Below are 72,089 nucleotides of genomic sequence, written 5' to 3'. Positions count from 1 at the left end.
TCGTCGTGTTTTGGGCATTCTACATAGGTCTTGTCAAGAAATTCGTAAAACGCGTCCTTCACGTCATCGGGTTTGTCACTATCACTATGAAACCGACTTCAGCTTTATCGCCACCGCTGTGGTAGATGTTGTATTTGAATGCGGTGTTAGAACGGGGTCTACCACTCTGAATAGGGCGATAATCAAAACTGAAAAGGCAATAGATGGCTCTTTTTCAATGGTAGTAAAAACGAAATCTTTAAGCAAAGAAAGCACCACGGAAGATGAACTAAACACAAAAAGTTATGTATTCACTTTACTCTTAATTTCTAATCACTATTTTTTTGATTCAGTTTCCTAATTGCAAGCAATTTACGATTTTCATAATTTTCCATACGTTTTGACAGTTCTCCGACTACCATTCTTCCATGCGCTTGTGTTGAAAGTTTGAGAAATTTGAGAATCCAGCGTAGCGCGATCAGTGAGGGGAATACAAAATAAACAGTTGTTACCCTATTCACGTTCTCCAGATCTTAGCCAACGCATTTCCTGAATAGCAGCCACGCACACGCCAACTTTTCGCAATTCACGAGCCAAAAGGCTCACTCGTCCAGGTTCATTTAAAGTCCTAACGTTCCAAATACCGAGTTTCCAATCATAGTCCTTATTTCGTTGCCAGGTTGCCGTAGCCAGTCGCCGAAAATAACTTTAGTTTCCTCTTCTTTCTCCATTTTTCGTGGTGGATAATGAATTCGGTATGCTATTTTACCGGGGTTGCGCTACCTACATCACGTTGATGGGACTGCCATCTTAGGTGAAGCTGACGTGATACAGCATTTCATACTCAGCCGCTGGATGCCAGAACAGACGCTGTTTGAGCCGCACCTCCTGGTGTACAGACGCTCAGAACGTATCTCCCACTCTAGCTGATGTCAAAAGGACAACAGTGCCCAGGCTGCACTACCAGCTAAGTACGCAACCCTTAGCTAGCGGTGTTTGTCATTATTTGACCCGTGGAAGCGCGAGGTAGGAACTTGTGAGGACCAGAGCTGTGTTGGTCGCTTCTTCTTTTTTTTTTAAGACACTGACACGTTAATGCTACCAGTGGGCATTTATGCCCTTTTGAAGGAAGCACCACACTAGACAACGGACTAGCATGCAACGCCCAGTGGCACAGTCAGAAAACAGTCCTCACGAAAAGTTTACCGGCCTGAGGTGGGAATCAAACCCACACTCCCTAGCACGATGCGGCTAAATGCCTGGTGACACTAACCGCACGGCTACGAAGCCCACTTGATTGTCGACTCACCATTTTGCAGCCCAATGAGCATAGATTACCGTACATGAGTATAGATGACCGTACAGTTTGTAGTTGCTACTCCGTGGTTGACCAGAACTATCGAAGTTGCACAGAGATTTGATCAATGGGGCTTGGGATTATCTAACCACTCTCAATGTGCACGAATCGAGAGCTAAAATGTTGAAGGTTAATAACGGCGCCGGCCACGTCCCAATAGTCATCGAGGAAGGGAAGGAATGTTAGTTAGACAACCGTTGTTACAAGAGACCGAGTATACCTCTGCATCTTCCTGTTGTCATGGAATGGATATTGAATTAGTGAGATAAGTTAGAGATCTGGGAGTCACCCATGTTTGGTGATGCGATCCATGATATAATCACGCCTAACCGGATTCGCGATATGATACGATAATTACATTGTAAGCCGAACAAGTGTTCATCACTCGCCCACGCAAGAGCAAGCGACGATATCAATAAATCGAACACTACTTACGAACCACAGCACTTTTTCATTTCACTACGCGAAAGATGCGCGACAACTTTGTTCCTGCCCTCATCACCCACCCCCGCAGGAGCAAACGACACGGTCGAAGGAAAACACGCATTTTCCTTGGTCATATATTTTGCTGAACTCATGTGAGACATGAATGTTTGGAAATGACATCCAAAATCATGGAAATCGTTGTTTCAAACAGTTTAAAAATTTACGCATGAACAAAACCCAATCATTTCAAAAAGCTTTATTTTCAATGTAACCCAGCAGCCGATCAATATTACCCCGGATTAGGTAAATAAAAAGAGAAACCTCAAAGTTTGAGCCCAAAATATTGAAATTCAGAGAAGGCGCAAATGACTTGAAGGTGTATTTTCTAGACATAAGATACGATTTTTAGTGAAGTCTACATAACTTTGCTATTTTGTTAATAATTTCGTAGCTTTTAGCATCATTCTCTTAACATTTACGGCGGATTTTGCGTTTTTGTTTATTAAAAGTTTCAACTCTGTTTTTTTTAAATCAAAAATAAAATATATTTAAAAAAGGCATTAAATTTTTTTTTTTTCATAAACAAGTGTACGATATATTGAAATAAAATAGCGATATAATCGATATATTCAATAGGAAATATCGATACCAAATTGTGGAAAGTTAAATATCGGTTACGATGTATCGGAATCTCCCCAATCCAGCTTCACTTTTTGAAGTGATATTGGAAATGTTCCGTTTTTACTGGAATGAACAACATTCAAGTGAACTTTCAGTAATTGCATTTAATCGTGTATACTGCCGTCGAGCTTTCTTTGTTATCAATGTATTTCATATGTGCCTCAGAGCTTTCTGGCGTTATTTTCTTGTCAAATAATATAGATGGAGTTGTCATCGTTTGAAAGAAACTTACTTTGTGGACTGTAGATGTCGCCTCATGTTTCAATTCGTCATTATCTTCCTATACATCTTAAAGTTATGATGTGAGAGTAGATTGATTCCACAAAAGAAAATCGATTTTACAGAAACAATTTGGGATGAAGTTTTTTGGATTGGTTTTTAACATTATTTAAATAAGCATTGCTTCAAAACCGCCCAAATAAGTTTCATTGAACTTCTTTACTTGATTATGGAATTTACATAAATTTGAAGGAGTTTATAAGAGCTCCCTACTTCTTTTCGCTAGTTCCTTAGGTTTGGGCTTGACTTGCGCAGAAGAAACTATTGAAAAGTTGAAACGCACCAGTGTATGTAAATGCGTCTGTAGGGTAGGGTGTATCAGAAGAAGAGGGATTTCGTTTCTCCCCATGCTCGTGAGATATGCAAGTAGGTACCTATAGACGATCGACTTAGCAGAGGCAGCCCTATTCTTCTACTGCGTAAGCTTCACGTTTGGCTGAGGAAATATCGATCCGTCGTTGCTGCTGGGGGATGAATAATAAATGATGAGAGAGTTTAGTTGGTATTTGAGGTTCATTCGTGCGTAAGATTGACGGAAGACTTATTGCGTTGTGATGTGGTGAATTAAATTTGGGATCTTTTCAATATAACTTCATTTTGTATATTAATATTGCGTTTTATTCATATATATTTAGGCTGATACAAATATTAAATTTCTTTTATGTCCGAGACCACTTGGAAGGTACGAGGGGGGGGGGATAAAAATAAATAAGGAACAAAAAAATAAAAATGAAAAAAAAGTGTTTTTTCGAATTTTTATTTTTAACGATAATTGTTAAACTTTTTTCAAACGTCCTCTGGATCATTATTTTACTTGTTTTTTTACTTTAAAAATGGATAAAAACCTAACTGATGTCAAAAAAAAGATGAATCTTTTTTTTCTCCCCTTCAAAATTTTCGGATTTTTGAAGGGGGGGGGGGGGGTGACATAAAAGAAAATTAATATTTGTATCAGCCTTATTCATAATAAAAAAATCTTAAATGAGTATTAGTTTAACTCGATGAAATGGGGGGCCCAGATAGCCGTAGCGGTAAACGCTCAGCTGTTCAGCAAGACCAAGTTGAGGGTCGTGGGTTCGAATCCGCCGGTCGAGGTTATAGTATCTTCGTACCTGCCACACGATATACACATCAACCTTGGACACGGTTGTATGAAAAATTTAGATTCTCGCTCCAGTCCACTTTTTGGATTGCATTTAGGTCCCATAACAATTGTGCAAAATTTCAGCTCGATGGGAGAAACTATATTTTAGCGCCAGCCGTTCAAAGTTTGTATGGGATTTACTATGGGAAAATTTACTTCTGTAAAGAAAAATCGCCAGAGGTCGCTCATATTGCTCTATAAAAAATCTGAACACAGATCTCGATAGGTATTTCTACGATGAACAACATTGCCGAAGACTGCAAAGCAATTCGATGCTTGTGAAAAAAGTTATTCAGCATAGAATATTCGGAAATTTTACTTGATTTTGTTATTATTGTTATTCCTTCACGTGTTAATCAACGTCGCCTTGCCGATAGGTTTTCATTAAATAACTCTTTTCACAAGAGTCGGATTGTTTCGCAATCTTCGGCAATATTCTTCATCGTAAAAATACCTATCGAGGTGTGTGTTCAGAATTTTTATAGAGGTCAAAAGGCGACCTCTGGCGATTTTTGTTTGCAAAATTAAGTTCTCCCATAGTAAATCCCATATAAACTTTGAACGGCTGGCGCTAAAATATAGTTTCTTCGATCGAGCTGAAATTTTGCACAGTTGTTATGCAACCTAAATGCAATCCAAAAAGTGGACTGGAGCGAGATTTTAAATATTGTCCCACACTAATACACATGCAAATATGGTCATTGGCACAGTAAGCTCTCAGTTAATAACTGTGGAAGTGCTCATAAGAATACTAAGCTGAGAAGCAGGCTCTGTCCCAGTAGGGACGTATTGCCAGAAAGAAGAAGACGATGAAAAGAATCCTAGCAATCGATTTTCAATTGATACTTAATTTTATCAAATAAATTATGTACTTTTAATTAAGTGATTTTTTACTTATTGTGCAGAGCTACTTGGGCACTTCCATGATTCTTTTCAGCATGTGGGGTTTTTCTCGGCCGAATTGTCTGAAACTTTGCAACAAGATGCACTTCAATACGTCGCATATTGTGGCCAAATATTAGCTCAGTAGCTTTGAAAAAAAACCTACCGCTGAAGTGAATCAAAAGTGCCAAGATTTGTCCAGTGGGCAAAAAAAAAAATTGAAAAGTACTGTTTTTGCAGCATTGGGAAGTACAATTTTATTGCTTTAGGTAGTTTAGAGCTGAGAGAATTTTTGCACGCACTAGAAATGTGCACCACCGCGCCATGCCACCGTCGCCGATCTATTTTACGTCACGCCGACACCGAATGAAGTATCGGCGGCGTGCCATACGCCGATCAGTACTACGCCGCCAATTTTCTATTTGCACGCCGATGAATAATTCGGCTTGTAAAATTTGATACTTCCACAAAAAACAAATCCTGCACGAATTATTTCATATATTACTTCAGAATGCCTAGAGGACCAGCAATTACTATGACAATGCTTATAGCGATTCCTTTAGTATTCACTCTACGGACCTAAAAAGATTCATCGATAAGAATCAATCGAAATTTCTCCAGGAGTTCCTCCAAGACACTACCTAGGCATTCCATTACATATTTCTCAAAGAATTGTAGCAAGTGTATGCCCAGGAATTATTACCATTTTTCCGGGAATCTGTATGCATTCTTCAAAATATTCTCTCATGAATTACTTTAGAGATTCTCCCTGCAGTCTTTTTGAAAACAATGGTGTAATAAAAACTAATCCAGGGTTTAAAACAACAACAATCTAAAAAACCCATTACCGGATTGTTTCATATGTTTCTGCAGAAACTATTTATCTAAAGATTTCTTTCAAAAAATTCATTGACAATAACTCCACTTTGTTATAGGGCTAAATCGAGAAACTATCGCAAGTATTCCTTCAAGTATTATGCCAGCGGTTTCTCTGGATATAGGATAAATGTATTTCTTCATCGAATTCATGAGTGTTCTATAAGGATTATTCGTAAAATTTATTGGAAAACTTCTCCATCGAATCTCCTAGATGTTCTCCAAAAAAATGTTCATGGATCTCCTTCATCGAATTTTCCCTGAATACCACCAAAGAAAAATCTTCGTCTTCCGTCAACTGTTCCTCCGAATTTATTCCAAAGGAAAATACTTTAAGGGTTGTTCCAGGATTAGTTAACTGAATTCTGTAGTAAATTCTTCATGATTTTCCTTACTGTACTTTCAAAAATTCCTTTGGACATTTCGACAAGTATTCTGTAAGAAATTTCTTAGGCATTTTTGAAAAAAAAAAATTAAATTTTTATTAGAAAACTAGTGGTTCCGGCAAACTTCGTCTTGCCATCAAGTAGGCTGTTGAAAACTGCTATGAATCGTCCCATACAAAATGACAGTCCCGTTTCTCCTACTTTCCCGGTGAACATCCTGAAACTTTTATACACACAAACACGTCGGAACCCTTGACGAACAAAATGGGGGAAGAATTATCCAAATCCGTTGCCCCGTTCGTGAGCCATTTCGTGACATACAAACACCATTCCATTTTTATTTATGTAGATTTAAAAAGATCCCGTATTTTCAATGATAATTTCAATAAATAAATAAACTGTATTAGTAGGTAAGCATTACTAGAAAGTAATTCACCAAACAAACCAAACAGAAATGTCAATCGACCAAATGTACTTTCGACTAAACGCCATTCGACCAAACGTCATTCGACTAAATGTCATTCGACCAAATGTCATAGATTCTTTTGATACCAACAATATTATACAATATTTTTACATCAGATTTACCCGAGTTACCTCAGGGATGTCAAAAATCTTTGCTTTTCGAATAACACAGGTCTATTCTCCAAAGGACGAAGCCTACGTGTCATCTGTAGTCGATTGCAAAAACGTTTGGTATTGTTTTCTTCATACTTGTGAAATTGAAAGATTTCTCTTAATTAATCTTAATTTAAAATATTGCCACATAAACCACGAGCTCTTTACCTCCAAGTAGACATGTTTCACGACGACAGGGGTTCCAATAAATTGGTCAGATGAAGTTAAGTATCTAGGGCTCATGGTAGATAAGAATTTTACTTTCAAAAATCACATTGAGGACATTGAAGCCAAATGTAAAAATATATAAAATGAATGTATACATTTACATTTGTCTTAAAAATAAACTTTTGATCTTCAAACAAATTTTTAGAACAGCCATGTCGTATGCTGTACCAATATGGACATGGACTAGCTGTTGTAATACCAGGAAGAAAGCTCTGCAGAGGATTCAAAATAAAATTTTGAAAATGATTTTGAAGCTTCCTCCCTGGTATAATACTAATGATTACATAGAATATCCAATGATGAAACATTGGAACACATCATAAAATTACACTGTTCGACAAAATAAAATTTTTGGATGGATCATTTATATGGATCTTGGAGTGCAAGAAAATTGTAGAAAGAGTCCGTTTTCAAATTATTTGCAGCACCCTTGGATTACTTGTTTTTAATTATGAATCATGATTTACGGCTAACCAGCCGAGTGGAAGTTTAACAACTACCGAAAAGCTAAACATTTCATATACTTTGCCATTGGTTTAAATGGACAAATTGATGTGAAGTTTTGCGAAAAAGTTACACGTCTTCTCAGTGAGAATCGAACTCACGACTCCCTGATCTCTAGTTAGGGCGTGTTACCCCTACGCCATGAGAGGACTCATGGACGCAGAAGTTAACCTGAATTCGATTTCAGCCCAATAATCACGTGGTCCTTTTTCGCAAAGTGCACCTCTTTCGGAAGAATTAGATGCTCATCCAAACACAACGCTTTCTACTTATACCCAATGCCTAGCCAGTAGAAGCAATAACCTTAGAATGCTAATGTCGCTACTGTTCGTGTTACCAACATCTAGTTTGCCACGCGCTGTCAGCGTGAGTACCGGTCTTCAAAGTGTCAAACAAATTTTTAAAAACATAAAAAGTCATCTTCTACAACATGGCATTGAACAAACCATGGAAAAGTTCAATTAAAGGTAATTATAAATTATTTCAGTTTTGTGACAACAGCGCCACTAGCGTTCTACTACTAATATTTCTATTGCCTAGCCCGAGAGCGCATTATTTTTTTTTTTAGCCGTAAACCATGATTCATACACGCAGCGAACTGGACTATCGAAATTCATACATTTTGCCTTATGAAAGATGGAACGATTATCGCAATACGAACGCTTTATATATCGTTCTAGCATCACTCCACACCAAGGCGTCGATAGGCGCGGGGTGTACGCACGAGCCTATCGATCGCAAGGTCCTTGGTTCGATTCCAGGTTGCCGCGAAAACTATTTTTGTTTTCAAATTTCGGTTTCATAAGGCAAATTTATAAATTTCAACCCGATTCATTGTGGTGAATTTTCATAAGGGGTTCCTATGTTTATCGATAGTCCATTTGCCTGAGTGATAATTAAAAACAAGTTTTTATCGAGCAACGGACTCCTGTTCCGTAACCGGTCGTTTGAGAACGTCGCGACCCATTGGAAGCCCACACAATAGAAACCTCAACCAGCACAGTTGCTGGCTAGTTTTTTTTTTTAATTTCTTTATTAGTATCATTCCAAACATTACATTCATTTCTTATATCTAGGTGTTCTGTGTTATTAGACAACACTATCATCCTAATTTGGTAAAATAAATTTAAGATTTAATTAACATTTTGTTAACAACATATTACATTTCATTTGCCGTAGCAGTTCAGTTTTTTTACAGGTGAGTTGATTTCACCTGCTTATAAGAGAAAAAAAAAGTTTTTAATATACTTAACCTAACTTAATCTAAACATATAACTCATCAAGCGTGGCAATAGGAGATTGTAACAATTTTTGCCTGAAATTATTAATGATTGAATTTGACATTTGTTCCAATGTTTCAACATTGGATATTCTATGTAACTCATTGGTACTATACCAGGGAGGAAGCCTCAGAATCATTTTCAAAATTTTATTTTGAATTCTCTGCAGAGCTTTCTTCCTGGTATTACAACAGCTAGTCCATATTGGTACAGCATACAACATGGTTGGCCTGAAAATTTGTTTGAATATCAAAAGCTTGTTCTTAAGACAAAGTTTTGATTTTCTATTAATAAGGGGATAGAGACATTTTACATATTTATTACATTTGGCTTGAATGCCCTCAATGTGATTTTTGAAAGTTAAATTCTTATCTAGCATGGGCCCTAGATATTTAACTTCATCTGACCAATTTATTGGAACCCCTCTCATCGTGACAACATGTCTACTTGAAGGTTTCAAATAAAGAGCTTTTGGTTTATGTGGGAATATTATTAGTTGAGTTTTGGAAGCATTAGGAGAAATCTTCCATTTTTGCAAGTATGAAGAAAAAATATCCAAACTTTTTTGCAATCGACTACAGATGACACGCAGGCTTCGTCCTTTGGCGGAGAGGCCTGTGTCATCCGCAAACAAAGATTTTTGACATCCCTGAGGTAACTCAGGTAAGTCAGATGTGAAAATATTGTATAATATTGGTCCCAAAATGTTGCCTTGAGGAACACCAGCTCTTACAGGAAGTCTTTCAGATCTGGAGTTCTGATAATTAACCTGAAGTGTACGATTTGACAGATAACTTTGAATTATTCTAACAATGTATGTTGGAAAATTAAAGTTTTTTAATTTTACAATCAAACCTTCATGCCAAACACTGTCGAGTTGCTGGCTAGTGTTGTGTGCTATTTCATTACCTAAAAAATGATGCGCTCTCGGGCTAGGCATTGGATATAAATAGAAAGCGCTGTGTTTGGATGGACATCTAATTCTTCCGAAAGAGGTGCACATTGCGAAAAAGGACCACGTGATTATTGAGCTGAAATCGAATTCAGGTTAACTTCTGCGTCCATGTGTCCTCTCATGGCGTAGGGGTAACGCGCCCTAACTAGAGATCAGGGAGTCGTTCGATTCTCACTGAGAAGACGTGTAACTTTTTCGCAAAAACTTCACATCAATTTGTCCATTTAATCCAATTGCAAAGTATATGTAATGTTTAGCTTTTCGGTAGTTGTTACCCTTGGATTATTTTTTGACAAACTTTGAAAATTTTGCATTTTTTATCACAAAAAGTATAATGAGCAAAATATCAAAATCTTTTTAAATTCAATTACTCAACCATTGAATTTGTAAAATCAATATTTTTCAGCACTGGATGACTTCAGGGAAATGTGCATAATTTCAGAAGAAAGCTCTAGTGTAAACTTTTAATGGTTCGTCACTTTAAGTGTCGACATTATTTTCATCTACTTGGAAATTGTTCATATAAATAGAAAATATTGTATTCAATGGCATGTTTATATCTCACAAATAATTGTTTATCATGCTCTAATCGCTTATCAAAGTGAATCCTGTGACCCAATGATCCTCCCAATTAACAAACAGTAACCTTTGTGGAGATACAGAGGCAAACACGGTCTCCAAATAGCAAAGGTTACGCACAAACATTCCTTCCTCCAATCCCACCTGACTGCAAAGACGTGGCCGGCGCCGTAATTGGCTCTGTACAAATAGAGGCTCTATATTATGCACACTGTAGAAGATTATGGCCAATCTCAGCTGAACTTCTAGTTGATTCTTTGTGCATCTTCATTGACCTCGGTCAATCACGGAATAGCAACCATTACTATGTGTAGTCAGTCTAAGCTAAGCTAAACAATCTTCTATTGCCACGATAAATGCATAACATATTTAGGTTAAATTAGGTTAAGTAAATTTAAAGCGTTTTCTCTCTCGTTTAAGCAGGTGAAATCAACTTTTCTGTAAAAATTTTGAACTGCTACGGCAAATGAAATGTAATATGTTGTTAACAAAATGTTAATAAATGCTTAATTTAGTTTTACCCAGTTAGAATGATAGTGATTTCTAACACAGAACATCTAGATATAAGAAATGAATGTAATGTTTGGAATGGTACTTATAAAGAATTTAAAAAAAGTGCAAGATCATCGTCTAGAAATCAGGAACTATGGCATAGGAACCCTTATAAGACAGTGATTCAGAAAGTCGAGCACCAGATAAGATTCATGATCATAAAGGCATCCAATTGATTGTTTCTAGATCACTTGTTTTACCCTGGGAGGGAAAAACCAATACAAAATTTCTCTACGTCACAGTGAGTCGAGGTTTTACTGTCACGAACTGTCACTGTGAGCCCAGACCTTAAACAACAGACAAACATGATAAAAGCGCGTAATAAGCTAAAGCATATTTTTGCATTTCATTAAAAGTGGCAAAAATCGAATTAGAATCAATTCATGCTCATTTAAAAGTAACGTTTATTGTAATTGAATATAACGTATTGGAATGAGGCTCTTTTTACTGTTTTCAGTAAAACTGAAAATTAAACGCATAGAAAACTGTGGCCCTTTTTCAATGTTCGTCCAGAAAGATCGAAGGTATACAACAAATGAAAACTAACAATTTTCGCCAAGCCTGCCTTGATAGTCGTTGGCAAACTGGAGTTACCGTGATGAATCAAAACCCGGACGGGACCAATATCCGGACACTCTAGTGAAATTCATTTATTTCAATGTTAAATATCTGTATGAACGAAAGAATATTATTTCTACGATGATTTTTAACAATCGTTGTCGATTGTAACGTGAAATAACATCAAGTTAGCCTTGTGAAATACTGTTAAATATGAAAACAAAAGTCAGTTTCACTCAGACGCGTGTTTCGTAAATTATCAGAAATCGGAAGAATTCTACGCACTATACTATCGCAATTTACCAATGCATTAGATATTTGTTACGTAATGATTTAATGTGAAACATGTTTTGATGTGAAATGTTGAAGTTTCCTGCTCGTTTAATGGAATCATTTTGTGAAAATAATGAAGAAAACCACATTTCTCTATTGAAATAAGAGTGTCCGGATACTGATACGTGTGGTTTGGAATCCGGACACAGTACTCAAGCATCAAATTTAACTAGTTTTAACAACAGAAACAGCACTTTAATACTGGAAAAGCTTGAAGGAATGTTTAAAAGTGATACTATTGTGATTTTGAAAATAATGAACTTCAAATGAGTGTAAATTATGTGTTATCAATGGGGGGAACGATGCGCACATCATATTATCTTTTGAAGGCTTCAAAAAACAGTGTATAATGCTGTTGCAGGACCTTTTAACAAATGAGCAACAATTGTTATCACAAATCCATTAATTTATGTATTGTAACATCAAGGTAAGTTTCATTATTTATGGTTTTATGTGAAATACAGCTGTGTTGATTTGAATGTCCGGATTTCGATGCATCGATGTCCGGATTTGATTCAAGTGTCCGGATTTGTGAACACGACATGGTGCAGATTTAACACAATTATCACTATATTCTTATGAAATTCATTGTAAATTTTGTGTAAATTAGCAAGTTCAACCTTAACAATTATCATTTTATAGTAATACTTAAACAAATACTGACTACCCAATTGCATACAGGATTTGAATACCTGTATAACCTTAGGCGTCCGGGTATTGATGCAGCACGGTATCTTGCAGCATGGAAAAAAATTGTTTTAAATTTCGTGTGTACCGTGATGAATCAAAATCCGGACGGCACCAATATCCGGACACTCTATCAATATTCATTATTTTAACAATAAAAATCTACAATTACCTGGTAATATTTTCACGTATTTATAGATTCAATCTAATTGCCCCATCTAACAATAATTTGAAATCTAGTAAGCTTTGCCAAAATATATTAAAAATAAAAACAAATTCGCAGCTTCAGTTTGGCACTTTTCCTACGTCGCGCAAGTTTTAGTTGTGTAGTTTTGGACTAATTTATCGGCATTGGTTCATTCCTGAAAGTTTGGATAAATGATAGTTTTTTCTACTAGTTGTGTTTGGGATGCTAAATGTGATGATAGATTGTAAATTTTTATAAGTGAGAGTGGTGATTATATGTGTAATTTAATTATTCTAAGAACAAAAATATGCCGTCCGGCTCAGTGAGCCAGTGGTTATATAGCCGGACATAAGGTGATATCGTCATCAATCTGCAGTATAAACGAATATTTGTGAAGCATATTCGTAAAAAAATTAAAGTGAAAGTTAAAAAAAAAAAAACAATATAATCAGTGATACGGAAATAATCACATAAAAACTGATAAAAACATGACTATTTCAGTCGCGCTGCAACATAGATGACGCATCGAACCGCAGATAGAGAATGCAGGTAAAACAATCAAATTACTTCCAAAGTTGTGCTGTTATAGTATATTATATAGCAAGTGCAAGTACTGTGTTTTCAGAAAAGTCATTTTCTATCGATTACTAAGTTTATTCAAATGAGTTTCATATCGAAATAATAAATTTTTTTGAAGCTGTCCGGATTTTTATTCATAAGTGTCCGGCTTATCGATTCATGTGTCCGGGTTTAGGAACACGACACGCTTCATTATATCCGCGATTTACATGCTATTTTTGCCATTTTCTTTAAAATTTTCATCGTTTTCATGAAGATTAGAGCCTAAACTAATTGTATGAAAACTACACTATAATTAGATGAGACAATGAAGCGTCAAAAATTAAGTTGCAACATTTTTCTTAAGCGTCCGGATATTTATGCAGCACGGTACTATCTGTGCCTCCCTCCCAGGTTTTACCCATTCGGTAAATGTCGCATTCAGGTATAATTTCATCAATTATATCAATTTGAGGGCAATCAGAAATAAAGCCAAATGACTATTCTGAAATAGTGGATGATAACCAGAATAACCAGAAGCGTTGTCATCAATTCATGGGCGTAGTAAACCAATCTTAGCACTGGGTTATGTTACCAATTGTTCTCCTACTTGATGCCGTATAGCAACCAGTGCAACACGATGGCCACATTCATTTTCACCAATCATCCTTATTCAGGTCATGTCTAGGTGCGACGATGTGCGATCTATATAAAGACTCCAAAGGTAGTGACCAACGCGATAAACTGCTTTGCTGCTGTACTTAAACCGAATGTTTCAAATCATTAGTGCCGTGCGCAGATAAGAAGCAATGTTTTGCACACGGCACTAATCAGCTGATATTCGGTTGTCTTAAGGGTGTATTGTGAACGCGAGCTGTTTTTTGCTATAATCAGTGATAAATGGTTCTTGTCCAGACTTTGGCATTGCTGTTTTTACTTTTTGTTTGATGGATAAAATACATTACCTTGCATTGCCTACAATTAACATTTGATTATGACTACTTCGGAACATAGGGCAACTTTACAACAAAAAAATCATAAGTAGAAAATACTTTTATATCATATTTTAACAATATTCTTTCCGATTTGAAAGAAAGCAGTTCATTAAGATCTTAGTAAAAGATTTTCCAACATAAGACTTCAATGCATTTTCCTATGAATATGATTTAATGCCAAATTAAAGCAGAACGAAAAAAAATTCCACTAAGTTTTCCTAGCAATAGCAACTCTCCGTCATATCTTCTCAAATCATGCTAAACGGTAGATTGCATTTCTTATCAATCGTCTATAAATTCGATGAACCTACCACACTGCTCAATCAGTCATCAGTTGGATACGGTTGGTTATTATAGAATTGGATGACTTTGTATCGGTCTCGCGCGGCTAATATGAGCAGATTACGGTTTGACGTGTCGGTCTGGGTCATGGTGACCATGTGTGTGCTTAGTGCCAGAAATTGTTGGGCTCAAGGAGAATATGACCCAAGCTATTGGAACCAGCAGGCGCACGATCTCTTATTTGAGAAAAAGGATTATACGATGCAAAAAGTTGTAAGTTTTCAATACGTGTTTTGGAGTGGCGAACTTGGTATCGACGATGTGAAAGTGTTTAACATGATCTACATAAGTTGTTTCGACAGTGGAAGTAAGATAAGAATGACAATCAAACAATTTATATAAAAGTGAATGGCAAGTGATATGGTTTTATTTTTGTGAATGAAGAGCAGTCCAGTTATAACCGGTGACACTTATATGCGGTGAATCCATTTAGTGATTTCTTCTCTAAATATTGATTTACGTGGGAATATCCCCAGACAAGTTCTTCTTCTTTCTGGCGTTACATCTCATCTGGCAGGGAGCCTGATATTCAGCTTGGTGTTCTTATGAGCACTTCCACAATAGTCACTGAGAACTATCTTTGACAATTGACCATTTTTGCGAGCATATAACAGCAACTAGCTCTTAACTGTCGAGGCCCAGAGTGTTTCATTTGCGCCTCAGGACAGGACTCCAACGAATACCTCGCAGTCTGGATGCGCTGTTCTCTAATCTTGAGCTTAGGTTGAATTATTCCGTACTGCCCTCTACCCGTTAGGTTTTATACAACCGAGACTATAACCATCATCCATATCACTCTGTTGGTCTAAGACGAAACCATAGATACTGTAGAGTGGATTGCATAATCCTTTTCCATAGTGGAGGAATGGAGGAAGTCTAGGAAGCTGCCACTACGACAGATCAGTACACCGCAGACAGAATAACCAGGCTAGATAGAAACTCCTCTGCGATGCAAAGAGGAGACGATTTTGCCGTTTCTCTGAGGAGAAAAAACACATAAAGCAAACGCTCCCTTAGTGGAGGTAGCTCCAATAGTGGAGGTAGTGTGTTTTGGCATGTTACGCAGTAATAAATGATTATGTGATATTTTTCTGTGATGTAAGATGCGAAAATAATATAAGTTATCGAATAATATTCATGGAATTTAACCGTAAAACTATTTAAAACAATTATTTTGCTTAAGATTTTTGCTTCTTTGCACCTATAGTGGTGCATCAGTACCCATAGTGGAGGGTCCCATAAGAAATCAATGGATTGCGCATTTCAAATGAATCGTGATTTTTATACATATGAATGATAGAAGGATTTGAAATCTATCGACTGATGCATTAAAATCATATATTTTATGATTTTATCACCGTGTTTTAGCAGTTTTCCCTTAGGTGCACCACTAATGGTACATTTGCCCTATCAACACAGATCCTCAAGCGATTCGAGTGAGAGTGCAAAAAAATGCGAGGATTTTTTCTGGTCTCTCTTTCTCTTGTTGCGATGCTCACCTGTCTACTATGGGCCCCAGAAGAAAATGCGGTCAGGAAAGATTCGCCCCGCACCAAATGCACGATGTACAAAACGCTCATAAGACTGGTAGCCCTCTACGGGCATGAGACGTAGAGTATGCTCGAGGAAGACTTGCAAGCTATTGGGGTTTTCGAACGCCGAAACGGTGTGTGGCGGCGAAGGATAAAACATGGGCTCGCCCATCTTTATGGCGAACTCATTATCTAGAAGATGGCCAAAGCTGGAAAGATATGCTGGGCAGAGCATGTTGCAAGAATTATTACAATTAGCATAAACTTTGGAAGTTTTAAGTTTTGGTCGCATAGAAAATTGTGTAATATTAGTCGTAACCAAAAAGTATCGAAAAAAAAATGCTTATTTATCCGACGGTTTTCTTGTCTATGAAAGTTTATTTGCAAAACAAAATCAAGGATATATCGTGGAATCTCTTTCATGAAATGAATAACGTAATAAAATTCACTTTTAATTATGTTTAGTTATCACAATTTCAACGTGAATTAGACGCTAAATATTGTTCAAGCCTTTTTTAATATGACTTGCTTTTATTGCATGTACTTTGGCAAATTTTGAAAAACTTAGCCTGATTTGATTCCGTTCGTTGATGTATACAATTTGTAGAAAATAGTACCGAAAGAACAAATTTTCCGCTGTTGGTTTTCGAACTTTTTGTGTTGTTTTTTTTTTGTAGCAAGAGTTGAATTCTGAGAAAATTGAGAGAATCTCTCACTTATCGCTCTCTGTAACAATCATGATTCGCAACACATCATGAAAGTCTGTTTATCGGCTCCTGTTACAGCTCTGATTGTTTTGGGGGGATAACAGTGCATGATAAAACCTATTCAAAAAAGCTCCAAACCTGGGACACTATTGCTCGGAGATTGTTTATCATGCCAGTAAAGAAAAACACTTATCCTCAATGGTAAACAATTAAGCAAAAAAGATTGATTTTATCATCGCTCTCTCTCTCTCTCTCTCTCATTTGGGCACCCGTTCACTGCTCTTATTTATCAAACTCATTACTGTCTGTTCCATGGGGAACAAAACGCGTCGCCAACTTTCAAACAGACCGACAAAATCTTCGCCAGCAATCAAATCAAAGGAGGTGATTTGCCGTTGTGTTGGAAAGACTGGAGAAACGTCTAATTCGCAACGACTGATTGGCTGGCAACGATTTTGGCGACGGTTTCACCGGCGATGATTACGATGAAGTCTTCGCGTTCAAAGAGGTGCAAAATTTACAATACAACTTGCGAAACATTTCGGATCATTGGATATTTTTCTTCGTTTGCTTTGATCGGGCTTCAAAATAGAACAAATTCGGGGAAGGTGTACCAGTTATGGTCATAGTGGTTCCCTATTTGGCCATATGCATTATTTCGATAACTTTCACATTTTCAATCTTTTCGAATGTTTTAACATCAACATAAATCCAATATCTTACTACTAAAACACACAAAACTTTTCAAAATGTAGAGACATTCAAATTTTCACGTATGGCGAAATAGGGAACCACTATGGCCATAACTGGTACACTTACCCTCCCTGATTAAGCCAGTAATTTTTTAAATACATTTGTAGTCTTTTTTAATAATTATACTAAAATAATTGGTCCTCCAAGGAATTCGTTATATCATAAAGGAAGTCGTATCATCTTCGTATAAAGCTTGATTTGTTAAAAAAGCAAAGAAACAAACACCACGATAGAAGAGTGCATGGTGACGTCACGAAAAATTGTCCCCTGTCCCTCTTACATCACGTTGAATTGACTGTCCTGCACTTTGACATTCAGTCCATACTCTATTACTGGTTCAGCCACCCTTATGTAGGCCATTTTTTCTACTGTTCCATGTATGATTTCGGTCATGTATGCAGTTGAAAATAATTATATGACCGATTTAATATATGGCTCAGTGGTTATGAAAAATCATCAAACCCAAAAGCAACAACGGATAATAGAAAAATAGTTGTAAATTTTCCAAGTTGCCACTCGCGATTGGGAACTAATTAATTAAGCCTCACTTTTCCCGTTACAGAACATTGCCAAAAATATAATCGTATTTGTCGGATCCGGAATGTCCCAGGCAACCGTCACCGCCGCCAGAACTCATAAAGGAGGCGAAAATGCTACGTTCCCGTTCGAGCAGCTCAAATGGAGTGGTAATGCCCGGGTAAGCTAGATGAGTCTTTTGTCCGAAAACTTATTGTTACATCATGCTTTCGATTTGCTGCTGCTTCCCCTGTCTTTCTGCGGAATGTCCATTTTCACGCTGTTAGCCAGTGGACAATGGTCGGGAAAAATAAAGTTTGACTAAAACTTATTTTATTGCTCTTGTCGAAACAATATTTTGATTATATTTGAGTTTGATTGTGGATATTTTCTTTTAAATATCGTCGAACTATATGTAAAATATTAGATTTATCAAACAGCTCTAATTTGAAAATCAGCAATATTCTGCAAAAACTTTAGACGTTTTCTGCGAGATCTAAATATTATTTCTAATGTGCGTCAATCAAAATGGCGGATACAAGACTTGTTTCTACAGTTTTAAGTCATTGCAATTACTAAGGTATTTACTATATATTTTCCACCCTGATGTGCAACAAATGCTTTCAGATGGTCGAAATTAACATTAGGAAAATATTTCATTGGTAATGTTCAAATTTCGTAATTTCTAGCAATTTTTTAAATTCTTTTAATTCGCAGTTTGACAACAGAAAGCCAAAAAATAAATAAATTCGGTTTAATTCCAATCAAGAATCATTTTAATATAACCAATAAGGTATACAAGATATGTTTGAACATTTAAAAATATAAAAATCACGGCACTATTTTTGGTAGTTTTTTATTTGAAGCCGATCCATTGTGCACCGGAGCAAATGGGGAGGCAAGGGCTGCTTTTATGCGGTTATTGACACAAATTGTTTCCCTTCTGGGCCGACCCCTCTTGCCCTCGGTGTCAGTTTGTTGTCTCGTCATTCCGCTTGGTAAGAGTAGGGAACGGATCACGGTGAAGTGATTTTCCAACTCATCCAGAAAAGTGGATAACGTGCCGAGCCACGTGGAGCAAAAAGTGTTGTATAACCATACCATGAATATCGGGGGGAATTGTCGAATAGTACAGAGCAACGAGACGATTTCAACTGTAGGTTAGGGATCCTCCATAGTTGGCGTCACATTTTCTATGGATGTTTTATGTTATTTTTCTTTGCATGTTATCTCTGTACGAATCGGTATATAATCTAATACACCACCTATACCATTCGTGACATTTTTTCAAATGATTTATTTGTATCATGACAAACGTTATATTTTCTTCTCATAATCAGGAGCTCTGAATTATGCACAAATTAACATATTCAGTTTCAGAATCATCTTAAATTTCTCATTTTGAATCCTTTGAAGAGCTTCCTTTCTGTTACTACAGTAGTAACTACATATCGGTACAACCTTATATAGCCGGCCTGAAAATTAGTTTGAAATTCAAAGGCTATTCTTACCAAAGTTTTGATTTTCTGTGAAGTGGATGCAGCTATTTTATATAATTGTTACATTCGAATTGAATATCCTGAATGTGACATTTAAAAGTTAAATTTTTATATGGCATTAGTTCTAGATACTTGTGACTATTTATTGGAACCTCTCTCATCCTGACAACATGTCTACATAAAGATTTCAAATAAAAAAAAAACAATGCTTCTCGCTTCAACAGATGGGTCATGCATAAACTATGTCACGCTCCAAAGGGTAGGGGTTCACGGTTAGCATGAAAAGCCTTTAAATTTTTTTGGAGGTCTCATACAAAAAGCATTGCATGACGAGGAGGAGGGAGGGGGTTGAAATAGTGTGGTATTAATTCGCTCAAAACTTTGATTATTGGATCTAGAACTATGACCGTTCTGTATTTGTTTCTTTTAGTTTAGTTATTTTTGCCATTAGGGGAAAAGCACTAATTTTCTACCCACAAGAATTCTGTGCCAATTTTCGGATTTTCATACAAAGTAGGCCAAAATAGTATGCTAATTAGTAATTAGTGCTGGGTCGAAAATTGGTGCTTTCCCCTAATATGAGCTCATCATGGGTAAATACACTAAAAATCGTCAATTTATCAAAAACACACGTGCTCTATGACGAATATGCATTGGAATATCAATAAATTAACATTTTTCACTTTAGGGCAATTTTTCATCATATAAAGCAAACAATTTATCCCCGGCTCAAACTAAGTGACACCGGGAAGGTGAATCGAGTGAAGAGTGTGAACGCATGAATGAAACATCAAAAAACGAAATAAAAACGAACACAGGGCCGTCGTTTTGGAACCGCCATGCCATGAACGATGTGATGAAATAATGGGGTGGGTGGAAATGTTTTATGATTTGTCAGTTTTTATTGATTGGGAACACATTTTTGGTGAAAGGTTGAAATGAATTATTGGGGCTGTGCCGGATGTGAGAGATGGGTTTCAAGGGTGATAGGAAAAAAAAAATGCCGTAAGCTTATGGATGCTGTCTGAATGATGTTTTGCTGGATGGTGTTCTTTTTTTCTCATTCACAGACATATTGCGTCGATAGTAGGGTGCCGGATAGTGCTTGCGCCAGCACAGCGTTTTTGACCGGAGTGAAAGGTAATCTGGGAACGGTTGCAGTTCATCCCACCGTGAAACGAGGAGAATGTGTCGCTACCAGTGATAAGGTGAAGCAGTTGGAATCTATTGCCAAATGGGCGCTCGCAGAAGGACGTGTCGTTGGTAAGTTATACTCATATTTTGCAGATAAATGCGAACGGAAAAGATTCGCTTTCAGTAAAACCGTACTGCACTGTGGAGTGCCATACCGTAACTATAATTTATTGAGAGTTCAATGTTAGGTTACTATTTCTGTTGGCGTGCAGTTTGAATTCATGGGCTTTTCTTCCCGACACTAGAAAGTGCTACATTTTAGATTTCATCGACATTTGTGTAGAGATGTGCGCCGAACCAAATTTGATCGGCAGCGGCGGCGTGATCGACGTCACGCTGAATTAATTTTCAGCAGCGGTGGCGGCGCATAGTGGTCGCACTCAATACAAAAGCTGGTCAAAAGGATTGTACCCCGTTTGGCATAAAGTCGTTTGGCATAAGGTCGTTTGGCATAAAGCCGTTTGGCATAAAGTCGTTTGGCATAATGGTCGTTTGGCATAATGGCCGTTTGGCATAATGGTCATTTGGCATAATGGCCGTTTGGCATAATGATTGACTTGAAATAAATTTCGGCATTTTTTGAGCTTTTACCGAGATCAACACCACCACAGCAAAAAATTTTGGTAGGTTCTAAACAAGCGTGGTGTTCGTTCAGAGATTATCCGAGCTAAGAATTTCAAAAATTGTTGTGACATTATAGAGCATTACTAAATAAAACTCGTGACGGGTCTCTACATCTCAGAACAAAGAGTACCCTTGAGCTTGTTGCGATATACATATTTGAAAACAGTAAATTGGCAAGGAAAGTTCGCAGTTATTCATCAAGGGAACGCTCATAGAATATTTTGCTACATATCAAGCTCTGTCCCAGTTTGGACGTAACACTCGCTGAAAATTACTTGATAAAAGAATGATTTTTTTTTTCAAAATATCAAAAGCTCTAATCAAAAGATCTATTAATGCGACTTAATGCAAAAATAGCCTTTATACGAGATCAGATTATTTTTCGTTTAAAATGTTTCAGACCCTAACAAAAAAAAAAAATTTTTTTCACAGCACAGCTCAAATGAACAACACATCTTTAAAAGAAAATATTTGTGGCAAAACTTTTCAATGGTTCAATATAAATTCTAATTTTGGAAGTGTTTGCCCCCAGGTTCTGAAATAATTATAATTCTAATAACACATCTGGCAAGAATTGATAATAAAAATGGTTCACAATTAACTTTACTAAATAATAAAATTTATAACAGTATAATCATAAAGAACAGCCTATTTTTAAGAGAAGGCAAAATTTACAATTAAACCAAAACAAGAATTGACGCCAAAAATTATTGCGGCAATGACTAGTTCCCCCGAAAAGTGGTGACGAGAAAGAACGATAAACAGTCAAAAGAAGGAAGTATTCTGTCATTCTCGGCTATACACATGTTGGAAAAAATGCTGAAGACGGTAAAACTCGAAAGAACCGCCAATTAAATAAAGAAGGGTGCATATTAGATGGTCAGTTCGTTCACCCCCCTGAAATATATATAGTTACGACAATTATGGGTGCTAAAAATTTTCCGGGGGAGTGGGCTAGTCGAGGAAACGGGATATTCGGGAAATGGCATTCGGGGAAACGACATTCGGGGAAAAGTAGCACAACCCATCAAAGTAACTGCAGTAATCGATTTCTCTTTTCGCTGATAATTTAAGCAGATCAATTTTATCGCCCTTTTGTCAGTTGTATACAAAAATACTTAAAAATATAAGTAGATGAAAAAACCGAATATAGTACTATACCATTTAATTCCACTAGAGTTTGTATCCTTTGACAGAAATCGAAATCGAGTCTAGTACACGACACTGAAGACGGCCTTACAGTTGAGGTCGAAATACGCGTATCTGTCAAAGGATACAAACTCTAGTGGAATTAAATGGTATAGTACTAAATTCGTTTTTTTCATCTACTTATAGGTATTCTACTAAACAGCTCGAAGATTTATTATCATATTAAAAATATAGCTACAAAGAACAGCCTATTTATAAAAGAAGGAGAAATTTATTGAAATTTAAAATCAACAGTTATCATACCTATAATAACGATTACATCATATTTAGGAAAAAAAAGAACAATTAATTGAAGGGTAAATTTATGCTAAATATATAAAAATCTTCAGTGCAAAAATTTGTTCCAATAGCGAAACTCAAAAGAAGAATTAATATATGAAAGAAGGGTAATTTCTGGATAAACAATAAAATACTATTGGCAATAATTTTCCTAATATGCTTAAATTCATTCAAGAGCGAATGATTGTTGAATAGAGTGTCATTTTGTATCAATTGACTCCAAAACAAGCCTTGTGTCATCAGAAAGATTCAATAGAAACGTAAAAAAGAAAATTGAGAAATTCTTGGATTCAGACTCATTATGCCAAACGACTATTATGCCAAACGACCATTATGCCAAACAACCATTATGCCAAACGACTTTATGCCAAATGACCATTATGCCAAACGACTTTATGCCAAACGGCTTTATGCCAAACGACTTTATGCCAAATGACCTACCACCGGTCAAAAGTACAAATCTTCCTCTAATCGTTCAAGAAGTGTAATTCATAGACACAACATAATTTTTGGAGGCAATTTCATGATGATGGTCGTCGAAACAAAAAATCAATTTATCCGGTACATTTGGCAGAATCAGTTTAAAATAAGCAATTTTATTTATCTTACATTATAAAATTTTGTCAATATCAAAGTTAATTTAAACGTTATTATTTGCATACCAATTTTAAATAAAATATCGTAGGCAAAACTTTTTGTCCTTTCAGAAATTTTCCCCATAAATACGACCTTTAAATCAAGTTCGATAATCAAAAGGTCCAAATTCACTATCTATCAAAAATATAAATTTTCATATCTTGGCGTAGAAATGCTCAAATGAAGCCATATTACATCAAATACTGTAGAGCATTTGTGACACATTGAGGGGTAAATTATCATTTAAGAGCGTTTCCTAGATATCTTGCACCAACATTGAACAATGGCAAATTTTTAAAGAAGATAGTTCTTGATATTTTGAAATCCTAAACTTGCCAAATGCAAATCAAAACATCTGCAAAATAAAGAATAAAGTATATTCCTTCGAATGAACTTGTTGTGCTAGGTTTGGTTGAGCTTTAGTACTAAAACAGTGGTCTTGAAAGAACAATATCCACGAATTTTGAAATAATTAAAAGGGTCAGTTTCGGCTCACATCGATACAGTTCACATGTTGTGAAAAATCGAAAAATACATCAATCAATCTGAAACTTTGAGGAATTAATTTTCAGTACTGAAGTACTTCGTAAAAAATATCAGCGGAATGAATTGCAAATTTCATTATTTTTATTTTCTACTTTTGGCCAACTGTGGATCACTGTATGTATATTATTATTTCGTAAACCTTTTTTTCCAATTTGGATAAGAAGCTCTAAAAAAAACAAAACGTTTCCCATGTGGCATAACAGAATCAAGGGCACTTGAAAGCTCAACATCAAATTACTTGAACATAAATCTACTATTAAACAGAAGATCAAACCTTTGTTAATGAGGCCAAATATTGGTTTCTACTGAAGGCACCATCATTTAGAGGGTGTCAGAAAGTGTGTTGGACTTTGCGTTATGAAAAATAAATAAATCCTTTTAGAAAACTTTGATTGATAAGAAACTTGATCATATATTTTCATATCAATAATTCATACTGTTGTTTCTAATAAATCCTAGTAAATCCTAGACAAAAAGCTTTAAAAAGTGAATTTGAAAAAAAAAAAACACAGATTCGAATTAAATTCTGAATATGCTTAAAGTTTCATACCACACGATCTTTATTTTGGCTTTGATTGTTGAAAATCCGTTGTTTTTCATAATTGTTTACCATACCGATCTCCAGAAAAAAAATCAACTTGGTTTCTGTCTATAAAACATATAGGGCAAATGTTTAACTTATGGCACATTTTTAAAAATGTATATATTCATTAATTGAAGAGTGGAAACCAAAACCGTGGGAGATGAATTTTTATTCACGAAACAGGACGTGAGACAAGACATTACACTTATAGTTCTTACTAACAGCAACAAAGCTCAAAAATTACATATCTGACGCAGGTAAGCACAAATCACACAACTTGATTAAGAAATTTGTAGTGTTATATATTTTATAGGTCTCAAACGCATGACTATGCTGAGGGTTGTGGGTGCGAATTCACCGGTCGAGGATCTTTTTGAATTAAGAATTTTCTCGACACGAGACACGAGCACAAAGACACGGGATCGCAGCAAGCCGCGCGCACGAACATACGTTTTTATAATCAATTGTTACTATTCTTCTCCTCTCTGCGTATTGTGTATTTCTTTCACTACTGGACTGCGAAGTGCGGCTTCATAGATGCGAAAATGTGAATAAAAATGCGGGATTGCATCGAATCATTTTGGTGTCTTCAGCGGGGTTCTTGTTTGGACTTCCAGGAATAACCCCGCTGAAGATACCGACTCGATTTGTAAAAACTTCTGCGATAGTCCAGTGGTGAAAGAAATGCGCAATATACAGTGGGATTCCGTTTTTGGCAACAAAGTTGAAATTTTCAGTTGCCAAAAATGGAACCGTGCCAAAATCGGAACCCATATTTAAAATTTTATTTTTCAACTATTAATTTTGAAAACATCATTACTATGTAAATACATCATTTTTATGGAATCATAGGGCGTTGAGACTTCGAAAAGGTTCACTTCGAAGCATTTTTCCGAAGGGTTATACTATGCTATGAATCTATAGCCCCGTCATGTTAAATCTGGCGAACGTTTTTCTAGTGGCGTTTATACGCCTCAACATCTTCAATTATTTTTTAGAAGCTTTATGTATAATTTTTATATAAGAGGGCCTTGTAAAACCAATAATCGCATAAGTGTCTTTTATTGAAGAACTGGACATTTTCTTAAAACTATGAAAGAACACGAAAAAAATATTTTTGTTTTCTTTTAAAGAAGTATTTACGAAACAAAAGCGCTGGGTATTGCAAAACGGCATGAGCTTTTTTTCCTAATTAAATGAGCATTTAAAATAAGTTTAACTTTTGGACTTAAGCGAAAATTTTTGAAAAATTCGGTAAGTTTAGAATTGCTCATTCAATATATCTCGAAAACTTAGTCAAACAGACTCAAGTCAAAAAAGTATACAAACTCACTTTATCGATTCTACGTGCTTCGCAGACGAAATTCTACACATGTTGCTCTAAACCAACTCTATTTTTCACTTTTAGAACGTTTACTTTCCGGAATAACAAAACGACGAAAGTAAGATTTTCAACTTTCACTACCTAACTACTACTTTCGCCGCTCCGCTGTATGGAGAGACAAAGTGACTTAACCACGAATCAAAACAAAACACTACTTGAGCCGATTTTACACTGGTACAAAGACGTCGAAAGTAACTGAATAAATCGGCTTATCATTTTGTAATACATTTTTTGTGGGAAATAACAGGAACTCCCTAGTTTTTGAATGCGAGCTTATTGTATGCAAAATTTAAGCAATGTACACGGCGAAAAAATGTGAAAAAGGTGATTCATTTTAAAACAGTTTTAGAAGTCAGGTTGTGATTCTTCTGAATTTATTTTCTCAAAACTGTATGGAAGTTACTTACGTCGATTTGAAAAAGTAATCGAGATATGTTTCTAATAAAGTAAAGCATTTTATAATGAATAGTTGACTGCATCAAAAGAGCAAACATAAACATGCGATAATGCATAAATGTGACTTGTTATTTTGTAGAATTCAATTTTTACTTGAAATAATTTTTAATTAAGCTTTATGTATGTTTTCCACCTACCTTATGAAATCAACTGAAATTTACAGGAAGCCTGTTATGAAACCTCAAGAACCTTAAAGGAATCTTCAGGTTCTCATAGAAATCTACAGAAAAAAAACGCTTGAGCTCTGAAGCATCTTGCCAATCATCCGTAGGATCTTGCATAGAGTTCTCAGGATCTTGCTAAGGCTTTTGCTGCTTGGAATTCCGCTGCGATGTTGCTGAAAATTCTCAAGTCTCCAATGAATAAATTAAAAGTTTATTATTATTAGGCTACCACCAGCACACCTCAAATTCCTCTTGGAACCTTTTCAAAATCTCCAAGCTTTCGCCGGAAATAATAAAAAATACTACTAGAAATTCACATTATCCCGCTTAAAATTTACAGGACGCCTTAGAGTTTATTAGGAATCACCAGATTTTGGACATGATTCTCCATAACCAATTATACACTCTAAGGATCCCTCAAGAAGCCCTCAGTGTCCACTTGGAATCTGTAGATATCATCATGAATTCGTTAAAATTTCTGAAAAGTCCCACAAGAACCAGGAATCATTTAAGGATTCTTCAGGGTACAGTTAGGAAACTCATAGACTCAGCTCGTAAGGAATTACGAGCTGACATTTTGATGATGTTGAGGCCCGTACTGTTGATTAACAATCTTGTACAGAATTCTGGATCGTCTCTTAACAAATCTAACGCCTTACAGAGTCTATAGGAAAGAGGGAACGTAGCTTTAAATAGTTGACGCAGAAAGACCAATATCACAGACAAAAAGTTAAAACATTCTCAGTCGTATTTATCGCAAGCTTCAATGATATTATCGAAAATAAATTGTTGTTTGGACTATCCGCATTTGTCATGTTATTTAATTAAATTTATTTAAAGGTATGATACACGATATTTTGCTGTACATATTTATATCTATTATTGCGGTGTGTTTTTACATGCGCAATGTATGTAAATCCATAATGATAAAGACAGTGAGCTAACAAGATGAGACAAAATTTATGATTGTTACTCTGTGTGAGTCATAGATTTCTTGTTGTTCTTATGTCAGTGCTGGTGCTTTGCTCAAAATAAGCTGTTCCAAATCTGAAGAACAGTGTTTTTTATTTTATCACCTACTGGCAGACTCAAGTGGGCTGGTCACTCAATTAGAATGCCTAAGAAAAGAGATTGGTCTTTAGTTGAGATACTGGTGGAGATTATTGGCCTCATGAAACGTTGTCAATGCATGACCAATGACCATTCTGAAGTAAATAAGCGCGTACGCGAATCCTTAGTAGTTGGTGAGATTTGGGGAAATATCGACGAAAATGGAGCTCTGAAATGTAATCAGTGTGAAGTTAACATGCTATTGAAATGACTAAAGCAACAGACACGATAATATTTACAAAAATTTACAAATTTTAATGGTATTGAAAAATGTTGCCAAAAACAGATCCATTTTGTTGCCAAAATCGGGGGGTGCCAAAATCGGAGCATGCCAAAAACGGAGCATGCCAAAAACGGAACCCCACTGTAATTTCAATTCGGCTGATGAGTTTCCAAATCGGCTGGTGCGAGAACAATTTTTCAATGGATTTGACTAACATTGACAGTTTTATAAGAGATCGCATTTTGTTCCGTGAAAAAAAAAAAAATAATAATCAAATTGCATGTCAAAATATCCTTTCGGTTGTTGGAAGTGGAATTACAAATTAGTACTTATATTCCAAGTGGAAAAACTGCGTAGTGCTGCCCGGAAAGAATTCAAATCATAATTGTGTGAAAAGTGAACAAAAACATATCACAGAAATACTGCAAAAATAAATGCAGACAAGAAAATGCTGGGATAAATTTCTGTAGTTCCAGGATGCTTTTCTATGTTGGATGTAAAAGCCCTTAGAATAGAATTATAATAGTGGCAAGCACGAAGACACGCAGAGCCGTAGCGTGCGGTTGACCAGGTTGGCACCCGCCACGGGCGCCTGCCATCAGGGGGCGCCAAAATACGTAGCCCAATTGGTCTTTATTTATTTTTGTAGATAAATAAATGATTAGTTCGTTTTTACAGTTTTGAGACAACAATCGTAGAAATAAAATATATTCAATTGAAAACAAATTCAGGATTGACTAAAACTAAATATGTTTCAGAAAATCTCTAACAAAATTTTTTAAATGGAGAATCCTTCAACATTTCCTAAAATGTTTCAGAAAATGTTGAAGGATTCTTTATTAAAAACATTTTTGTTAGAGATTTTCTGAAACAGTTTTGAATAACAATGATTTGCAAATCTGTTTACACGCAATGCCTGTGAACTAAACTACAAATAACATTATTTTAGAAAATCGATACCTCTAACATACCCACCAAACGAATATTTAGACTCAAATAAATCGAAGTGCAATTGACAAAACTTCACAGAATTATTCGCTTGAATTGGACTGAGTTTTGGACATTATTTTCAAATGTCCCCAACAAAAAATAATACTAAATGGGATTTTAATAGATTTTGAGGCAGGATTTCTCGGTATTATCAGACGGTATTCTCATGGAACCACGGGTCAAATTTCCAAAGAATCTTAGCAAAAATGGTGATGAAATCCAGAGTATAATTAACTGATAATAATTAAAATTATGAAAATGTTTAAATTAAAAGGACTGTTCATTGATGATATTTTTTAAAAATACGTGTTGGAAATATATCAGTGTGTAGTGAGGTTTTCATTCTTCTCCGAGAAAGTTGCTCCCCAACAATACATTAAGAACTCTAGGTAGCAGAAAAAAAATTAATTATGCTTTTGAATAAGATATGAATTGTACTAAAATGTGAACAAAAGTAATGTTGAATAAATCCAGTAATTTCTGATGATTCATCATGAGCTATTTATTTTAAACATCTTTCGGACAAACTCAGGGCTATATGAAACCTCTGTTTTGAAAATTTAAGGAACATTTTGTACGTCTTCTCGCTGGATAATTTTAACCTTCATTCTAACTTTGTTTCTAACTGATAATTAAATGTATTTCGAGTTTTAGTTAATGCACAAATTTTATCATGTCACTTTATTGAAAATTTCGATGAACAATTTTTACAAAAAAATGCCTATAACTTGAAGCATAACACTGTGGAGCACGATTTTGCTTCAAGCATCAACATACCGCTATTTACTTAAATAAGGGATGCTGAATCCATTGCCGTTTTCAAAAATATCATAGCACGTCTAGTTTTAATGATATTGGCTGTTGAAAATGCATAATTTGACTATTTCATCCAACTTGCATGCAAGTTTGCCAGCTTGTATTGCAATATATTTGCTCAATTTGCCACAGAACTCAAACTTACTTACTTATTAACAAAGTTCATAGTATTTTTGATGCTCAATAGTTATTTTTTGATGGTATAGAAAAATGTTGTATTTTGCCATATAAGAAAAACGAAGAATTTTTTATGGAGATTGAAAGCATGTTAAAAAAAAAATCAATTTAATCTAAATTTCATCGTAAAATTTCAACCAAATTACATCTGAAATGAAAGTTAAAGTCCTTCTATGCATACTTGGAGGATTGGATCACAAAACAATTTGATAAATCATGCATTAAATTTCATGTGAACATCAATAAAACCAGCGTTTTATACAACTTTGGCGACCTGTAGCTAGTAATTGTGACGTGCTGGAACATTTCTGAAAACTCATTGAGACACGCAAAAATGTCGTTTTTTGTTACGCTGTGTCATCGTTGATGGGAGAAGCTCAAACGCAAAGGAGCGTGAGTGATATTTTGGTCCGCTCTGAGTTAAGTATTGTCAAACATTTTACAGTTTTCAAGCCCTCCAACGGTATTTTTAGGTAATTTTTCACCCAAAAAAAAAAAAAATAAAAAAAATCATAGTAAAATTGGCCATTGGTAAAGGGGCGGATAAAATACGGTTCGCCAAGAGCGCCATGAGACCACGCAACGGCTCAGAAGACACGATACTTACACATATACATGTATAAGTGGTCAATTAGCAATGAAAGCTTTTAGTTAATAACTGTAAAAATGTTTTTACAAACACTTAGTTGAGGTGCAGGCAGTTGGTACGTGACGGCATAAAGAAAAAGAAGATCAACACTCTTTAAAGGGGATGTCCATTAACCCACGTGGACATTTTCTTAGGATTGCAGAACCCCCCCGCCCCCTTAGTAAGATTTATATGGACCGTGGTCACTGGCCAGACTGGCTGTGGAAACTTTATAATAGTCATACTTAGAACTCTGCCACAATACCACCTACATAGAAAGGATTTTGTGAGATTCGTGACTCGGAATGCTGTAAAAGTTGCGAAAATCTGTAAAATTCTGGACACAATTCGCACTTAATTCTGAGAAGTGTCCAGAATTTTACACAAATAGAATTCCCTCAGGATCGCGAAGTCATGAAATCCTAAGGAATGCTGTCCAGGGATTCATTTTAACCTTGGTCGGGTTTTAAAAATATCATATTGAATTTGACGAAAATCCTGTACAATTCTATGGAATCCAGTTGAACATTTTGTTAGAATCTTGCCCATGTTATCCGTGGAAATTGTGTCCACAATTCATGGCAAATCCTGGCCAAGATTTTGTGAAAAGTCTGTTAATTAGTTTATAATCCTGTCAATAGAACTGCGTTTCTTACTCCCAAGAGTTGGTAAAATTAGTTTATTCAGAATTCTGGGACAATACAGTTCTTTGATTCAGTGAAATTATGTTAGCCTTTCAGCAATGACTTTTGTTTAGACTTCATTCATCGAATGTTGGTAGGAGTCTTGTAATCCGAACAACATTAATCTGTCAAATTTGATGTTTTCTCATGTTGAACCTAAAATTAATCTTCTGAATCTGCAGCACTATTTTACCGTTATTAAAACACCAATCGGCAGTGTCTAAAACATAGCTGCATAATATCCAAGACACGTGCTAGTGTGCATGTGAATTAAAGTCCATTTGTTTAAGTTAAAGCTAATGATTCTGAGCACCATAACAGTTCTTCTTACAAATAAGGGACCATAACTTTTCTTTTCTGCATATTTGATTCTATTCACTTCCATAAACATGTGTATTTTGACTATTTAAATATTTTAGAAGAACATTGTTACCATCAATTTTGAAATATTCGAAAAAAACGATATTTTGAGGTGTTATTACCCGACCAGAACCACATAACAAGATTATAACAAATTCCTATCAACAGCAGTTAAAAATAACAGAACTTGATAAAATTTTGCTATTAAGATGGCTTTGTTCTCAACTTGTTATATTTTAAGTAACACATTTATAACAACATTTGTTATATTTCTGACATCGCATTTATAAGTTTGTTGCAAATAACATCCGATGCCATAAACAGTAACATAGTTTGCAATAATTTTGTTATTTTGTAACATCCTTGCAATACATTCTGTAATAATTTTGATATAATTGTAACAGGGTTTGTTATATTTTAGTTTAATTTGGTGCAATTTTTGTTAGAATTTTTGTTATTTTAACTACTAATGGTACATGTTTTGTAACAATTGGTGATATAAAAAAATCATATCAGAGGAACACATTCTGTTTTAATCTTGTTTCTTCCGTCTGGTCGGGTATTATGTGAAATTTCTTTGTATTTTGGTAGGGTGCCCGAGCAAAGTCCAACGTCAAAATGAAAGCAAATCGAAAACATTTTCTGGTTTCAGCATCAAGTTGATTTAATAATTTGATATCAATATGTCATTGATATATACGATATCATATTGTGTTTTCGTTCTGCTATCATTTTATATTTTTGTAATGTTTACATTGTATATAATTATAAATTTATTCGTGTTACATGTAGAAATACTGAGAATATAAAAATTAAGCAGACTCGTTTCAATATCAATCGAAAATATGTACATCTCAATGAGTTCTCAATTTGCCCTCCAAGATAGCAGAAACAGTTTGCAATTTGTTGTAACTGATAGCAAAAAAAATAATTTAATTAATTTACAACTTTGTTGAGGACGCCATATTTGAAAACAATCAAATGAAAAAGTTGATATTTGCAGCGCCATCTGTGGCGGATCTCCAAACTGAACAGATAAACTAGTCGAATCTCCAAACTAAGGCATTTGCTGGAAATTTAAAATGGCAGTACAACAACATCGTAGTAGTTTTTCTATCGTGATGTTGCCATGACTATGTCAATTCCATATTCAGCACAATGAGAGGAGACGGGCCTCGTACAGTGGGATACACGTCTCTCAATTGCAACACAATGATTAGTAACTTTGGTATATCTGCGAAACTTTGCTTACAATGTAAAGATAATAGGGGTTTTCACTAAACAGCGTAAAGCGCTGCGTAAGTCATGCTAAAGTGAGTATTTTAAATGTTTCATTACAATGCGTCAATAACCAATGAAACGTTTCAGGATGATGACATTCAACGATCTTTCAATCTAAGGAAGCTGAGAATTCTTCGGAAATATAACAAACGTCAATATTGGGAATCCAAACGAACGAAATCGTGTTACTGAGAACAAAAGAATCTACAAAAATGAATAAAAATATTCGACTACAAGTTACAAGGGCTAACAGTAAATTCAAATATAGAATATACTGTACAAAACCCATCGCCATTACTATCGATATGTGGTTGTACCGGATGTTTAAAGCTCATATTTGGTTTTATGATGTGTTCCAAAAAGTTTGGGACATTAAAGAATGTCTTACATCGGATAATATTTTTAAACAAGTCTACAAATAAAAGGAACTTGGATATACACTTGAATTGGCCAGAAAGAGTTATCATATTTGAGACGGGGAGTGGGTTGTGTTTGGTGTAACACGTTCGATTGACGACAAACGGTACTGCAGAATTTGAAATCGGTATCGGACTAAATTTAATTTTTATTATAAGCTACACACCAAACAACACACTTAGAACACAAATCACACTGCTGGGGAATTAGGAAGATAACTTGTGGGTAAGTTTGCCTTATCGTTAACTGGTTTAAACTCGCTGTCGATTCGGAACCAGCTCCAGATGCTCCCACGAAAGTCCTAGAAACAAATATACATATATTGGTGTTTTTCGATGGGTCCATAGATGGACTCATAGATTGCCTTAGGTTAAATATTTACCTTCAATAATAATGTAGGAACGGCTGAATTGTACCGGAGATTCTAGATCGTACATAAAAACTTATAAAACAAAGTTATTTTTGAGAATATAGCTGACGTTTTCAGTGGGTGACTAGATTAAAAATCTCTCATTTGACGTCCAATAGAATCGGAGGAGGAATATTTTATGTGAAATGTTTCTTTGCCCAAATTACGCATAATTTCACTTCACGCAGCTTTTAGTGAATACCCCTAATCTTACAATTTTATTTTTTTAATACTGTGCAATTTTCTTGAAATTACCGTTTTGTCTCAAATTCCGAACAGACTCATATTCCGAACACTCGGTTTTTGTATTACGATTTGGTAATTCAATTTTAACGTCTTCCAATCTATTTTATACTGCTCCAGAAGTGATGATTCTCTGGTTCAAGACCAGTAGAATTAGCTCAGATACATTTATTTACGAAATCTTTTGATTACGATTTATTTGTGCTGTTCGGAATTTGAATCAAGGTGTTCGGAATATGGAACAGAATGAACACAGTGTTGGGCATTTGAGTCAAAATGTTGTTCCATACATTTATGTATAAACAATACTAAACAAGCTAAAATAAGCAACTTCATCGGCACACACAACAGCTAACAGTTATACTCTGCGAAGAAATTGAAATTTTCACAAATATCAACTAATTTTTGCCTGTTAGATGCATTGAAGTAACTGTTGGCCTTGAGCGTTCGGAATATGAGTCAAAACGGTATTCGTTGGTTATTTTTAAATTTACGAATGAGTCAAAAAATGTACAAGTTGATACCTATTCCCACAACATCTTTGGAGGGGCTTTTACAAACTTGTGAAGAGGATGTCCGGAAGCAAAAGTTAACTTTTGTTTTTGCAAAAGAGTAACTTTTTTCACTGACTTACTTTTGTTTGATAAATGATTATGTAAAAATTGATTGTCTACTAAAAAATGGATCACAACAAAAAGTTGGACAGGCCTAGTCTACAGCGTAAACTAGACCCGTAACCCAGCCGAGATATTAAGTCGCGATTCAAGCTACACTCTATCAACTGTGAAAATATAGAGAAACTACACCCCAATTTGAATTTCAGTACAAAATACCGAATGCGATTTATCTTAATCAAATAAATAAACTAAATTTCTTGTCAAACCAGGTTTTGCCACGACATCACGAGTTACCGACGGCTCCAACGCTGCTCTATACGCGCACTCTGCCGATAAAGACTGGGAAAATGATGCCTCTGTCACTGCAGCTGGATGCAACGCCACTCAGGTTAACGATATTGCCTATCAACTAATAAATGGAGATGTTGGAAAGCACTTTAAGGTGAGACCTGTTCTTTCTTCTAGTAAATATCATAAGCAACTTTAAATGTACATAAACATGTGCTCTGCAGGTAATCTTCGGAGGTGGACGCAAAAATTTTATTCCAAACACCGAAACCGATGAAAGCGGCGCTCGTGGTTTGCGTACCGACGGCAAAGACCTTATCAAAGAGTGGAAAGAATCCAAAACCGGAAACGCAGTCTACATCACCACCAATGTAAGTAGCTATGATTTATGGCTCACAATGGCATTTTTTTTTTCCAAATGTATGCACAAACGATGTGGTTGCTTATCGCGTTTCTATCTCGGAATAGCAGCAGCAATGCACCATATAGCTACTAAATCAATGCAATTATTTTCATGGCATTTCAAAGCCGCACACAATGGATATAAACTTCACCGACTGCATTGAAACCGGCGGACGTTTAGTGTCAGATAGAGGAAAAAAAGACGTTCAGAACTGTCTCCGGTGACTGCGGTGGATATGCTTGACTGAGGAGGAACAAGAATCGTTTACTGGTGCATGCACGACTGAAGTCGGAACGCTGCGCTCCGGACGGGTAAACATTTCAATGGCAAAATTACTTTCAATCAATCAATCAAGGAATGCACAACAAGCGACCGTGTAGGGATGTGCTATGGTGGTACAGAATGTCGGTTTTCAACAGGCATATTTCATGACGAATAAAATACACATATTTATAGTGAAGTGCCACAAAATTTTGCTTTATCAGAAAAATTGGAGGCCTTACCTCCAAATGATACCTAAGGATGTAACAAACAAACTATTGAGAAATCATGTATAAAGGTCATGATCATGTATTCAGGTCAGGGGGCCCAGATAGCCGTAGCGGTAAACGCGCAGCTATTCAGCATGACCATGCTGAGGGTCGTGGGTTCGAATCCCGCTGGTCGAGGATCTTTTGGTAAAGGAAATTTTCTCGATTCCCAGGGCATAGAGTATCTTCGTACCTGCCACACGATGTACACATGCAAAAATGGTCAATCGGCAATGAAAGCTCTCAGTTAATAACTGTGGAAGTGCTCATAAGAACACTAATCTGAGAAGCAGGCTTTGTCCCAGTTGGGACGTAACGCCAGAAAGAAGAAGAAGTATAAAGGTCATTTCGTTGGATTTTTGAAAAAAGTCCAATTTCGATCATTACTTTTAAATGCATTCCTTTGTTTATAACAACAAAAGTATGTATAAGACTGAAGGTTTCAAATAAAGAGCTTTTGGTTTATGTGGGACTTTTAGTAGAGTTTCGGAATCATTAGTATCAATCTTTCATTTTTGATAGTATGAATAAAAAATATCTCAAACTTTTTTGCAATCCACTATAGATGACAAGCAGGCTTCGTTCTTCGGCGAAGAGGCCTGGGTTATCCGCAAACACAGATTTTTGACATCTCTGAGGTAAGTAAGTGATATTCTGTGAATCTGTAAAAATATTGTATAATATTGGCCCTAAAATGCTGACTCGAGGAACAACAGCTCCAACAGCCTTTCAGACTTGGAGTTCTGATGATTAATCTGAAGTATACGATTTGATAGCTGCCTTTGGATTATTCTAACAATATATGTTGGAAAATTGAAATTTGAATCAAATTGAAGAAACGAAACCTTTTCAAAAAGTTTACTGACAGAGGGAAGCAAGTTGATTGAACAAAAGCTAGAAGTTTCTGCAGGATTTTTTGTCTGGTTGTGAAGTTGGTACAACCTAAGCAAGCGTGAACTGAAAAATGAGGACTGTTGGAGATTCCGCCTGGGGAATTCCGGGAATCAAAAACGTTGCTGTTTATCTGCTCCGCAATTCGTTTACGCGAAGGACCATTCTAAAAATGAGACTTATAGTTGCCCCCACAATTTACGCATACAAACTTTTTGGCATCTTCCTTCCCTGAACAGACGTCATTAGCGTGAGAAGGACCTCTGCAAATCATGCATTTAGCATTCATGCGGCAATATTTTGTATCATGTGCTAACTTTTGGCACCGACGGCACTGAATGGGGTTTTGGAAATTACCTCCAGGTTTCAGGAAATGTTCCCATGTCCTATCGCAGTCATGCTTTTTCTGAAGCTTCTATATTGTTCAGATCACTTTTGCGCCTTAGCCTGGGTTAGAGGCTGCTTCGATACAATGTTCGGAAAATGTGTCTTAAGCATCGTACTTATTTCGATGCTATTATCACTAGACTGAAAGCCGAAAAATCCCCCGGTGCTATTATCAACACTAACTATTTCGCCCTTGGAAAAAAGCGCTCACTGATACTAAAAATACTTTATTTTCAATTTGTTGGGTTAGGGGGATGACGTCAGTAGCGAACAGCACCCAATACAGTACAACGACTAAAAATGCAGAAATCATGGTCCAATCAAGATAGCTTATTAGAAGGAAAGAATAGTTATTTAAGCAACAAGTTGCAAAATGATGATTTTTTCAGCACGAGTTGTACATTTATCCAACGAGGCTCACCGAGTTGGATAAATACAACGAGTGCTGAAAAAATCTAGCTTTGCAACGAGTTGCATACAACATTTTTTGCTATTACGAAAAATTCCGTTTAAGCGGGATCATTTCTAAAAGCACAAACAAACATTTCAACAGAAACCACGTGGGCATACATCCATGTGTAGTATCATTTCAGTATTTTTCAATCGCGTAGGCTGCGACATATGTAGTAGTATCTACGAATGTCACAAATTTTCTAGTTCACATCATACAGACCCATATTCCCTATTGGAGGACAGAACATGTAAGACGGGAGCGTACAGTAGCAGGTTCTTCTGCCACTTCCATGAATGCTGGACGATCCGTTCCTATACCAGTAGTGGAAGATCGGACAATCATTAGAATATGCAGTTCGCGAAAATGGAATTTTCTCGGTATCCATGGAAGATACCATGCTTCGGAAGTAAAGCGCATTAAAAAGCATCCGGATGCGAATCGAATGCACCACTTCCGAAGTTCATTATCTCGCATAGATTCTGAGAAAAATCCAACTTCGGCGAGAAACCGATTCTAACTTTTTATCGCGCCGACAATATCACCAGTCTTGCATTTGGATTGCACATCAGATATGCATTATGTCAGTGACATAAGTTAGTAACCAAGTGATGTTTTTCCATACAAAATGCCCAAGTTTGGGGTGCTGTATCTCAGCTTCTGGTAGTCCAAATTGGCTGAAATTTGGATGACGAACTACAAATAACTTGAAATTTTGCCTGTAAGGGAATTATTACATTTCAGTCATTTTACATAGAGTTTCAGAGGGTTGTTCAAAGACAAAAGTAAGTAACCGAGAGACTTTTTAAATTAATTCGAAAACGGTAAGTCGATGAAAGTTGGTGGGTTCTGCATATTTGTTTGATTTTTGAAATTGAACAACTTTGTGGAACAGGCATTTTGTATGGAAAAACAACATTTGGTTACTAACTTATGTCACTGACTGTAGAATCAGATACTAAGGCAAAATATGCTGGGATGTTGGGCTGACGCCTTCCAAAAAGTACTGAAAAGTGCTACTTTTCAGCACCGAAACCAGTGCTGAAAAGTAGCACTTTTCAGCATTGTTTTTTTTAGTAGGAAAAGTAGGCCGTTATGTTGTGCATTTCATCAATGAAAAGTTGATTGATTTGCAACGGAATAGCAAAAAGCTATTTTAGAGAGCACTGTTTGCGTAGATCTTGTCGATCATGACATCAAGCATGTAAGAAAAATAAGAAGAATGAACTTACAGAACGATATGGTTACGCGCTATTTTGTTTGTTTTGTCCAATATTTATTCATCTTTTGAGATTGCCAAAGGAAAATTTATTCAAAAAATTATATAAAAAACATGTTATGTTTGACATGCAATTAATCGGGCGAAAACAAGTATTACATAATCATGCCTTTATGAGGTGAACAAGTCGATATCATCATATATCGGATCATCCCTACAAAACTGGCTAGCGCATATAGCACAATGGTGTACGACGATTGCCAAATGGATTGAAGAGTTTTGCTTTATAATCTGCGCCACACATTGCTTTCTGAGAACGAACAGTTATAAAATTGTATTTAAAGTTGTATTTTATGTCCTCGAAGAAATTCTATTTCAATTTTGCATAAATCGTTAAATTATGTTGATATAAATGTGAACAGTGTTTTATTTCTAGATGGATTGATGTCATAAAAGTCAACATAACATATACGTGTTACAAAACTTTTTGAGAAAATTATAGGTTTTGAAACAACTTTTCAGTAATAATAGTATTTTGATCATACACTTCAATCTCAGGACGCAATATGCGCATCACATTCTTTTCTAGGATTGTAGGCAATTGAGTTTTGCAAACGAAAGTGAATGATCGACGGAACGTATTTTGCATTCATGATTTTGATTATTATTATTTATCTTTATTGGGGAGATTTTCAGCCCTTGGCTGGTTCATCTCCGCGATTTTGATTACAGAAGCAATAATGTGCTGTCGGAAGTTCAGTGCTGATTCACACTGAAATATCTATGCGAATATTTTTTTGCATCTCCTATGAGATACTGTCGCTCACAGACCTTATATCACAATTTCTCGCCTGTCTTTCATCTTACGGGGTTGATTTTACCAAAAATTGTGTCTTAATGAAGGTTTGGCTGTACCACAAGAAACATTCTTAATATTTCAACTCATTAAATTTATATTGAAGAACCGTAAACGTTTTAGTTTTTGGGAGCAATAAAATGTGATAACTATTTATTTATTTTGTTTTGTTTTTGATCATTTGTTTAAAGTATGTGTAATGCAATTTTTGATGTTTATGATTTTATACCAGTCAGGAAAATAAACACCAGCAAAGAGTTATCTAAATATGTAATATTACTTTCATTTGTTTCGTATCAAAAGCTTCCTTTTGGTCTCCTCTGATACTTTTGGGATTGTATACCGTATTTGACAAACCGCCCGAAACACCGAAAGAATTTGATTTATCGTTTGAAGCGTTCCGTGTAAAATGGCTGATATAAATCATTCACGTCAATTGCATTCCTCGGTGTGTATTTTTTTTACCTTCGCCTACGTTTTCTGTCGTTTCGCATTCGCTTGTGGTGCGGTGCGAATGTGAAACGATCCAAAGAATACCAATCGCTTGGGTTATTCTTTCCTTCGTTTGAGTTATTGAAACAAAGCACAGCGAGTTCTAGCGATTGGTCTTGTGTGCAGTCGAATTGTTTCTTGCTGAAGTGGATCTACATCTAAGCAAGAAACATATTTTGCTAGGCAAAATTTAAGATTACATAATTGTATCAATTTTCATACAAAATCAACAACATGTTGCAATTTGTTTAAATCTTGGATAAAAAATATATCAATAAGTTCTTGAACTTGTCAGAAAATATCTGTTAGTTAACCCGTATAGGCCTGAGTTAAAGGAAAAACAAAATTAAACTCTCATCGCTCAGCGAATACTTAACGGTTTTCAGTTAGTTTTTGTCATTATACTCGTACACATATCTAGTTTCTAAAAGGGACCAAAATATCTCGGGAATGTTCCTGTGGCCGGAGTTATTTCGGTGGATCACTAGGTCAGGTCGGGTGAAAAAGGTTCTGACAAGGGAAGGTCACGATGGTGTTACACAGGGTTTTCAACCGGACTATTTTTGTTAGATTCTACATGTCGAAATATGGAAAACCCCAGAGCCTTTTGGTGATGGACCAGCGGTGTAGCCAGTAGGGGCTCTGAAACGTCTATTTTGTACGAATATAATATTATTGAGTCAATTGAAAATTTGTCAAAAAGATTTTGCTCAGTGTGGACGTACCGTCTTTGATTCAAAGAAGGGAAATTAGGGACCGTCCATATATGACGTAGCTTTTTAGGGGGGAAGGGGGAGTTCACGATTTTGCTACGAACCATGTATTAGGTATGGGAAAATAGGCTACCGTAAAATCGGGTGTAATTGATCAGAAGGGTGAAATTGATCATCGTACTACATTTTATTTATTCGTAATGGAGCACAAATATCAATGTAAGTTGCAGTAAATGAACATTGCTTGTCGTAACTGTTGTCGAATTGTATGTTATGAAGTTTTTTGCGTTAAAGAATGTTTATTACTATGAAAATAACGTAAAATTTCAAAATCATGCACGGTGCAGTATTGTCAAACAGCTATGAACTTCTATTTATAAGCAAGGATTTGAACATGGTATAAACCTGAAAGTTTGTGAGGATGCTTGAGATATATCCCCAAACCAGATTTCATCAACAAAACTCGTACCAATTAGCCCATATGGTTGAAATAATTGAATTTCTGTTAGATATCATTGAATTCCTTAGGAAATTGCATACATTTAGGCGTTTTCCGCGTAATTCTTGAAATTATATAAATAACGAATAGTTATTATTAATATAAATATTGCATTGTTAAGAATTTTACAAGCATATTCGGATTCAGGGAGCTCAAATTTATCATATAGAGTTGTTTTGGAAACTAACAATAATGGCATTGACAAGTGATCAATTTCACCCCGAAATGAGATCCTCTGATTTTTTATTTTAAAGGGATTTGTTAACACTAAAATGTCATTTGTTAGAAAATTTCGGTACATAAGTCGATGAGGCTCACCTTCGTACTTGTTTTCCTGCATTTAGTTGTTAGGCATTGTTACCATTATAGAAAACAGACTAGAAAAACCGCGCAAAATGATCAATTTCACCCGAAATTACGGTACGATGGGGGAGGGGGGTGTCAAAAATTGGCCGAAAAATGCTACGTCATTTATGTACTCTACCTTATGGAAATAATAAGAGCAATAATGACATTAATTAGTAAATTAATATGTCTCGAATGAACAGCTTATTTATACAAGAAGGAAAATTTTCTGATTAAGACATTAGCAGCACTAATTCCAATAATTTTGTGGACATTATAACTATAAAGAACAGCCTTCAATTTAAAGAAGGGATAATCTCTGATGAAAAATTTGTGTAGAACCAAACCCAAAGAAGGAGCAGCAGGTCATGTACAGCGCCGTTCTTGTTATTGATATTACGCCCTTACACAAATTATTTGCTTAGTGCTCAGGGAGCACTTCCACAGCTATTTACCAAAAGATTGCTTTAGCCAATTTGCATTCTCAAAGTGGCCATTTTGCATTCTCATTTGTGCACGATACACGATTATGCTTCATGGCCAAGAATGTGAAGAAAACGGAAAGATTTTGGATCGGCTAGGAAACGAAGTAAGATATCTTCAGCATGGCTTTGCTCATTCGTAGAAGTTGCCAGAAAGTTAGTGAAAGCCCTTCACATCATCATCATTCTGATCGTTTAATCAAGTTTCGTCCTGAAAATTGACCTCAAAGGATTTACAACTATGAGATGACTGTAAGCCAACCGTATTTGGTAGGACACACTTTTAATCTTTTATTCCCTTCATAATTATCAAAAAAGTAACAAAACGAATTTGTTTTGGGAATTATGCCTGTCATCCATTATGCCTAACGTCTATTATGCCAAACATCTATTATACCAAACGTCCATTATGCCTATCGTATTCATGCCTAACGCCGTGCATCCCTTTTAGATGAGAACTTGGCCGGTAGAGGTGCTTTTTTTGACTTGCACTATTTGAACCATGAGGGATAGGAATGCAAAATTTGTAACATATGATATCTCTAGATCCTGATGTTTTAGAAGATTGGTGTCTTCGGAAGACTTGTTCAGTATCACAAGGGCTAATATTATTTGAGGCAAATGTTTCGAGATTTCGCCATCGGGCGGCGCTGGTGAGCATTGATTTTTTTTGTTTAGCGGATAACTCAGTGCCTCACTACTTAGAAAGATGACGTCTTCGACAAAGTTGTTCAGTAGCAGGGTCACTGTAATTGAAATAACTTGTTTTTGAGAATATGATTGCAAAACATTCACAGATAAAAAATATTGATAAAATACGATGCAAACATGACGAAAAGATATCTAAGATGTTTTATAAGTATGATAAACCCACTTCAATGTACGACTATACCAAAGAATTGAAGAGCTATGAGAAGAAATCTGTAAAACCAGCATTTATCGTCGAGTTTCTTAAATTTTTATGTTTTTTTTTTTTCAAATTGTGTTCAAAGTCTTATCCCCCTTGCCATGAAGTCTATTCAGCTTCCCCAAAGGTGTACTGAAACAGCGATTATTTTAAACCTTCACAAATAGTTAAATTTCAGTGTGACATTCCACGATCAATACATTTCGTTGTTCAATACAGGCAGTTTTTGGTGTCACAATCCCGGTATTTCCGCGATCCAATAACTCTCTTCAATGCACGGAATCCCCAAGTAAACTTGTTTGATGTTTGAGCGATGCTGTATTTAGAAAGAATAAACACATCTTAATGAGGAAAGAGTACACACGGCATCGTAAACGTCAAAAAGGTAGACTTGCTACATCATTTTACTATGGTTCTTCACCGTATCGAAAAATTGAAAATTTTGTAGAAAAATCAAATGGATTCCGGAAAATACGAGTGAAGTGTATTAAGAAGAAGGAAGGTTGAAATTCCTCTTATATAACAATAGAGGTTAAAGTACATGCGTGACACTTTGCACAGAAGAATTTTAAATGTTGTAAATTTTCTCTAGTTTCAACATACAAATTGATTGATATATTAAACAAAAACTAAACTAACAATTTCTAAAAGTGTATACTGTGATAAATGATAAGTAATAATATGTTCCCTAACACACTTTAGTAATATCAGCGACATTGAATGTAATATTTCATAAATCATATATTTCCGTATTGACCCAATCTCACCCCCTAGACCCATCGACCCCCATCGATGGTATACACGGAATGGTGCTCATCAAGTAGAGGTGGGTCAGCTGCCTGTAGATTCTCGGTGGTCTGGTGAAAAAGTTTCTTTTTAACTACCTTAGAGATAGACGGAAGCACATGAATCGGTCGGAAGTCATTTGATTGAATTAAATTTGCTACTTTCGGTAACGATGGCTTTTTCACATATCCGAAAACGCACATGACGCTATGATGGTACTAAAAAGATTGAAAAAGAACGGTAGTTGAAAAGACACAGCATTTTTTTAAGATTTGGGGATGTGGTCCGAACCAGTCCCATTTGATGATATCTCGTAGATCCCATGTTAAACACCAGTCGAACCGTCGGCGAGTGGGTAAAAAAAAGGTATTTTCATAAATGTTATTATAAAAAATCGCATATCTGATCCGAGAATTAAAAACTGCTCTATTATTCGAAATTGATTATAAAATGTTGTGTTCGGTGCTATTTCCCAAACAACAAATGAAATGCTGAGTTGCCTTAATTAATGCATCAGATAAAACGGATACACATTATATCCTAACGTTAGACAAAAACGAAACAAAATAAATACGTAATAAAGATAAGCCCTTGATTCGCGATCCACCAAGCATGAACGGAATAAAATACAACCCACCGCGCGTTCGTCACTTCCCCTTCCATCATCATGATTCATAATTTAATTTCCATTCCATTTCATTTTGGTCCCCTACCCAACAAATGCCGCTTTCCCTCCCTGCTTGCTGGAAAATGTTCGAACCGTTCCGAAATGTAGGCTTTAAACATGGGAAACACGGCCAGCTTTAAAGCATTCTGGTCGGTGATATTCGAAAGGAGAACCCTCCTCTTGAAATGTTCGCTCGACTGGAAGAACCCTGCTGCTTATATTTGCCGCTGCCCCGTGTCGCTTGTAGGCATGAAAATGACTGATGCAGAAAGATAATGAGGATGTTGTTATTACTTCTCCTGTGCCTTTCTTTTCCGCATTACGAACATCCTTCCGGTTTTTGTTTGCTAATAGGCACCGTAATTCGGGGTGTAGTTGATCACTCCTGAAGCCATGTGTATCAACTGTGAAGAGAACTACAAATTCATCTTTATCATTAAAATTTCTGTGACGTGACATTATTTGGTAACTATTCTCAACTCTCTTTTTTTATTCTTCTTCTCTTCTACTTCTTGGCTTTACTGGGACAGAGCCTGCTTCTCAGCTTAGTGTTCAATGAGCACTTCCACAGTTATTAACTGAGAGTTTTCTTTGCCAAAGTTGCCATTTTTGCATTCGTATACTTATCGTGTGGCAGATACGATACTCTATGCCAGGAAAGTCAAGTAAATTTCCATTAAGAAAAGATGCTGGACCGACTGGGAATCCCAGACACCTTCAAATGAAATTGTTTGATGAATTGTTGAGAAGTTCTTCAATTATTCAATCGATTATTACTTAGATCATTCAAATAAAAATAATAGAATGTACCTAGATTGAACCTAGAACGTCGAGAACACCAGCCACTAACTTTTGTTCGTTTTAATTCCTCTGTTACCTAGTTTCATTTTAAACATTACTTTCATTTCTTATATCTGGGTGTGCTGGGTTAGGAAAAATATTTTAGAAATTAATATGAAAGTGTTATTTTAATTTGTAAAATATTTTTTCAATGCATAGGTATTACCAGTACTAAAGGCCACTACTACTTGCCCAGCTAAGCGTAAAATGTGGTGTGTTCAATGATTAATAAAATTTAATGCTAAAAAAATCAACAAGAGCTTCATGTCTTGATTCAGATTTAGTGACTTAAAATTGATATTAGCATATCCTTTTATTTTTGGAAACCTATCACAGTAACTGATCAACTTTACCTCGGAATCAAGGATTTTAATATCATTTTAAAAACTTATTTATACAACTTTGTGTCCGACTATTGATAATATACTTCAAAATATCATACCAGTACAAGTTTTATAAATAATTACATTATTCAATATACAACCTAAGGCTGAAATCCTCTATTATAAAGAAAATCAAAATAAAAAATCAATATACATCCTACCAGATTTTTATAGAATAAAATCACTCAAAAGCGATCAACTTCACCCCATTTGACGGCATTTTCTTTCTAACGTATTTTCTACAGAGCGAACTGGGTGCGCTGAATACAACCAACATCGACTATCTGATGGGGCTGTTCAGTTACGATAGGCTGCCGTATGCCGCTGACATGGGCGAAGAACCGAACAAGGAGACTCCCCCCTTGGTGAGGATGGTTCACTATTCGTTGGAGATGTTGCAGAAAAAGGAGCACTCGGGTGGTTTCTTGCTTTTCGTGGAGGACGGTAACATTCAGGAGGCGCACAAGGAGAACAAACCGATCAAGGCATTCGAGCAGGTCAAACACTATGCTAATGCTTTCAATATGGCCCACATGATGGTGTCGGAAGCGAACACGTTGCTCATTTCGATGAATGATGTCGGAAGTACGCTGTCCATTCCAGGATACCCGGTGAGTAGCTTGTTCTGCATATTCGATACTTCTTCAATTTATTTTTTTTAATTTTTTTGTTTAGGTTTACATCAACAAAATATCTATAGTCCCAATGATATTAAAAATATAAAAAATAACATAGTATAGGGTCGGTGTTCCCTTAGTAAACAGTCCCCTATAGTTGCACTAGTGGCTTTTTACGACCGTTTCGCTAGTAATCGTAGCAAAATATTTTTTGACATGAAGGTCAGTAGCATATAGGGTAGATGTACCAATAGTGGAGGTACTAAGCACGATTGAACTTCATTTAACCGCCTAAATTCAAGAAGCGCAATTAATGTTCATGTTAATGTTGTAACGGGAAGCAATAACCATTGACTTAATGAGAAAAATTATTTCATCGCAGTAATCCACGGCATGTCAGTTAAAAATAATACCTCCACTATTGGTACACTGTTCCTTTAGTTGCGGTATATTTTTAATTTGTGTTCCTATAGTTACGGTATCCGTTGTTTATGGGATCCTCCACTATAGGAACACTTTACCGCAACTATTGGTACAAGTAAGAACAGTTTTAGCAATTTTAGTGATATTTCATCAGTTTTGAAGGAATTTGAACGCTTTTTTCAACTATTCCGTGTATTTCAAGCCAATACGTCGATTGGCAGTGTCGGTTCGGTGGCTGATATAACAAAATCAGTGAAAACGGCACTACCGCAACTATAGGAACACCCACAACTAAGGGAACACTTACCCTAAGTACCATTGATACAAAACTCGATTTTGTTAAAAAAAAATGCTTTGCTTAAAATTTTAGCTCTCTTACACCTATAGTTAACCTAATGTTCCTATAGTAGCACTACTAAGAGAAACTATTTTCTATTAAACAAAATAGTTGATAAATTAAGAACTTTTTTACATCAATCGAAAGCAACACTTTAGAGGAAAAATATATAAGATTTGTAAAAATACGGTTTTGATTTGTGTTTTGCCTACTCAGTGAGGCTAGTGCTACTATAAGAACAAAAATTAGGAATAGTGGTACTATAGGCACATGTGTTCCTATAGTGGCACAAGCGATAATAAATACAAAATCATGAGTTTTCGTATGTTTAATATTTTTTCACAAAGCCAATATAAAAAGCTTTCAGATAATGTAAAAATAATGCCGCTGGCTTTATTTTTCAATTTTATATGAATATTTGTTCTTAGATATGCGGCTATTGGTACATCGACCCTATAAAAAACGAACGTGGCAAAACATTAAGTATAAAAAAGGTCAAGATCGTGAAACATTTCAACTTAAAATATGTCGTCAGTTCCTCCGGCCAGCGAAAAAACTAAAACAAATCGGCGAAGCATATTTCGTGTCAGATGAACATCAAAGATCAATGCCACTTGATTAAAAATACGTTGCAGGTCATGAACAGCATTACTCAATCCGTAATTGGTACGACGAAATGAAGCCTCAGCATCAAGCTATTCCGCAGTGGACGAGGTTTAACGTTGGGATGTATTTGTTGCAGGATAGCTTCGCAATCGATACTCCCGTTCAGAGTATCAGAGTATCGACAACGGTTAAAGTTCTGCAAACGTCACTTCGAATTCGCAAAGGTTGAAAGATGATTAGTTAGCAGCGGCTCTCGTAATTCTGGAGGCGTAAAATGTAGTTTCCGAAGGGCAAAACGAAGAAATCTTTGTTGAACTGGTTCGACTTGCCTGCATCCGTTGTTGTAGTTCGGACTCCAGACCGCAGACCCATATAACAGCTTAGCTACAGCGTTCAACGATGTGATCTCACTATAGTTGTTAACTTCACGCTTGCTTTCTTTCTAATACACGGGAAACATTTCGGCTGTTTTCCAAAAAGTCGGCAATGTACTGCTGGTAGGCGAAAGCTGAAATATCCCGAAAAGCGGCTCCAATTAGCTGCCGATTCACAAATGCAACTGGAACACCTTCTGGTCACGGTTTGAACGAAAGTTTGAACTGTGATGTGCTTTCGAGATTGTTTCTTGAGTAAGATTATACTGCTAAGCATTTGATTAGCCAACGGTACATTGTTGGCCGCGGTATTGATTAAATCGACGGGAAGCCGTTCGTTTACGTACACACTTGCAAATTTATTTGAGAATAGTTTGTAGATGTCCTCTAGATTAAACCCTGTAATACCGTTGAGTGTCCAAGACGATGGCAAACCAACTTCCCGCTGCTCGTTTACGTAATTCCAGAAAGATTTGGGATGCAATTTTAGTAAGCGTTGTATTTCGCTCTGATGGCGTTGACAACAGAAACGACTCACACACTCATATTCATAATTGAGTCTAACGCAGTAGCATTTTGATGACCATGTGCGAATTTTGGTAACCTTTCTGAGCGCTGCTTTCTTCTTCCTTTTTAGCAAAAGTATATCGTTAGTCATCCACGGAACACGTGAGTCGGTTCCAATGACTTTTTTTTTTTGGGAACGTGCCTTTCAATGACATATGCCAGGATGTGAGAGAAGTTTAGTGCTACGTTATTGACTCGGTTCTGCCCCACGTTCGCCAAATAAATGCATACTTGATCCGCCCACCTATCTCGCTGCGCTCCACGCCTTCTTGTACCAAACGGATCCGAAGCGTATACCATCTTTGCAGGGTTGCTGTCCGACATTCTTGTAACATGCCCTGTCCATCGTATCCTTCCAGCTTTGCCCACTTTCTGGATACTGGGTTCGCCGTAGAGTTGGGCTAGTTCGTGGTTCATCCTTCGCCGCCACGCACCATTTTCCTGCACACCCCCGAAGATCGTCCTAAGCACCCGACGTTCGAAGACTCCAAGTGCTTGCAAGTCCTCCTCGAGCATCGTCCAGGTTTCATGCCCGTAGAGGACTACCGGCTCATAAGGCCGTTTTGTACATAGTAAATTTGGTGCAGGTGTGAATCTTTTTTGACCGCAGCTTCTTGTGGCGGCCATAGTAAGCCCAACTTTCACTGATAATGCGCCTCCGTATTTCTCGGCTTACGTTAGTTTCAGCCATTACCAAGGATCCAAGGCAGACGAACTCGTCGACCACCTCGAATGTATCCCCGTAAATCACAACACTGCTTCCTAGGCGAGCCCTATCGCGCTCGACCCCACCATCTAGCATGTACTATCTTGGTCAAATTCACCAACAGTCCAACTTTTGCTGCATCGCGTTTCAGGTGGGTGTACAGGTCTGCCACGTTTTCAAATGTTCGGCCGAAAATTTCCATATCATCCGCGAAGCAATAAAATTGACAGGAGCTCGAGAGAACCATACCCCGGCTGTTGAGCCCGGCTCTCCGCATAACACCTTCTAGCGCAATATTGAACAACAAGCACGAGAGTCTATCATCTTGTCGTCGTCCCCGGTGGGATCCAAATGAACTGGAGTGTTCGCCTGAAACCTTCACACAATTTTGCACACCTTCCATTATCGCTGTTATCAGTCTCGTGAGCTTCCCGGGAAAGCTGTTCTCGTCCATTATTTTCCATAGCTCTACGCAATCAATACTATCGTGGGCCACCTTGAAATCGATGAAAAGGTGATACGTTGGGACCTGGTATTCACGAATTTTTTGTAGGATTTGCCGTACAGTAAAGATCTGGTCCGTTGTCGATCGGCCGTCAACGAAGCCGGCTTGATAACTTCCCACGAACTCGTTTACTGCAGGTGACAGACGACGGAAGATTATCTGGGATAATACTTTGTAAGCCGCATTTAGAATGGTGATCGCTCGAAGTTCTCACAATCTAACTTGTCGCCTTTCTTGTAGATGGGGCATATTACCCCTTCCTTCCACTCCTCCGGTAGCTTTTCTGTTTCCCAGATTGTGCCTATCAGCCGGTGCAGACAAAAGGCCAGCCTCTCCGGGCCCATCTTTATGAGTTCAGCTCCGATACCATCCTTACCAGCAGCTTTATTGTTCTTGAGCTGGTGAATGGCATCCTTAACCTCCCTCCACGTGGGGGCTGGTTGGTTTACAACTCCCGCAGTACTGACGAAGGCATTGCGTCCGTTGTCTCATCCTTTATTACCTATGCTCTTAGCACCAGGTGTTGGTCGAAGTACTGCTTCCACCTTTCGATCACCTCACGCTCGTCCGTCAAAATGCTCCCATCCTTATCCCTGCACATCTAGGCTCGCGGCACGAAGCCGTTTCGGGATGCGTTGAGCTTCTGTTACAACTTACGCGTTTCTTGAGACAGGCGCAGCTGTTCCATCATCTCGCACTCCGTCTCCTCCAGGCAGCGTTTTTTCTCCCGAAAGAGGCGGATCTGCTGTTGCCGTTTCCGTCTAAACGTTCCACGTTCTGCCGGGTCCCTTGCTGCAGCATGACTGCTCGCGCTGCATTCTTCTCCTTCAGGATCTGCCGTCCCACGTACCCGACGTTGCTCTCAGCTGCATCGTTGATGGATGCTTTCACTGTTCTCCAGCAGGGACTTCATCCAGCTCACCCTCTTCCGGTTATGCAGCCTCGAGGTACTGCGCGTATGCCGCTGCAACATCCGGTTGCTTTAGCCGCTCAACTTGGGCGGCCGTTGGTACCTACGTTGTTAACTACGGAGAATTTTGGATGCAGTTTGACCATCACCAGATAGTGGTCAGAGTCGATGTTAGTGCCACGATAGGTCCTGACGTCGATAATGTCGGAGAAGTGCCGTCCATCAATCAGAACGTGGTCGATTTGTGATTCTGTCTGCTGTGGTGATCTCAAGCTGTATCGGTATAGAAGGCTGTGCTGGAAGTAGGTGATACGAATGGCCATATTCTTGGAGGCGGCGAAATCAATTAGTCGTAATCCGTTTTTGTTCGTCAGCCGGTGGACACTAAACTTTCCAATAGTCAATGTGAACTCCTCCTCCTGGCCAGCCTGAGCGTTTAGATCTCCTATGATGATTTTGGCGTCGTGGCTTGGGCAGCTGTCATACTTGCATTCGAGCGTCTTTGTCATCATCAGTGTTTCTGGAGTGAGGACTATGCACGTATATAATTCTGAAGTTGAAGAAGCGGCCTTTGAGCCTAAACTTACACATTCTCTCATTGATCGGCCACCACCCGATGACGCGCCTCTGCATATCACCAATCACTATAAAAGTGTATCCCAGGTCGTGTGTGTTGCCGCAGCTCTGGTAGATGGTATGGTTACCTCTAAACGTTTGCACCATTGATCCCTTCCAACACACTTCTTGTAACGTTACGATGCCGAATCCGCGGTCCTTCAGCCCACTGACGAGTATGCGTGTGCTCCCGATGAAGTTGAGAAATTTACAGTTCCACGTACCGAGCTCCCAGTCGCTAGTCCCTTTACGTCGCTGTAGTCTTCGCCGATTGTCCCGGTTCGTATTCTCTCGTTGATTATTCGTTGCTTGATGTTTTTACAGCAGGCTTGCAGGGCCTGAAATCTAGATTTCCGGAGGAACATTTCCGCTAAATGTCCGGAGGACCATCGTACGCAGTTTAGCTTAGGATGCTTCTCTAGCACTCGGACGATGATCAGCCGCCCCAGACGATGTTGTGAGCCGCTCCAACATGGAGTGCAGACGCTACAGGTTTGCAGAAGCAGAAGCTAAAGCAACCCCTCCCCCTTCCCTGTCAGCATACGACCAGAGTTCTCACCGGGGTTGGTTACGTGATCTCCGCTAAGGTTACTCGTACCCCGGCCAGTACTGCGAGGAGATAGGGTCTATTTTATTCCTGCAGGTACGCGAGGTAGCGATGGTACGCCATGCCCCCATTTATCGTGCCAAATATGAGACAATCTGTTATCCTTTAAAAAGCTGTCTCAAGCCGGCATCGCTGTGTTATTTTCTGGTTGAGGTGCTGATTTCAAGCTCAATAATGAAGTGATTGATGAACTGAAAATAAAAAAGTTATTCAAAATATTATTTTTTGGGTCCATCCTAAGTATAAATCATCAACCCTAAGTTAGATCAAAAGTGCCTTCGACAAAGTTGTTCAAAATAACATTTTCTAAAAGTTTGCAGAAGAGCGCAGTCACAAATCTCATCAAACAAAAAAGTTTGAGTCAAAATTTTAACTTAAATAAGGGCCACCCTATTCAACTTTTTTCTTGAAAGATGCAAAACTCAATTACGAATAACTTCTCTGAAGACATTGAACGTCTAAAATCGACGAGAACAGAGAAAACACTATTTTTCCGTCTAAATTGTGTAAACTTAACTCGACTGATGATTACGTAAATATCAAAATATACAACAACATATTTTTTTTTGTAAATTTCAATGATAGCCGAATTTTGTTTCGGTTGCCCTTCATGTGCAATAAAAAATAGCTTAAATTAAAATGGATTTTTAATTATGTGCGATTAAAATTTCATGATTTCAAAGTTTTTCAAAAAATGAATTTTAATATTTTTAACTGTCAAGCAGGATACAATAGTTACAATGTCTTTTGTTCTCATACTACCAACAGCTCAGTCCTAACATACATGCACCAAATGATAGTTGTAATTCTGTCTGAGAGCCTCACATCCACATAAATTATAAAGAAAGCCAACAAAGCCACTATGGCTGTAAAAGCTCGAAATGCCAACGGAACCACAAAGCAATAACCATATTTCTTTCATTTTCCTTGCAGGCACGTGACACGGACATACTGACCGAGGCCGGTACAAGTGACAAGGATTCCAAACCATACCTTAGTCTTGCTTACGCTACGGGGCCTTCATACGACTCGTATTACCAACCAAACGAGGGCCGCGTTAATCCGCTTGCCGTGCTGCAAGGCACTCCGACGCAGAAGGAGCAGACATGCAGCGCTGCCGTTCCAATGAGCGAGGGTGTCAACGGTGGCGAAGACGCTTCCGTCTATGCTACCGGGCCATGGGCGTTCATGTTTTCCGGTGGATACGAGCAAAACTTCATTGCCCATGCCATCTCGTTTGCCTCTTGTATCACGGACGTGTGTGGAGGCGCATCGAGCGTGGTGGTTTCTAGCGCGGCCTTGCTTTTGGCGTTGATGGTGCGAGTTTTTGCCTAATGAAAGGATGGTACGAAAAGACCACAACTACAAAGTCCACTAGATGAAACGAAAGTTGACTCCACTTAATTAGGTAGTATTTTTTAAATTATTGGGATTGTAACTCTACAAGCATCTGATTCCACTCCACTTACTATTTAGGTACTATTATTCATGTGAAATAAAGGAGAAGCTACAAATAAAATATGTTGCAAATTACCACTCACTTTCTTCAAATCTGATTTAACTATCATGCTTTAAAAACAATCACGACACAAATTTCTGCACTCAAACATTTTTGGGAAAAAAATAGAATAGAGATTATTATCAAAGACCTGTTCCCTGCGGCTCGAAACTACTCAGGAATCAGGTATCAGGAGGCTGGCTCTAGAGACACGTTTCCCGCCAATTGGGAGATTTGTGTCATCGCTATATTTGAGACTATTTCATCATCTACTGGAAAGGATGGGAAAGGAAATGAAAGGGAAAGGGAAGAAAAATAGCTGAGGTCTATAGTAGAGATGGTCGGGTCTCGGGTTTTCAAACCCGCCGGGTTCGGGTTTGAAAATTTGAAATTTTTCGGGTTCGGCTTCGGGTCGGGTTTGAAGGCTACAAAATTATCGGGTACGAGTCGGGTTCGGGCTTACAAAAAGTCGGGTTTGATGAGAATTTTGAACAGAGTAACAACCTAAAGGCTTCCCTATGCATCAGAAACGATGAATTTACCATCTTTTCAAACTCGGGTTTTATTCGGTTTTTTCTAACAATTTTTTTACGGGTTTCGGGTCGGGTTCGGGTTTACACTGCAAAAATTTTTCGGGTTCGGGTCGGTTCCGGGTTTGCTTTTTAATTATTGTCTCGGGTTCGGGTCGGGTTCGGTTTTGAAGAAATAAAATTAGTCGGGTACGGGTCGGGTTCGGGTTTGCAAAATGTGAAACCCGACCATCTAGCTCTTAACCACAACGGGCAAAGAATATCAGAATGCCCTGACGGTTCAGGCTTCTGATATCAGTATCATTTAATAAATATTAACCAATTAATAAAGCCAAACTAGGAAGGCGTTCTTTTCCCAAGGTTTTTTTATTCAAGAACTTTTACTATCTACAATTAACTGCCACTTGATTTTGTTTACTTTTGTCTCATCACTGTTTGCCGAACAACCCAACTATACGAACAATGGGTTACATGCATGCCCTGATTCGATACTTGCCACATAGTAACGCACTTGAATAAAAGGAAAATGTTGTATAATTATTTAGAATTTTGTTCATAACTTCTACTTCCAATAGTTTTGAACATTTTATCTGCATTTGTAATCTAGTAACCATTGCCTGATATTACCAACCAAACGATTAAATTAAAAAGTAATAACAATAAGCTGCTTCAGTTAGACGTCATTTTCTTACAGTGAAAGTTATTTTGGTGATAGTGCCGCCGAGTCCACCACAAGTTTTAGTTTAATATAATGTGTGAAAGTTATCATATTTGAGAAGCGTTAGCGATAAAAATGTGAATAGAAATGTAGTTCAACAACTGGAAAACACGGCAGTAGTGGTATATGGTGTAAATATGCATTTTTCCACGCAAACAAAGACTGTCCGGGAAACCATCCAAGTGTCTCTAATTCCGGACATCATACTAAAGCCTTATTATTTCTTAATGTTAGTGAATATTTGGAATGTAATACTGGAGAAACTTGACGATATTATCAAAAGAAGTGTTTTAAGTGTTCAGAATGCCTTTTATGCAAGAAAAGCTTCAAATTATTGCTTTAGTTTGAACCACAAGCGGTTGATTGGATATGTCTAGGATGCAGTAGAGGTAAACTATGCGTTTATGTGCATATTTATATTTCTTTCAAGCAATATGTATCACATGTGAGTATTAAAATTTTATAAATTTTATTATCTATTCAATAAAGACATGCCTTAAGCATGTTTACGAATATTTCACAAAATTACATAACTGTCCGGATTTTGATTCCATAGTGTCCGGATTTAAAAACAAAGCTTCTTCAGGTGTCCGGACAAGACATGCCTTTTTAATTCAACAATTTTCATGATAAAATCATAATATTCACCGTCAAATTATTTTTTATCATAACAAAATGGTTCAAAACTGTTGGTAACATAAGGTGGTTTCATATAAATCTATGGGAAACATATTGAAATTAAAGGTTAAAGAATTGCCCTTGCTTAAGCGTCCGGGTATTGATGCAGCACGGTATACCGAATTGTTTTTTGAATTGGGAACTATTTTCGAAAAAAAAAAAATTTGGTAACGGTTGTGCGTCATGATAATGGCTATCACGCCTACCAAATATTTTTTCGATTAATGCTTTCATTTACGAGTAATTTGAAGTTATATGCTTTTCCCCATACAAAATGAAATGAGAAAACTTCTGCTGATCAACTGTGGGCAAGAGCTAGCAGGTGATCCATTAATGAGCACGCATGCACGAGGCATGACACGCGAGTGTGTAATTTCATGTTTGCTGAAAGTAGCAAAAACTGGATGTACAAGGGGACCTTCAATTTCCCCTTACAAAGATAGGGTTCTCATACTAGCGCCACTTGTACCATTTTGTACGATATTGCTTTTTTATGCTAAGTATTGATCAGAGCTGTCCTACTAATCGTAGCCACTACTCAAACTAGGCAGGATTATGGTTTCTGCAGTTACAGCACTAAAAAGACAAGCAGCGAAAATATACATCGGTATCTATATTAGAAGTCTTCTGGAATAAAAACGAAGTTTAAAATAATAAAACAAATTGTTAAGTTACCATTAACTTCCTTCAAATCTGATTCAACCATCAGGCTACAGAAAAACATCACGCCACAAAGTGCCGCACCCAACCAGTTTTGGAAAAGATGAAGGCAGAGAACGGAATATTGCCAAAAACCTGTTCCCTGTGGTTCGAAACTGGTAGTCCCACTCTCCGGTGAGTCGATTGTAATCCCTTTTATCTGCATTCGTTCAGCGGCCAGGCAGACCTTCAGCGGGAAGCGACGTAGAACCAGACACGTATATTGGCTGCAGTTGGTGTTATAGCTCCGCCCTACCTCCAGCAGCAGCAGCAGCAACGGCGGTGTGTATGACACACCAACAACAAAGGCACGGCAAACAGACGGGACGGGCAGACTGCAGGCAACAGCTGCGACTACCCAAGCCAAATGAGCTGAAGGAAGCAGAAAATAATAATAACAATAAAGAAATCACTCCGTTTGAGTGGCGACGAAGGCAGACTATAAATGCATGGAACATGATGACGTGACGATACCATCATTCTGAAATGTATCCTGATCTGCTGCTGCGGAACAGTTTCTAGACAATAAATCACTAAAAAAATGAAAATTGGAATGAAGTTATTTATTAAAATTGATTCTCGTTTGAGATCATTCATTTAGTACGTAACGCTTAAATTGGAAATTTTGGATTCCCCCCCTTCCGTAATGTTTTTTGTATTACAATTTCAAAAAGTTTGTATGAGTCGTAACGCTCAAGCCTAACCCATCCTTCAGTTGAATATTACGTAATTTGTGGATGACGCTTTTAAAAATGGCTTGTCTCCTCCTTTCTGTCATAACATTCCAACTGAGAGAGAGCCTGCTTTTCAGCTTTGTGTTTTTATGTTATTAACTGAGAGCTTTCATTGTCAATTGATCATTTTTGCATCAGACAAGCACAGGGATATTCGAAGTACTTGTCTTCTTTCTCTTGAGTATATTATTTTTATTGCATGTGTGAAAATATGAAACTAAGGGTAAAACTAGTTCAGAGTGTAAAGTTTCAAGATGGCTTCCGGGCAAGGAATCTAGGCTAATCCCACAGTTGCATCGTGAAACAGTTTAGATCCGACAATTCTACCGTGCCCCGTGTAGTGAAATCGCTCAAAGAGACACCGACGACTCAGTGGCGAGCTGGCGGCGGAAGCAAAGCGAAAACATGCGACCTTGAGAAGGCAAGGAAGGTTAGGGATTACTTCAAGAGCAGTCTGAACCTTTTGATTCGGGACGTGGCCAAGAAGGGCATTACTTTCATCAAGTTCGTCCTGCAAGTAATGAAGCGGGCCAGACTTCATATACTCAAGATAAGGAAGGCGCCTAATCAAACCGATAAAACAGAATACCATGGCCAAATCCTGCTCAAGGAAGCTGTATCACAAGTGGTTGGTGCACGAATAGAGACATATTAGTCAGCTTCAAAATAGGTGGAAACCACTTTCAGTAGGGGAACTGTGGGTAAAATGAACAGGTTTATGTTTTACGGACTAAGGAATTATTTCGACAACTCTAGTGCGATCTAGAACTGTCAAAAGCTGGAAAAGTAATAAAAAACAATGTACGCCTCTCCGTTAAATCAACTGCGTAGCACATTAGCACATCATATCTTTGAATTATTTGTGATAAGTGGTTGAGTGGCAAAATGTCGAAAGACAAAATGTCGAATGCCAAAACGTTGAATGCCAAAACGTTGAATGCCAAAACGTCGAAAGGACAAAACGTCGAAGGGACAAAACGTCGAAAGAAAAAAACGTTGAAAGACAAAATATTGAATGCCAAAACGTCGAATGAATAAAACGTCGAACACGACAACCCGTCGAGAAGAAAAAAAAAGTGATAATATATGAAAATACATCAACAATAAGGAGTACGAAAAAACAATAAATATTTAACGTCAAATAAAAATTAAAAAAAATGGTTTGAAAAGTTGCAAACATTGCAAAATATTCTTATCGAATATTATCATTGTGATAGGCTAATTTTAAGCTAGTCTTGGAAGGGATATTAAAAAATCAATTTGAACATACTTTAAACTTGTCGGAATTGCTTAAGATTTTTATTTAAACTTTGGGAAAAAAAAAACAATTTTTGGAGTCTCTCACCAATTTCACAAATTCTCAGCAAGTTGTTTCAGATATTTGTTCCAAAAAGTAAATCAATTCATTTGTACGTATTCAATAAAAGAACAAGTAAGTTTTTAAGGAATAAAACATACACCAGTTGTCAAAATTTGATTGAATTAATGTCACTAGTTTGTTAAAAGAATGAGTTATTTTATAAGAATAAATAATGTGTAATTCAAATGGGGAGTCACTTCAATCAAGACAAGATTTGTCACCTCGCTAAACGAGACTGACAATTCTCACTTCACAACGCTCGTAAAAACCCAATGGTTATTCCCTTCATCTGATGTTGCGTAACTCCAGAGACTATCCGTCTTCTTGTCATCAGATGCATTCAAAACATTCCCGGCTTCAGTTTCAGTTTGCTTCTTGAAGTGCTGCACTGCTTCGTTTCCAGTCAGAAATGGATGATAGATTGATATTTTTCTGAAAATTTGCTCGATGCTTACTTTGATGAAAATTGAAAATTTTGCTGTTTCCAACGCCTTTTGTATCGCAACCATTTCTTCGATAGCAACGCTAGTTATCTTCAACAACAAAGACCTTCGCTAGAAAAATCACTGCTTTCGACGTTTTGTCTTTTCGACGTTTTATCCCTTTCGACGTTTTGGGATTCGACGTTTTGGCATTCGACATTTTGGGTTTCGACGTTTTGTCTTTCGACATTTTGTCCCTAAACCGTGATAAGTAGATGGAAATTGAAAATATTTTTATCTTCTAAATTATTAGAACAAATGATTTGAATATGTTGATTCTTTGGGGGTAAAATGAACCACTCGAGATGGGGGTAATATGAACACCATGGCATGGCGAATACTACCGGATATTATTACAGATGCCGAGAGTTTTACGGAGAAAATACAAAGACAGACATAGACAGCCATCCAAATGGTCGCGGCTAAATGTTCCATCGATTCTGGAATATAATATGCGTTGCAAGAAAAGTTTTGATACCTGGAAAATCCAGAGCTATTGATCACCGCAATTTTCCCCCATAATGGTCATAGTCACCGATGACTTTGAAGCTGTTTATGTTGTTTCTGTTGTCATCGTGAAATGTATGATTTCACGGATTTCGTTGAGTTCCTCGGTATTCACATGAACCTTTCCCGAAAGGCCATGGAGATCTCGCTAATTTAGAACCCTTAAATCAAATGCACTACAGCTCAATTTGCTTAATGTAGCTAAATCAAATATTTAGCTCTCATTTTTGTCAGTATTCGATTAAAAGTGTTTGAATCATAAATACAACTACATGTGAGGCGCTAATTGATACAGTGTATCTACATGGAAATCATGTACAATGTACATTGTACGTGGAGGGACCATTGGGAACCGTTCTGACAAAGTGAACACAATTACTCATGTAAAGTGCGGTATCTAACTAAGTTGGTCTCGAACGTTGTTACCCATGGTTAAACCGTATACATATCGAACCGTAATCTACAGGATTCGAGCATCTACGAAACATGATTTACATCCATCAAAAGTTAATTTTGTTGAATCTCTTAAAGAATGTTTCATTATCATTCCGTACCTCAAATACCGTGTGGTGTAAATTGTCATGACATGTCAATGAGTTGAATTTTGCTTTAAACCGCAATGCTTACTGTGGTTCATTTCCTCTATGCGGGGATTGCTCACTGCGCGTTATTTCCGCGAAACAATCCAAATTTTTAAATTTCCCCGCAATACCAGATGCCGAGAATTATGCCGCGACCCGTTCAATTTGAATGGTGTTTATTTTAACCCCGTAACATGTTCATTTTACCCACATGTTTGGAACATTGACTCTATGGAAAGAAATTTTCAAAATTCTGATATTGTTGATAAAATTCTATTTCCATCACAACATTTCAAATTGTTACATTTCATAAACATCCTTCTTTAATTCTGAGCAATTGAAAAAGCATCTGACAGCTTCATAAGCAAGAAAACATAAGGATTGCTTGCGGTGTTCATTTTAAACCCAGTTCCCCTACTGTATTTTCCTTAGTACTGCAATTGCCCATTGCATGGTAACACGCAGAAAACTCTTGCATGATTGACATAACTTTTCCGATAGTTGCTTCAACATACCAGGATACAATTGATACAAGCATATTTTCGGTGCTTCTAAACTGACAGTATGGTTTGCCCAATCGCTTTTGCGTTTGTTTCTGTCTTCCATCACATGATTATTTCAATTATATTACTGTTGAATTAGCTTTCCGCACATTTTTACCTTGAAACGTTATGAGCTGTACCGCGAAAAACCGCTGTTTACCAACAAGCGATGTTGGAGTAGATGTAAGTTAATGCGCTCTCACTCTCAAGATAGTGATAGTTTTGACAACCCAACATCAACAATAATACCATTGTCATGATTGTATATTAATATTGAGTCAATCATATCTATGATTGATTCAATTATTTTGTGTAGTTGAACCAATCATACCTAATAGTTAAACCAATCATAGATATTGTTGAATCAATTTTAATGTATGGTTGACTAAAATTCAATGTAAAATATGATTGATCTATCAGCAAATATGATTGACAAAAACAATTCTTTTTTCTCCGTGCATATCCTCTGCGATTAACCGTCACCTTGTAAAACGGTCATATTTTCAAAGTGGCACATCCCAAAATTTTGATTTTCGAGTTATCTAGTTGTAGCATTAAGGGGACGATATGTGCTTAAAATTTTTAAAATTCTTAGTTATGCTGACGATATGAAACTTTATATGGAAATCAATAGCATGTCTTTTTTGCGACATTTATATGAATGTAATAAGTATATTTAATGAATGGTGTACCAAAATTAAACGTCAAAAATGTAATATAATCTCATATAGTAGAAAACGGAATACACTACAGATTACTGTCTCTTTAGGAAATCAAAAGTTCAAAAGTGCGATAAGATCAGAGGTTTAGGTGTTATACTAGATACTAAACTTACTTCTACTGACCATCAGAGCCGTAGCGTGGCCTCATGGCGCCCTTGGCGAACTGCGATTTCAGCGCCCTTTCTTCAAAGTTCTTTTTTTCCGTAGGTTTAAGTAAAGTTCCAGCAAATTTTGAAGGATTTTTTTTTCAAAATTTAAGCGCGTTTCCTGAAAATATTGTTCATTGAAATTCTCAAAATATAATAAGATATAGCTCAAGTAATACTTATACATTAGCTTGATTTGGTAAGGCTTGTGCAAGAAGGCATATTAAATTTGTTATATCTCTTTTAAAGTAAAATTGTCCAAATAACCAGAGGTTTTTGAAGATTTTTAAAGAATTTCAAATAAAATTAATGTTTATATGGCCAGGGACGAGAGAAACTACTGGATTCATTGCCCACTTGGCGTCACGTCATTTAGATGCTTTTATTATAGTTTCAATGAAATGCATACTCCTGAAAATATATTTGTGGATATTGTTTATTCATTTATTTCTCCACAAGTTTTTATACATTTGTCCAATGTTTCGAAGGAAATGTTCAATAAATTTTGGTTATGCTTTTTCTTAGTCATATTCTGTTGGCTTTAAAACGAAGGTCAATTGTAGAATATATTCATAAAAGTGCTTGATCAAGTCCTATAATAATCAAGAGTTTGTCGAATATTTTTGCCATCATGCATACATCATACAAGAATAAATGTAAAGAATTTTCGTCAAAGTAGCGCAATGAATTTGTTTGTAGAAGTTTAATATATTTGATCTTTATTAACGATATTCTTAGCCCTGGGCTAGTTCATCTCGGGACCAACGGCTTTACTTCCCTTCCGAAGGAAGTCCACACCATTACCTGTCCTTTTTGTTATAAGTGACTATCTCAGGGTTGGTACTCGATCCCAGGTCCTCGGCGTGAGAGGCATGTGTTCTAACCATTACACCAGGTCCGTCTTCATCGAAAGTTTTAAGTTTACGCAATGAATTTGTGTAAAAAGTTTGATACTTTATTCTCAGAAATTACTCAAAAAAAACTAGAGAAGATTTTTAAGAAAATATTACCAAGATTTAACTAAAAATAGCAAAAGAAAACTAATGAAATGAATGTCTCCAAAAGTTCTGTACGAATTCAAACATTTATCAGTCAGTTCGGAGAAAAAAAGTATTTAGTAGCAAAAATAAATCAGTTGTTACAAACCTACCCTATACCATTTTTTCCACGGGTCTAGGGCATTTGGCATAAAGCCGTGTATCATAAGGCCCTTTGTCATAACGCCATTTGGCATAAAGGACATTTGGTTTCTAAAATAATTTTGCTCTGGATTAAATCAAAATTGTCTTTAAGATTCTATACAAATCTGGCTTGAGGCTTAAAATCCTGCCTAAAACCCTCCTAGTATTACTTTATGATATTGGTTTTTATTGGGAGTTATTAGGAGTCCGTATCTCAGGAATTCTCTATGACGGAACTGTGTTTTTTACGCAACATTTGCCCTGTATCGCTATTTGTTGATATCTATGATTGTTTTTCTAGACACTGTGACTCCAGAAACGCCATTACTAAATATGTACATATTAGAGTGTCCATCCCGGGACAAAAAATCCCGGGATTTGACAAATTTCGGGATTTCCCGTTTCCCGGGATTTTATTTCTGATATCCCGGGAATCCCGGGATTCCCGAAATGTACGTAGAATTTGATGAAAACCATTAAATTTCAATGAAAAACAATGACATTTTTCCTCACTATCAATCTTATTTGATAAAGTAGAAAAGCACAATGAAAAAGAGAATAAACGAGTAATTATTTACATGAAAAGATTTAATTACCAAGATAGAAATACATATTCTTATTTGTCTAGTTGTAAAGTTTTAATGCTTTTCTTTTCAAAATTAGCCTTTTTATAAGCCTATGCTGGGTACGCGAGTACACCTAAACTGCCGCAAATCGCAAATCGGTACCATCTGTAAAAAGTAGGCATTGAACAAATTGACTGAGAAGTTTTCAATCTTGTTTTCCATACAAATATTCAAAACATTCCAGGAGAATGGAACAGTTTTCGATTCCAATGAAATTTTCATAAATTGCTTTTCAATCCGTTACCTTTCCAGGAAAAATATAAAAATGACCAAATAACGATTCATTTTTGTGTAACACGATGCGAAAATCTGCAGTGGGACTGACATGTGTTTACTTTTCATTATGGGACAATTCGACTTGGTATTTTTTCCTTATTTTACTGAACAAAAAGTTATTCCTCGTTAGTGCAGCTGAAAGGTCATTAGAAGATATAATAAAAACTGATATCAACTCAATTTAGACCAATTTGCGATTCACGGCAGCAAACTTCAGTAAATAATTTTCAGTATTTAACTTTTAGCATGATCTACAATACCTTCAATGATCTTTGTTCGTTTCTTTTGTTCTAAAGTTTTATGAATTTTCAAATGTTTGAAGTAAAGTGCTTTAATATTATGACTTAAGTTTTTATCAAACTTCCATTCATAAGTGTTATAGAGAATTTGAAAAAATACGTAGCAAACCCGTAATTATTAAAGCTAAGTTTTGATTTATGTTAGGTTTCTTCATCAGAATATCTGAAATGTGATTTGTTATAATTAACATATTATTTTGAACAGTAACATTATCTGTTTATTTCATTGAAAAATACATTGTATTGTTAAATTTGAACTTCCATTTCAACCGAAATGCTTCTTTTATTGAAAAGTTGTTAAATCCCGGCATAGATTTTTGTCCCGAATTCCGGGACGAGCAAAATGGCCGGGAAATGGACACTCTAGTACATATCTCAAAAAAAAAAGAAAAAAGTAAAGTGCGTCACGCTTTTTGGCGCCCCCTGAAGCCTGGCGCCCTTGGCGGGTGCCAACCTGGCCAACCGCACGCTACGGCATTGCTGACCATTATAATACCATTATCCATAAAGCAATCAAAATGTTAAGCTTTATTAAGCGTATTAGCTACAATTTTCGGGATCGGGAGTTTTAATCGTACAAACTTTATACATTGCTTATGTAAAATCAATTCTATTGTAGTGTTGTGTTGTGAAAACACATGGGATTAGAATCGAATTACAAAAGCAATTTCTCTTATAAAAACCCTTACGCAAATTGCGAACAAAGCTTACACAATATTTTAACTCCTTGAGATGATCCTATAACACTTCCCCGAATACCATTACCCCGAAAACCATCACCCCGAAAGTCAATACCCCGAATGGTCAAGTACCCCGAAAACCAATACCCCGAAATCCATTACCCCGAATAGTCCGTTACCCCGAATATCATTTCCCCGAATGGACCATAACCCCGAATTTTCTTGCCCCGAAAAATTCAAAATGAAGATTCGACAAATCAACACCATACATTTTTTAAATAATTAGTTGAGGTTAAGCACGTTCTCTTGTTCGTTGGAGGTCATTGTCTATCAAATTGTCGCTAATGTATATGACAAAAAGAATCTAAAGATTCGGAAGTAGAAAACTCCTCCTCTATACACGCAGAAAATTCTTGCACGATTGACATAACTTTTCCGATAGTTGCTTTAACATGCCTGGATTCAATTGTTACAAGCATATTTTCGGTGCTTCTAAACTGACAGTATGGTTTGCCCAATCGCTTTTGCGTTTGTTTCTGTCTTCCATCACATGATTATTTCAATTATATTACTGTTGAATTAGCTTTCCGCACATTTTTACCTTGAAACATTATGAGCTGTACCGCGAAAAACCGCTGTTTACCAACAAGCGATGTTGTAGTAGATGTAAGTTAATGCGCTCTCACTCTCAAGATAGTTGTTTGAATTCCTGCTGCCATATTTATTTACATTTTGTCGCATTTTTGCAATGTCGATAAAGAAGATTCATGCCGGTTTTGACACCACAACATCAACAATAATACCATTGTCATGATTGTATATTAATATTGAGTCAATCATATCTATGGTTGATTCAATTATTTTGTGTAGTTGAACCAATCATACCAAATAGTTAAACCAAGCATAGATATTGTTGAATCAATTTTAATGTATGGTTGACTGAAATCCAATGTAAAATATGATTGCTCTACCAGCAAATATGATTGACCGGACAATTATTTTTTCTCCGTGAACGTCATCTGAAAATCGCTCTCCTTCCCTCCTCCGGTAAATCTGAAAACAACGGTGCCAGTTCCTGTCAAAGTTGACAGGTACTGGCACCATTGTTTTCAAGTTTCGTTGAAGAGCGAAAGAGAAAAAATTTCGCCGTGAAATGGTACTCAAGTTTGACAGTTCCAGTAAACTTTTTACAGCATTGCACAGTGATTTTTTTTGAGAATTTTGTGATCGAAATAGAATAGCGTCTAAACCGTTGGTTTAAGTGAAAAAGTTTGTTCAGAGAAGTTTGTTGATTTGATACTAGCGGTCACGGGTGATTAAATCGCCTAAAAGTGAGATGAAATTTTTTTACCTGTTTCAGATAGATGGTCGGTGTCTTCAGCAAAGTTGTAGCACATGTTAATTCAAGACACTCTGTCGAAGATACCAAATTTCTATCTCTTACACATTACAAGATATGTATTTTTTTCTTAAAATGACCCTTGAAAATCAAAATCTTAGTGTAATATTTTTCTAACATTTTTGACATTTTTGTGTCTTCTACAAAGTTGCTTAACTACCAAAACTACATGTTTTTGCTGAACATTGCAAATTGCTATATATTATGATAAAATAGTTATTTTAAAATAATAGGTTTTTATGGGGCTTTTTGGACTAAAAGCATTATTTTGAACGCATATTGACGCACTTAGCGATTTGCGATTCTGAAAGGGCTATTTTATGACTTATAAATTACATTAACAACTTTTGGCCAGAAGCGGTCTATTGAAATTTTTGTTTCTTCCCATACTGCCATGAAATGCACACTTGGTGTTCCATTTTCTCAATGCCTACTTTTGTCGAATGTTACAAATATGCAGTTATGGGCAGTAATGTTTGACCAAACTTTTGACTCTTCATAGAGCGTTATATAGTTTGTAAATGGTGCCATTTGTTTGTCACGCAGCTAATATTTGTTGTTGGTAGAGAGTACATCCTTGCTCACTTTAAAATCTCGCGATACGCAACATAACTAATAAAAAATCCTCATAGCTTTCTCCTTCATGTTCCCTCCTACTTCGAGTATCGGCTTTTTTTTGCCGGTAAAAAAGTTAAACAAACAAATAAAAATAATAAGTCATTGTAATAAGGAATGGTACAACTAATTTATACTTGTATTTGTTAAACCAGACATTTTTCAACAGCTCTCACTGAATTCACAGAGTTTTTAACAGTTATAACAGAACTCAAAACTATGCACTGAAGTTAAAGTTCTGATTCAAGTGCAATCGGCGCTCACTGGCACAGTTTTATTTCAAATCTGCAAATACTGCATTAGTATAAGTGAAATTTACATTCACTATAGAAGTGTCACGATTAGTTTTGTTTAAATTTTGTTCCTACATCATAGAAGAATTTGTATAATACGAAAAGGATTTTTATTATTCATGCCGCGTATCGCGAGATTTTGAAATGAGCAAGGATATTACATGGTAGCGCCAAAAATAAAAAATGCGTGACAAACAAGTGGCATCGTACACAAACTACGTAACGCTCTATGGAGAGTCAAAAGTTGGGTCAAACGTTATGACTCAAACAAAAATAAAAAAGAAAAACATTTCCTTGCTAAATGAAGTCTGTAGATGAGGGAGCAAATAAAAAATAATGAAAATTACCATAACGTATTAAATGCAACATCATTTTTTTAACATCTAAACAGATAACACTGAATCAACAAGTTCACGCCACAATATTCGGTTCGTGACCGCATCTCTCCATCCTCGGTTCTGCCCCACGCTCGCCAAATCGATACGCATTTGATCCGCCCACCTAGCTCTCTGCGCTCCACGCCTTCTTGTACCAAACGAATCCGATGCCAACACCATCTTTGCAGGGTTGCTTTCCAGCATTCCTGCAACATGCCCTGCCCATCGTATCCTTTCAGCTTTGGCCACCTTCTGGATACTGGGTTCGCCGTAGAGTTGGGCGAGCTGGTGATTCATCCTTCGCCGCCACACACCGTTTTCCTGCACACCGCCAAAGATCGTCCTAAGCACCCGACGTTCGAAGACTCCAAGAGCTTGCAGGTCCTCCTCGTGCATCGTCCTCGTTTCATACACGTAGAGGACTACCGACCTTATGAACGTTTTGTACATGGTACATTTGATGTGGGTGTGAATCTTTTTTGACCGCAGCTTCTTGTGGAGGCCATAGTAGCTCTACGCGGTCGATACTATCGTATGCCGCCTTGAAATCGATGAAAAGGTTATGCGTTGGGACCTGGTATTCACGACATTTTTGCAGGATTTGTTGTACATCGGCCGTCGAAGCCGGCTTAATAACTTCCCACGATCTCGTTTACTACCAGTGACAGACGACGGAATATGATTTGGGATAATACTTTGTAGGCCGCATTTAGAATGGTGATCGCTCGAAAGTACTCACAATCTATCTTGTCGTCTTACTAGTAGATGGGGCATATTACCATGTCCATTTTACGAAACGACAACACTGATGATATTGCTGTTACTTTCACACGTTACGACACCGCCTCATATCAAAATTTCATTCATACAATACGCGATCAGCTGTCCACAAACGTCTCGTAAAATGTACAAAACCCCTTTCTAGGCAAGAGAAACGATCCAAAATCGAAAAGGGTGTATAATGTAGGGCTTGCGTGCTTAAAACAGACCAACTACCAAAATTTCATCTAATAATATAATTTCATTGACCCATGTAGGGATATATAATTTAGTGAGGCACATTTTGGTGTACTTGCGGTTTTTTGAGATAGGTCGGTTGATGTTGACGGATACCCAGCATTGTACAGGGTTTGGTGGGTTTTCGACTGACGGACTGGTTGATGAAACGGATACTCGGCGGAGTACAGAGTTTGATGAATTTTCGACGTAATGACCGGTTGTTGTTAACAGAAACCCAGCAGAATGCCAGGATTGGTGGGCTTTCGATGGCCGGCCAGATGATTTGGGCTTTGTGGGTACTGGTAGGAGGTTCAAGGCGACCGAAATTAGGCCACGCGGTTAGAATCGACAGTTTCCACAATGGCGTTGGAATATGGTCGTTGTATAGTACCTATTATCCTCGCTGAAGTTCAAAATGGCGTACGTTTTCGCGGAATGTGCGCAATTTTCGCTTGCATAAATGGCCCTGGGACTATTAGTATACCAAAAATGTCGAATTTCTCTCACTTTTTGCATGCAATTGTCATACAAGTACACCTCATTTACAATAGATTTTTGTTTGTCACCATTTATTTTATTGTTACTGTTTTCTTTGTTTCACTGGTGATGGCAGGTTTCGATCGTTTTCTATTGTTAAGCTAGTTAATACAATCCCAAAATTATAATTTATCACACTTTAACTATTTCACAGCTTATAACAATAACAGTATTAATAGAATTAATGAATTTAGAATTAAGCATTCTTTAATATGATTGTCAGTCTTTTTGACTTTTTGGACTATTAAAACTATAAAAAACACGAGAACATTAGTCTCACTATAGAATTTTTAATCAATTTTTACTTAAACCTACTTTTTGCTTTTACACGGCGCGCACTTCACTGTCTTGAAAAGGTTTTCGACAGAATGAAAGATTCGATAGGTTATTTTTAGAAATCGCGAAGTTGATATTTTAATATTTTGATCCCTTCGACCTAAGGGTTGGCTACCCTTTCGCACAGCGAAACGGTCAAATCAACTCTTTTAACTCGTAGGGTTTTGATCTTCACCTAAACCGCTGTCAATGAGTGTGAGTGCGAGTGCCTGGAACGACTACTAATAATATAATCAAATGGCTCTGCACATTTTGACTGACAACTAAGAGTACAGCCGCCAGCAAGGTTGTCAGCACTATATTTACAGGGTCGATTTTAGGTTTTGGTGCTCACTGGCAGGTGGGTTTAATAACAAGGAAGCTTGTGGAGGAGCCAACAAGTCACAAATATGGAGACACCGGTTATACAACTTTGATGAGATATTTGAATTGAAAACGCAAGAGCCAGAAAACCAGTTTTGTTTGGGCCACCCTATGTTATCGTAGGAAAAAAAAGTCAATTCAAGAAATACAAAAATACTTTTTTTTACAAATTTGCTTGAAATTGAATGGTCTAGAACTTTGTTGAAGCATATATACTATGATTTCTACAAATAAGAAAGTGAGTCACACCATTTCTCTGAAAATGTGGACAACTCTAGTTTTCAATAACATCTAACAAAGGGCTTAACCTGGGAGGTAAGCAAAGATATTACAAACAAGATGATATTGAGTGGTGTAAACACAACATATCAACGCTATAATAAAATGTTTTACTAGAATATATTGATCTACGGGCATCTCCCTCCATTCCTTCAGCATGATAAAATGTACTAATTTCCTTAAAAATTCATTGTTCGTCATCAAAATTTAGCCCAAACATATGAACACAATTTCTTTTGACCATACAATTATGGCATTTGCTCACAGTGCAGCGAAAACAACACAATCAAAGGAACCGTATTTTTACGTCGAGCTTCGCGCACACATTGATGCGCACAAGTTTTTATTTCTCAGTACGACGGATTGAATTTTGTTAAAATTCTCAATTTTACGCGGTCGTTGAGGAAATTTCATAAAATTTCGTGAATTAGAGAAGTCTAACAGCGAATGAAATCCTTCAGTGAAGAAGTACAAAGGTTTTCCATAGTGAAAATAAGTGCCCGGCGAAGTATGTCACACAGGGGGGCGGGAAGAAACTTGTATCATGAAGTGGTGTGACTGAAGTCGATCGTTAAGCATTTCTCTCAAATTGTGTTCGTCCATGCGATTTCGGAGAAAAAGTGCAAGTGTTTTATCGCATTTTTGGTGTACAAGTGTACAAACCATGGGAGCTTTCACAAAAATGCACTTGGAAAATGGAAATCTATGTTGCAGGTAAGTTGGAATATCCGCCGTAGTGGAACATTTTAAGTTTGATACGACGAATAATAGCGCTTACGACGAAGTAGAACGAAACCCTACCTTCAATGCACTCTTCTTAAAGATCAGGTAAATTTAAGTGTTTTAGATGTACATAAAAGAAGCGAACCTTTTGACATAATATTACATCTGTTCTTAAAATTACATGACCACTAGAAACCAAAAAAAAAAAAAATACACGCCGGGACGTAAAAGTCAGTTCAACTGACTTTTACATCACGGCGTGTAATTTTGTTCAAATCTTGGTGTCATAAATTTTAAGCATTCATTAACAGACTCGCGTACTCTGGCATTCATATTCTCATAACATCAAAACTCTTACCTCTAGGCTATTTTTGTCGATACACTCATATCAAATGGGCAACAAACGCACAACACATAATAGAGCGATGATCCTTCGAAATGCAACAAATAATGATCTATTTCAATCACTAAAACCTGGCTTTCTTTTGGTGGCACTAAATGAATCACTTCACGGAACCCTTCTTAACACAGTGGCAATCTCATATTAGATCCTTCAGACCAATTAGACCTATAAACTCTACGATGCCACATGAAAAAGCAATTCCAATTGACAGCGATCAGCCAACGCGAAACAAAGCAAACATTTTTCATACTCACAAATCACTGCATCATAAACACACGGAATACTCGGTCACAACCGCACTTACTTGAAGCAAACACAATTTCTCACAACACTTTTCAAATTTATTTTATTTGTGTAGCCAAACTTTGATTTATCTTCAGGTTTAACAGTAACTTCGCATAAAAACAGAGGAAGGCAATCGCGAATTACACAACCGGCCATGTTTGAAAGCAAACTCGATAATTTGCATGATGCCAAAACCAAAGTCAAAGATCATGTAAATTTACGGTTTATGTAATACAAATTTCCGTCTAACGTTTATATTGTACAGCAACGTGTAAAATTAAGAAATTTACAGAAACGTTATATGTTTTGGAAAAAGAAGGATTGTTGAACGTAATTCTATATTACAGTGAATTGTGAATCAAAAGGAACAGAAAAATGCGTTTGAAATGCGTTTATGTCACAAAATGTTTAAGTTCTGGGTAAATTAGGTCACATGTAAATTCCTTATTTTTTAAGAGTGTGTGTATCTCTCTGATCTTCATAAAAAACAGTTTTTTTATTTGACGCTTTTTTAAATCCAAATATGTACCATGTTCTTTCTGATGTTCATATAATGTAGTGTAAACATGCCAAATTTCAACTAAATCTGTGCATTTTTACTTCCGATGTAGCTGTTTTAGCGATTTGGTATTTTTTGTTGGCATAAAATAAATAGGACTTATTTTGCCCCAAAATCTGAATAATTGTTATTATGTTCCCAAAATCTGAAGCTTCAGCGAAATATCTTCTTTTATGTAGAAAAATAACCACAAATATCAGCCCAATAGAAGAACATCATACATATATACATACGACCTTTTTTGGCAAGGGGGTTGCGGTTCTGGCCAACTGGCTCAAGTTCAAACACCATCCCGAAAAAAAATGTACTTCGGAAATTTATAAAATGCATTCCCTGGATTACAGCTCAAAAGAAAGCCCATGAGTAGACCTGAAAAAAGTATTTTATTTTTTTTAACCTAGTTCGGTTGGGGCTATTTTATAAAAGTTTATGTTTTCTCTATTTGAAGCATTATTTCTAATCCATAAACCATGCCCATCTTGAAGTTCATAAAACGTAGAGTGCCAAATTTCAACTAAATTCGTGCATTTTTAAAATAGCTATAGCAGTTTTAGTTATTTGAACTAAACTTTGAAATTCTTTTTGTCCCACTTCCCTCGTATATAAAAATCTAAAATTTTGCGAAACAGATCCTTATGCTCCAGACATTTTAGAAGAAAAGTGGTCTGACTGGTTCTCTTGAACTCTATGCTTTTTCATCCGACAGTGGGACATTTCGCTTAACGACGTTTTGCACACAGACGTTTGGCATAATGAGAGTTATATGCCTTCTTTAAAATGCTATTTGTCCTTGAAAACCGAAACATCCCTATTCGAAACGGCTTTTTGCGATGT

At 36.7% G+C, this 72,089-nt stretch overlaps 1 protein-coding gene and 1 long non-coding RNA gene across 2 annotated transcripts; one reads left to right on the top strand and one right to left on the bottom strand.

The window, feature by feature from the left end:
* Positions 1-14,342: 14,342 nt before the first annotated feature.
* Positions 14,343-53,361, top strand: LOC5566102 (membrane-bound alkaline phosphatase). The gene is made up of 7 exons (XM_001650419.2): positions 14,343-14,599; positions 17,941-18,075; positions 20,464-20,656; positions 34,692-34,864; positions 34,935-35,081; positions 45,807-46,172; positions 52,762-53,361. The coding sequence occupies exons 1-7, from the start codon at positions 14,408-14,410 to the stop codon at positions 53,161-53,163; spliced, it is 1,608 nt and encodes a 535-aa protein (XP_001650469.2). The 5' UTR covers positions 14,343-14,407; the 3' UTR covers positions 53,164-53,361.
* Positions 33,278-33,784, bottom strand: LOC110676243. The gene is made up of 2 exons (XR_002500201.1): positions 33,536-33,784; positions 33,278-33,454 (listed from the first exon to the last, which is right to left on the bottom strand). It is a non-coding gene; the product is annotated as an uncharacterized LOC110676243 (long non-coding RNA).
* Positions 53,362-72,089: the final 18,728 nt, after the last annotated feature.

This window comes from Aedes aegypti, chromosome 2, assembly GCF_002204515.2.
Source record: "Aedes aegypti strain LVP_AGWG chromosome 2, AaegL5.0 Primary Assembly, whole genome shotgun sequence".
Taxonomy (NCBI): domain Eukaryota; kingdom Metazoa; phylum Arthropoda; class Insecta; order Diptera; family Culicidae; genus Aedes; species Aedes aegypti.
The sequence above is the reverse complement of the archived record's forward strand: the minus strand, read 5'-3'. Positions and strand labels throughout refer to the sequence as shown.

Bases quoted from the DNA above. Each gene is read 5' to 3' on its own strand.
- LOC5566102 (XM_001650419.2), top strand. From the start codon at position 14,408: ATGACTTTGTATCGGTCTCGCGCGGCTAATATGAGCAGATTACGGTTT. The intron at 18,076-20,463 runs GTAAGCTAGATG...TCTCATTCACAG, and splicing joins AATGGAGTGGTAATGCCCGG to ACATATTGCGTCGATAGTAG. The intron at 46,173-52,761 runs GTGAGTAGCTTG...TTTTCCTTGCAG, and splicing joins TGTCCATTCCAGGATACCCG to GCACGTGACACGGACATACT.